We start from the raw sequence: 60789 nt of genomic DNA on the forward strand, positions 1-60789 counted from the left end.
TATTTGGCCCCATGGAACTGTACGAGCTGAGTTCTCACAGTAATTCCTGTCATCATCTTCATCTGCTTCCTGTACTTCTCCTTGCACAGAGGCCTGGGAGGCCTTGTTGGTGAAGAATGAGGGAAAAAACGCACAGAGTACCTCAAACTTAGCTGTGTCTGTTGCAGCTACGTCACCTGCCCTATTCAGCAACAGACCCATATTTCCATTCTTCAGTCCCATGGATCTTGCGTGCCCAGTTCTGTATTCAGAATTTTAGTCTGTGCACAGTAGATTCTTTACTGAATCTGTTCCCAAGACCCAAAAAGTAAAGACAAATTTTATTTATTTTTTATTGCTTTGTTTTATTTATATTTATTTATTTCTCTTTTAGTTGATACTTCTACAACTCAAGGGAAAGAAAGGACCAGAATATACTTTATTTAAGAAAAAAAATAGCACTTTTGCACCTGCAAAGAAAGCTTGAAGTTATCTTTATGTAAGCTACTCTCAATTTTTTAGATTTTCTTGTCATTTAACCCAAATCTCAAGATGGAGGTGAGTTTTTTTTTTTTTTAATTATTATTTATTTTTATATTTTCTCCTCAGTAATATGCAGGCTGAGAGTTGAGAAAGCGTGTAGATTCTGCAGAGGGGAAAAGGTCATTTAAGTACAATTAGAACAATTACTACATTTAATAAATATCTTTGAGGTAGGGGTTAAGGAAATGCCTACTCGTGTCTGAGGCATATCTCATAGAAAGAGTTCTTTTTGCAGTGTGGGTTTTCAAAAGATGATGTTCTATTATTGTGCTTCCTCTGCCTTGTAAGGAATAATTAAAAAAAAACAACAACAACTTGTAAAGAGTATCACATCCACATGCAGAACATACATTTTGCAGAAAAAATAGCAAAATATTTTCAATTGCAGCTAATATCATTTCTCTGATGCACACACTGAAGGAAAATAAAATTCAAGTATACAGACAGAACACCTACAACAATATGTTCAAGCAATTAAAGAAAATGAACAGAACTTCTAAAACCAAATACTCAAAACACATGTCATTGCAGCTTCTAGCTAAGAGCTGATTGTTGTTTGGGACTATGTTTCTTTGCCCAAGCCTCTACTGAGAAACAAAATCTGTAACTGTACTGACCTAACCAGAAGTTAACGTACACTTTTAACCTGCAACACCTTAATCGATACCATTGCTGTGTCCAGTCTGTACCTGTTGGTTTTGAACTGGGCTACCAGTCACAGGTGGGAAAGCTTTTGACAGATTTCAGGCAGTAATGCACTTAGGTAATCGTGTTCAGGGGATGTTTTTATTTTTTTAGGAAACCTGAGTATTGTAATTCTAAAACCGTGGACCTGACAGGAAAGAGGAGCAAAAGTGGCACCAGAAAATAATGTTATTTTCCCTATCTGGCCAAGTGCAGCCTCTGTTCTCTGATAATGGTAAGAGCTTGTTGCTTTAGAAGGCTGTACCTCTGCTCCCCAATAATAACCTTGCTAATTGTATAGTGTTGTATATAGTGGAAAAATTTTCCTGACCCCGCAGGGAACTAGTGCTGTGGAGCGTGAGATTTGATTAGCCTTATTATCTTAGCTTGCCCAGTTACTAACGTTGTAAGCTGCCATGAAATTATCCACCCCTTTTAAAAATAAAGCCATACTATTTGTCTTGATTATCTCCTCCTGTGCAGCTGAATTCCACATGCAAACAGACCTCAATGATGAAAATAGCATAGGAATTAGGTGTACAGACATTTAACTCTGAAGGTATAGTCTCCTTTTATTCTTTCAAACTGCCTTTCCAAGTACATCAACATTCTCCTAATTGTTGTGGTTTTGATCAACTCCCTAAAAGAAAACTGTTTCTATTTTACCTTCAATATTTGTAATCATCCACGTGATCTTTTAATGAGTTCCCCTGGGATAGCTTGGAAAATCATGCAATTACTCATGAAATGTAGTTTACAGATTTTGTGATGTTTGCTGAATCTTTTCAAAGATTAAATCTTGAACAATGTTTAGTCTTGAACAATGTTTTCTGCACAGATATGAAATTATACCATATACTCCCCCCCAACCCCAAAAAAACAAATACCCACAAAACAAAACAAAAAACCACACATACAGCCAAACAACAACAACAAAACACCTCCAAAACCCTAGCTCATTTCTTTGGCACAAAGAACTTCAAAAAGTCTCACTGCTTTGATAATGATGACCTTGGATAGTACTCCAGTGGATGCATAAACAAATTATCATCATGAGATTGGTGATAATGGCGATAAAAACAGATGTCTGAAGACAGACCATAACTGATTATCCCTGTTAGACATAGGTAAACTGAAGCACACAGAACGTTGGACTTGCAGAGTATGCCAGCAATCAGCTTAAACCAACATTTATAAAAAGTAATGTCTCCAGGTCTTTTGCTCAAAGTACTCAACAACAATTCTCCACAACAATTAAATGTGACATGGGAAACTAAATCAAAGAAGCTCTTCTGTGGGTACATCTGTTCCTTTTGTCATTAAAATAGTCATCAGAACAGTAACAGAGATGCTCAGAAATCAGACAAAGAATTGCGCAGACCGTAAGACAAAGCAAAAGTTGCTGTACTTGACATCGAATCATTCCTTCAGAAATCAGCAAATGTGGTGGTGGTGGTGAATAGGTATTTTTGTTTGTTTGTTGTTTTCCATTTGTACACCCAGAACTGTGACGGGACTGAAAACCATGTCATTCCCATTCCCCCATTTTGTACACTGGAGTGACTGCTCCTCTACCCCTTCAACATCCAGGCAAGAGCCCTAACAAAACCAAAAGGCTCTGGAGATGCACCTCTACCATGCAACTGGTAGCACCAGCAGGGAACTATCACAATATTAGCAAACCTGATCTCTGCAGTTTTACTGAGAGGAGCATCAGGCTTCAGAGAAACCACTTAACTGAGTGAGATCCATGCCATCAGAGATTCAAAGGCAGAGTACAAAGCTCTGTAGAGTCATAAATTCCAGTTCAATTAAATACTAACTGATCAACCCCGAAGTACGAGGGCTGGGACTGACCGACCTCCTTTATGGTCCCTGAATCCTGTGGCTAGACAGAGACTGAAATAATCCCTGGCATAAAGCAACTCGGCTTTGGCACTATTCTAATTTATGCCTGGCTGCCCATGACCACTAGCCAGAAATTGCTGGGGTGTAAGTCAGCCCTGGCCAGGTCCCCTTCTTCTCTGCCCTAAAATGGGAACAGGGTGAGGCTTGGCTGAAGTGCAGTAATTGCCTGTTAAACGGGTAAGAGAGACTTAGTCATTCTGCACTTCGGGAATGATGCAGAACTATCAGATTGAACCACGCCATCAGGATCCTATCAGCCATCCTTGAATGGGGGATTTCTGTTATGAGTGGCATGTGAATGTAAGCTATAAAAAGCCAAAAAGATATGATCATTCGTACCAGAGAGTAAAAGTCAATTTCTAAATTACCTTCTAAAACAATACATCTCTGTTTCTTTCTTGACCCTAATGGGTCAAATGTATTAAATATTGGGCAAGAAGCGGTGTGCAAGCATTTGGGGCGCATTCCCGAAGGGGCTTTAATAGCCAAATAGCAGCTGTGGAGGCCAGAATGGAAGACATTCAAAAAGCTCCAGAGCAGTCAAAGTGCTTTGCGTTTAGATATTTCTGCTACAGCAAAAAATGGGCTATCACATTTCACAGGTTTGGATTCAGGCTTTGTGTTGAACTGTAATAAGGAACCTCTGAGTTTTGCAGAAAAGTGATTTTCTTTCATTGGCCATGAAGGATAAAGTCAGGATAAAGACACCAGCATGAAATGCTACAACCCTTTCTCCTAACTAGAAAAAATGTTCAGCCTCTTCAAATGCAGGGACTGTAAGAGAAGATGTTGAGCTGTAAAATGCAGAATGAGGTGACAGCTATGCATTTTGTGGCTCTGGTTCAAAACGTTTTCCAATGGAACATCACCAAAACAAACAAACAAACAAACAAATAAATAAATAAATAAGGGGCAAAGAAGAGAGAAAGATGTAGAGGTATTTTTTGGGGCATGAGGATTTTCTACTCCTGTCAGTTTTTCCACTGTAGCTGCAGGGTTTTGAGCACCAGCAGAATGGCAGGTCTTTACTTAGCTGAGAATCCCTCACGACATGTTAAATTCCCTTTCAGTTTAATAGGGGAAAGATAACTGCTTGTGAAGAAAATTATCAAAAATATGTTCAATTTAGACATTTTACTGAGAGACTGAAAGAGGGCTGTAAGCTCTTTGGACCCTGAGATACATAATTGCAGATTTTTGTTAAGCTCTCAGCACAGTAACTTGTCAGGGTAGAGCCTTTGGTAGCTCCTGTACTTTGAAGAGTAAATAAAAATAATTCATAAGGGAATTCTAAATGCTGGATTTTTACATAAGGACAAGATCTTATTCAATCTGTTATTGGTCACTTGCTGGCCGCTGTTCCACCATTTCTTTAATTATGCCCATCATATATATGCTGCTTTTTTGGACATCTTTGGTTGCCTTAAAGTCAGCTTATTTGTTATCTGGTAGGAAGGCACAACCTGAACCCGCTAAAATGTGAATCGATACCTAGTGGAGTTTCTGTTCAAATGCACTCAACCCCCACGTAGTTCTAGCTTTTCCTTCTCCCCAACGGCTTGCAAAGCAAAAGCCAGTGTGAATTGCAGACAGCTATTATTAAGGGTTACCATATGTTACAGCAGGCTATCACGTCTTCTTAAAACAGCACAATTAAGCAGATTACAGCTGAACTGTACACTTGGATTGAAAAATTTTTGGAACGTTGGTGAGAGAAGGAAAAAGAGAATGAAATCAGGCTGAGGAATTAAGTGTTGCTTTGTACATGAACGCCTTCTTTTCTGGGGCAAACTCTATCCTGAGACGCACGCTCCAGCTTCCACGAGAATTGTGCATGCAGGAGTGCCTTAGCATTTGCAACTCAAATTTCATTAAATCCAAGAATATCCAAAGGTGAAAGTCTTCACAAAATCGACCAGAAGCAAAAAGTGACAGCTAGTCTATAACCACTGCTCAACGCAAACCAAACGCTAAAAGCCAATAGTGATCAGAAGCGCAGGAAAATCAGTTTTTCCGTGTTGTTCCCATCTTGGTGCTTGTGGAGACGGTTGGTGTCAGAGGAATTTCTTCCCCGCTTTGGGGAGTGAGTGTGCCCTGCACACGTGTGCCATCTTGCACACATGTATACTTGCTCTCCTGTGATCCTGCCACGTGCCCCCCCCCACTCACACTGAGTCCCTCCCTGACACACACACATACACACACGCCTTCACATGTGCCCTCGCACACCCACACGGCACACACCCCGTCACACACTCACCCTGTCACACCCACCCTGTCACACCTACACGCCTGTTCTCCCACATACGCTCCCCCCCCCAACTCTTACACACTCTCTCTCACCCTCAAAGCGTCAGACACGGTGTCACACACACACTCACACACTCAGCATCACACAGAAGCACGCTTTTCCAGTCACACACACACACACACACACACACACAAAATCACGCCCTCCCCACACAGCGGGGCGGTTGGCGGCGGTTGGGCGGGCGGGAGGGGCGGCAGCGCGCGCCCCCCTCACGCGCCCGGCAGTTCGCTCGGGCTGGGCGGGAAGCGAGGGGGGGGGCGATGAGGGTGTGGGAGGTGCTCGCGCGCCGCCGTCGTTGCCGCCGCCGCGGAGGCCGGGTCGCGCGCGCCGCGGAGGCGAAGGGGGCGGGGGAGGAGGAGCGCGAGCGCGTGCTGCTGGCAGGCCGGTGGCGCGCGCCGAGGCGGGCGCAGAGCGGCGGGGACGGGGACGGGGACGGAGCCGGCGGGGGAAGCGGCGGCGGCGGCGGCAGCACCTCGGGCTCGCGCTGTGCCCCCGCCAACCGGCACCTCGCGCGGCCGAGCCCGCCCATGGGGCTGTAGCGGCGCCCGCTGAGGAGGGGACGGGGAGCGGGAGCCGGTGAGTTGCGGTACCGGGGGGCGTGCGGTGTGTGTGGTGTGTGAGAGAGGGGGGCGGGGAGGGCTCGGTGCCGGCGGGGAAATGGTGGTCCGAGGCGGGGTCCCGCGGCCGGGCGGCCCGAGCGGAGCCCCGTGTGTGTGTGTGTGTGTGTGTGTGTGTGTGTGTGTGTGAGGCATGAGGCGGGCAGAGCCGCCCGCCCTCCCCTCCCTCCCGCAGGTACCGGCGGCGGGCGGGCCTGCAGGGCAGCGAACATGGCAGCGCCGGGGCCGGGGGAGAGGGATCGCTGCCCCCGGGGCGAGGATTGACCCCCCTCTTCTTCTTCCTCCTCCTCCTCCTCCTCCTCCTCGGGAGACCCGCTCCTTACCCGCCGCCCCGGTTTATCCCCCCGCCCGCCCCCTTCCCCACACCCTGCCCGTATTTTCTCTCCCCCTGGGGATTATCGGATCTCCCTCCCCTTCCCCCTTCCAGGATTATCTCCCCGCCCTCCCCGGATTATTTCCCCTCCGGGATTACCCCCCCCCCCCCCCCCCTCCCGTTGTGGGATTATCCCCCCCCCCCCCGCCGTGCCCCTCGGGGATTATCCCCGCTCCTTGGGGATGATTCCTCCCCTCTTGATCTCTGCCCCGGCCTTTCCCCGGTTATTTTCCTCCCGAGGAAGTCATCCCTCCCCTTCCGTCTGCCTCCGAGCGGGGAAAGGGGAGAAAACGTGGTTGTAAGCGGGTGGGCAAGGAGTTTTTCCCTCGGCGCTGTCATCCCCCCGGCTGGGTGCGAGTACTACGGGCGGCTGGATGGAGGAGGTAGGGCAGGCACCGAGTCCAGCCCGTGGCGTTGTGCTCTGGCGGCAGGAAAACGCTTTCAAGCTGTCGGGGGAGATACTGGTGAAAGGGATCCTATCTGGAGCAATGCTTTACGAAGAAGACGCGCACATGCACGGCTGTGTGGTGGATATCGTATGGTAACCACAAACTGCACGGGGAAAAGCCAAAAAAAAGGAACCAACGGCCTCCTCATCTCTTTGAGGGGGGTACAGCTGTAACACTAAAATGTAAGCGGGGAGGCACGTGGATGACATTGCTGCTGCCCAGGGGTCAGAGCTGACTTGGATAGCCTCTCCGTTGGCTTTCAAGGCAGTTGGCTTAGGCTCTTCTCTGTGGCGAGGAGGAAGGTACCTTTCGCATCGGCTCTGAGGCTTATGCGGTTCATTACTGTCACTGTGCTGGCAGAGGAAAAATGAGTTCGTTCCGAAGGAGTAGAGATAAGGTTTATCTCGCGTATTTGGCACCCGCATAGGTTAGACCATTATCTTATTATTATTCCTGGTCTTACTGCACAGGGGATCGCTGGAGGAGAGTTGCAGAGCTCCTGACCATCTTGCGGCACAAGGCCCGGGATTACATCCATTAAACTTCCCCGACTTGGCTTTAGGAGGAGGAGGGACTGTGAGAAATTGTAGAGAGGCTAGGCAGCTATAAATAGCTGTCGGACTAAAGGAGGCTTTGAACAAATCTTAGCATACTGCTTCTGAACAGCTAGTGTCTGTTAAGCTGGTTGAGTTGACAGCAGCATCATAATGTTTCCTTTTATTTCTGCTGAGGTGGTTGGCTTTTAACACTTTGTGACATGACTGGTCCATGCAACGCTTGTCACAAAATTCTTCTTGAAAATGCAGTAAATTCACATTTAAACAAAATGCTGACAATTGGAGTCTGGTTCGAGCTAATTGCAATGTGATTTTTAAATGACTCTTCAGAAAAAATCTTTAATTTCCTCTTTCCTCCCTTGAAATGTTTGGAATTGATGATCTTGCTCTCCTTATTTTGTTCTTGAAGGATTGCACTATATAGATTACCTGGGATCCATATTGCTTTGGAAAATCTGCAGTACTGAGGCATGGTGTCATCCTAAAGCTGCTGCCATTGTTAGGTTTTTATTTCCTTGTCTTGTTTATATGAGACACTTTCCTACTGTCCTCATTATTATTTTTTATGGAACCTTCAGCATCCGCCCCAAAAGTGCGTATGTTCAGCTTCTCTAAATTCTGTGTGCTTGCATGCGCTTGAGATCCTATGGATCACTGCTGCTTCAGCCTGTCTTGTCAAGAGCTACTTAATATGGAAATTATTGACAGATATACCATCGCAGCTATGTGGAATGGTGTCTGTTCTGCTGCTATATTAGTGGGCTAACTGTGCATGCCAGAAGTCTCCAAAATGATTGAAAAGCTGTTGCAACATATGTGCAATTGGACCTTTCTTGAACTACCTCTCATTGCTTTTTTCTCTTTAAACAAATAATGAAAGCTGTGCGCTTAAATTGTGGTGTAATCACGCATGGATTTTTTAGGTAAAATAGAAATAATGAAGAAAGTAGTGAAAGTGTGCCTAGCCGTTATGAAAGAGGTCTGACAGAGAGGATGAATCTCCAAAACAAAACAAAAAAAAACACACAATTTTGGGATGGTTCTTATTTAAAGCATACACCTCGGGGAGATAAAAAGGAGCAGAAATCTAGACAATCTAACTTAATACTTCTGGCAATTTTAGTTGATGTTTAACCACAGTAAAAGCAGGAAAAGCAAATAACCTACCAAATAATTTGGCAGGCTTTATTTTGAGTTTTTAAGGGTGTGATTGAGCATTGTCCTCAAAAACTCAACTTTTTCGATCGGAATCAAGCTCCAGCTTGAGATTGGGTCCTTGTGCTGGGTATTTCTATGTGTAGAAAGAAGGGTCGGTGATATGGGGAAAACTTTGTAGTACCATAATGACAGGCAAAAGAGCCTTCAGTATGAGTCTACTCATACAGTGACTCAGTCCCTGAATCACACTGTTTTTCTAAATGTGTTTATTTGTAGAAATTGCTTACAGTTTTAGTGCAGTTTTAGAAAAAGTTTTGTGTCCTTTAAAACCTTGCTTTGTGCTGCAGCTCTGAGTGAGTCCAAGTTCTGACTTGATGTGACCGTTGCAGGCTCTTGTGAGTGTCCTCTGGTACGCTGTGCAGGACACTGATCTGTAGACCAGTGAAGCTTTCTTTATGTTGTAGTAAAGGGGGGGATTTCTTTCTACTTAAGAGGCAGGTATGCGGCTGGGGTCGTGGTAATGCCTGTAGTAGTGCTTTAGGTGTTGCAGTCTCCATTTAGATGTGGAGTAAGTTAAGCAGTCCTAAGATTTGAAAGGATAACAAATCCACGCAGGTTTAAATGGTATTGTCTCTTGTGTTCTGTGTTTAAGGTAAAGATGGATAAAAATTGACTCATCCTGGTTTGAGGGAATTGACTGATCGTGCTACTAGATGAGGAGAGAGCATTTGCTGCAGAAGGCGTACGATAGGATGGACGGATGGGTTCTTGACACTACATACACCTGAACTTGCTTTTTGCCACTCATTTTTTTTTTTTTTTTTGAGTAGGCCTTGAATGAGATGGTTGTGTTTATCCTTTGTGGAAAGGGGAGCCAATAGAGGAGGTGAGGTGTGGGGTGAAGCCTTTCTTAACAGGCAAAACAGGTTACTGTAGCGGGAGGCAGCACACAGTGTATAGTCTATAAACTCAGTGCTATGGCAAACTGGAATGGGTTTGGCCTTGTCCATGTGGTTAAAAAAAACGGACTTCTTAGAAATATCCTACAACTGGAGCAGCACAGACGATATTGGGGTCATTTGTGTGGGAGCACGTAGAGTACGATCACAGGATTAAGAGTGAGTGTGTCAGGGGAAAGTGGTTTTATCGTCCTCTGCAACAGAAGAATCTCGCAAAGGGTACAGGGCAAAAAGTGAGTTTCGTTCAGGCTTGCAGGTGAGAGGCAGAAGTACAGATGTGCAGGCCACAAACACTAAGAGGAATGTCATGGTTTGTTTTCATGGGCATGAAGGTGTCAGCGTGACTTTTATGTCACAGGACGAGTAGTAGACAACGATTGTTTCAGAGCTCACAACTGATCTAAGATTTCAGTTGTGTGCACGCTAGCTAGGAGAAGGCAGTGTCAAATAGCTGGATCAGTAGGTGTTTTTGGCTAGCTTACTACAGTTGTGAATAAAGTCTTTACAGTCTGAGTTCAACAGAATGTCAGAATGATGGTTCAGGTTCAGTTGTAGGGGGAGAAGTTTAGATCACGTTCAAGATTGTCTTTGATTTCCTGGTCATTATTACTAACCATCTGCAGTTGCTCTCAGGTTATACTAGAGCAAACTGTTGCCCTTTGCAGAGGGATTAACGAGGCATAGTGATGTGAATATGCTATTCTGTGGTTTAAAAATTGCCTTTTTTCAGAGTAAAGCAAGCCTGAATTATTTAATTATGTCTGATGTCATTCTTACAAGAATAATGGAGGCAAAAAAAGAGAGGTTGGGAGAGGTACTTGTCCTTATCAAAGCATTTACATTCCTCTTTTGGGTTGATTAGTGTCTTTAAAATGATAGTGAGTAAATTTACAACTTGTATTAAATAATAACAATTTGTAAGTGGAATTTTCTCTATGTTTACTTCATGTTTAATTATTTCTAAGATCTCTTTGTTGGATTTTGTTTATAAACCAAAACAAACAGGGGTTACATATTGAGAATACTTGGTATTAGCAACTGTTCGGTGGGTTTACCCATGTTGGTTATCTAAAGAACTCATTCCAGTGTTAGTGTCCAGGTCTCATGAAAGCACAGTGGAAATTAGTAAGATAATGAAATTGGATGGCCTTTCAGATTTGTTGGCAACAAATGTTAAGAAATTACTTGGATCTGTTATTTTAAATGTATTGACTAGTTTTGCATGCTGACAAGCAACCATTTGAGAATAGGAACCTCAAAAATCCATGCTGACTGCGGGAAAAGTCGGTAATTTTCACAAACTGTTGGGAGAAAAAAGAGGAACCAGTTCTTTGCATATTGCACTAATATGTTACTCTCATGGCTTTTGCATATCCAAATTAAAGGATCGGTATTTCAGCTAAATTCACTTTTCCAGTAGGTGGAGACACAACTGTTGATTTCAAACAACTTCAGCCTTCACTTTTTGATTCCAAACGTTTTGTCAAAATACTGTTAAAACAATGAAAATTAGGAGGTAAGAAAAATTGCTTTACTTTTCCTTTTCAGATCAGTTCATTTAAGCCTCTTTGCTGAGATAGCGTTGGCATTCAAGTATTGCTTCTATAGTAAGACTAGCTACTGAAATAGTTTGTTTTTAGCTTTCTAATTAAAGCTTTATCTCCACCCACTGGTCAAATGTGCATTAATGAAAAGTTAAAGTGATACCGCTTTAAATACCTAAACAGGATAGAGGAAAGTAGATTGAGGGTAAATAGACTGAGGTACACAGATAGGGTAAAAGTTTTTCTTAGGGCTAATAACACAGTATGGGGGAGCACTCAAATAAATCTCTAGGGGAATGAAAGAAAAATGTGTCAGCCATTCTAACTGTGTTATTACTTTCTTCCTTCCATTTTATTTTTTAACGATTCCATGTTTGTTACCAATGTTATGTTCGGAGATATGCACACAACTATGATGTGAGAGGTTTTGTATATGCTGTATTTAAAACATCTCAACAACTTTTTATGTGACATTGCTTTATTTTTTTTTTCACAAGTCAGTGGGCCAATTGGTAAGTCAGCCTTTACATATCTGCTTATTAAAATTCCTCCCCATGCCTTTCCTGATCCACTGTTGAAGTTTACAGAAGTCTTTTTGGCAAGATGCAAGTGCTTATACAGCAGAAGTTCTAAAACTGGGAGGACAAGCTGCAGTCGAGTGAATGAAATGGGTGAAAAGTTTCTTTCACCTTTCTGAGCAATTCTGGCTTACAGCATTGCAAACTGCTGTGCTGTAGCAAAGTATAGCGTTGCTGGACAGAAATTACTTGGCTGCTGTTAACTGTAGTCACTGCTTCTTACATCTACACTTGCATTTCTTGGTGTCAGTAGAAGTGCAGGAGTGAGATGTGTAATTAACAATTGAAAGTTCAATTTATGCATTCATTGGTAAAGAACAGGCTGGCCGGGAGAAACTGTTAATTGAAACTTAATGTTTATAGAGTGAATGACTGGAAGGCAGTCATCTGACTGCAAATCATGCAGATACTTAGTGCTCTTTGCCGATCTACTGGTACAGTTTTGCTGCTGACGCTAGATTTGGTAAGCCAGAGCAGCCTGGGGTGAGCAGTGCTTGATTTGGTCAGTGCTGATGCCGGCGATATTGGGGCCAACTCTGTAATTTTTCTTTCATTCTTTCCTAGCTTTCCCCAGGGTGGCCCATTTGCTGCAGAGGTTCAACCTTGGCATGAAGCTGTTGTGTGAGAAGTTGTCCATCTAATTTTTTCTGACGTTAGCTCTGTGGTCATCTCATAGGTGTCTTGGCTCAACGGTGGTAAGATGGACTAAATTGGAGGCGCTATCTTTTGGGAAGCAAGATAAACTGGTAGCCAGCGTTAGTGTGTTTCACTCAGCACTTCTGTAATATCTGTTCTGCTCAGACAGAGATAATGATTGTACTTGAGCTGCTCTGACTGACGGATGAGCACCCTCACCCTGCTGCTGCTGCCTGCAGCGATCGCATCCACTCCTTGTTGCCCATGCAAAGAGGGAGGAATGGCTGGGCAGTTTTGAGGACAGGCAATGAATGCACTAGAAGAAACATTAGGAAAGGGGTTGGAGAGCACTGAACTGGCTGCTGTATTGCCTCTTAATGTTTGCACCTAATTACATAGGAAAAAGGTCCTCCCAAGTTACAGGTCTTAGGGATCAAGGCATCTTTAGCAGCCTTAGCTACTGGAATAGATGAGCAACTGGACCTGCATACACTGGTGAGAAGACGAGAGATTTGGGGTGCTGAGAGGTCCGGAAAGGTGGTGGTTGGCTTATTTAAAGTTCTCAGCATGAAGTACAAGAGCAGGGAGCAGAGCCGCTCCGGTTTGCGGGTGGAAACGCGGCGAGCCCGCTCCCTCTAGCGGCTGTGCGGAGCTCCCGGCTCTGCGACTGAACTGCAAGCATCGAAAAAACCTGCCGTAGCCAAAATTTGTACTGCGCGAAGTCCCGGCCTCATAAACGGATCAAAAAAAGAGTCTCCCATCTGCACAGTCAGTTGCTCGGGAAGTCACTGCGGTCCGTTTGCTGGAACCTTTTTTGTTTTGCTGTTTCCTGGAAGCATGCGAGCTTACTGTTCAAGGGAATTTATCAGCTCTGAATTGAAGGGTGCACATTTAACTGCCAAATCTTGGCAAATAGCTCTGGAAGCAGCACAGCCTAACTAAACAGCAGCAGAGCAAGTGTGTAGCTCTTACCAAGTTCACTCCGCAGTCCTCAGTCAGGCCCCATGCTATTGCAGTTCAGGAAAGCTGTAAGCAGCACTGTAAAACTGTTGAACTGAGGTCTTCAGAAGGCACTAATGAATGGGGAATGGAAAAGCAAAGGGCTGATCATTCACCAGCTGGACTCACAAAGTGGAAGGTCTTAAGATGTTTTGTCTTAAGTCACATGAAACTTCCAAGGGAAGTAAATGCTTTGTACCCGATTCAAAGCTTCTGGTATTGTTTCACATGGCTTCTTTCTAACTATTCAAAAATTGAGCTTCTGGTATCTAGCAAAGTTCTTTTTTTGTAGACAAGACATAAAGTTAGGCCTCGGTTGACCATACATCTTGTTCCTCCATAAAAGCACCAAAATTTCGAGACAGTTTTGTGTCACCGTGGGACTGTTGGAATGGTGTTGTTGTTTGGTCTTGCAATAACTGGATATGTCGTTGGATTAAAACGCTTTATGCGGACTATTAAGCAAGCTAGAGCTCATAAGAATATACTGCTTTTATTTGTTTTAAAGTAATCTCACTTGCAAGGTACTGACAAAACCATGTAGAGAAACTTTCAGTGAAACCAGTAGGAGTTTTTCTTTGGAATTGTAAGGATTAGTCTAATTACAAATTTGGCAAGAAGTGCTTTTGCGAGAAGTTCCCCAAACACTGCTCCTTAGCTTAGAATGAAATGCATGGTGACTCTATGGGTAAGTGGGACTGTATGTCCATTCCTACTTGACATCTGGTGTTCTGCAGTCTTGCCAGTTACACATATCTGATTACCACCACCAAAAGAGGCCATTACTCAGAATGTGTACTCTCGTATACAAAATTATTCTCTCAGTCTTCAAATCGTTATGAAACTTCCAGACATTTCAAATTTAAAAAAAAAAATCCCTTGGGCCTCCCCACCCCAGGCATAAGTGATTTTACTTTACAAATGTAATTACTGTACTTCCAGAAGGTAATCTCTCTGGGCAGCCATAGACTAGTTTGAATTAGATTACTTTTTTTTTTTTCCCTTCAGGGTGAGTTAATACACTGAGTTTTATTTTTGTGTAATTACTTCAAAATTCAGATCACTTTTGATGCTTTCCACTCTTTCTTATTACTAGACTGGTATAGCTAAGGATACTTGCATTTTAAAGGTTACATTTGCGTGTTTTCTTTTTTTAACCTGTAACTTTTTCTCCCATTAGATATTTTGACTGCTCCTGGAGCTTATGTTGTATTCACTTAGACTCAGTAGTAGTGTTTCTTAATTTGCAAATACTGGAAACATTTACTTAATAAGCAGAGTAGGTCTTAGGAGATACTACAATCAAGAACATGTTTTTCCCATTTTTCTTCATGAACTTCAGCAAGAAGGGCAATTCTCTGGATAGATGATTGTGAACCGTGATGGGACACTGATTCCAAACTCCAATGCTTTTATATAAACGGCCTGTTTCTACTGGATTTTAATTGGTTTCAGAAGTAGCTATGCACTTAACCGCTAGATCAGAGAAACCTACGAAGATGAATATGTAAGCGAACCTCCTTGTTTGAGAATACAGCGCTGTTTTGAAATAGGGAGAAGGAAATCTTTGGTGTTCTCAGGTCTAAGGACGTGACTTCCTGTCTGCGTTGAATAGATGGAGAGGCAGTTCATCTTAATTCTGTAGTTGGCATCTGGTCTCACAGCGCAGGAGCATTAAATGCTAACGTAAAAAATTTTGTTAAATGCAACATTAATGGATGAAACTGGTTATGCGTGCACTGTCAATGAAGTCCTGCAGCCGAGCTATGTAACACTTGATTCCATTACAATCCTGTAAGTATTTGGGTACTCCTTAATAAGGTAAGGTTTTCAAATGATAAGAACTTTCGCTGGATCAGATCAAAAGGTCCATCTAACTCCATATCCTATTTCCAATATGCAGTGCAACCTCTGAAAGCATTCAGAATCTACCAGGAGCTAATATTAACATTATTTCTGAGTAGATTTTCAAGAAGATAGAAGAGAAGCCATAGCACGTTTATTCTGGATGTCTATGTCTCTTGATAAGGAGGAGCTGGGACCAGAACATGTGGTGTCTGGATAGCCTGAAATTCAGCTTCCAGATAAAGAAACATATGGTTCACAACTCAAATAAATAACATCTTATGTAATTGCTCTGGACCTGCACATGAACAGCTTTCAGATCTGATTGTTTCATGGAGGGGATTGAAAACTAAGAAAGCAGAAAGACTGATAATGCTAAAGGCACGAGACTGAAAGTTTCCAGAGAGAAAGTCCACCTAGTGGACAAAAAAGACATCACGTTTCGCCATTCATTCTTTCTGTACGATTCTATAAGTTACTGAGTAGCAAGTATAAATGCAAGAGGATGATTTAAAATACCACCCACGGGTAAGCAGCTGTAGGGATGGCTGCCTGTGGAAAAAGACTCCTTATCATTGCACTCAAGACAGGCCCTGCATTGAGACCTTTCTCCTGCTGAATGTGATGCTGCTCAATGTTGAGATGTTACCTCTCTGAACTGAGGGGGGCTGTTCTGATTAACAGGTTGGAGCAGGCAGGCAGTCTGTTAAATTCTCTTTAAAAGCATGTCTTTTTATTTTTGTTTGTGTTTGTCTATGTACATACAAAACTCTATATGCATATATGGAAGGATTTTCTTATACGGTATAGCGTTTGTAGATATATATTAAGAATGTCTGTATGCATGTATGTATATGTAAAACCAGAATGTTTGTGTATAAACATATAAAAAGCCTGGCACCCATTAGCTGTCTAGAAAAGTGAAAAAACAAAGTAAACATATATGATATTTTCCCCAAGTAATCTCCTAGAGTCCAGATAATGTTTAAATTGAAGCCTTTCTGAACTAGATGAGGTTTGTGGGATTCATATCCTGTACTTTTACACGACGCTTCCATTTCAAAAGTAGTCTCAACTTCATGGACTGGTATGCATATGTAAACTGCCTTTGTGCACTGGAGATCTGTTTGACTAAACATGAGAAACTCTTATCCTTGGACTGGATTACTCTTTAGTTTGTTTAAATAATTGATATGGATTTTCTCTGGAGTGCTTGATAAGTGAGATGTGATATGTGTATCTTTGTAGCCTGCTATGAGGATTGAGCCAGTGCTGGCTCCTGTTTTGATAATAGAGCTGGAGGTGAGTTTGCAGCAGATTAATGAATACCCATATACGTAGCTTAGGAAGCATGTCAGACTAACCAGGATGCTTCACTGATTTATTTGCGTATTTTTTTTTTTGCCCGTTGCTGCATTCTGCCTAACGGTGTGTCCGGATGGAACAGCAGAAAGAAGTTTAGCCTCCAAGTGCTGGAGACTATGTGCCTGTTTCCATACTTACCTGCTCTCCAGAAATTTGTCTGTTGCTGTGGGACATCTTTCTTCTGATCCCATCTTCCACACAAGCATCCTGTGTAAGGTGACCTAGCCCTGGCTAATATCTTGGTGTGGCTTTAAAGGCTCTCCTGTGCCATCAGCGTGGTGTTCTAGTAGACACAAATGATGCAATGCGTTGGGGTTAAATGAACACTTTAATAGTTTGGATATGGGGTTGGTGGGTCATAGGAACCTGTGAGCCACATGTTGATAGTGGGTGGACATCTGAAGCTGAAGGGGAGACTGCTAGATTAGCAATAGAAATACTCCTTCAAGTCAGACTGACAGTACTGTGCTTGGAAACAGATTTTCAACTAATCTGTTGAAACATGTAGATTATAAGGAAACAGTGCTATGTTTTAAATTAAAAACATTCTTCCCTCTTTACATTGTCCTATATCTAGACTCAGAACTGGCAGCAAACTGTAGCAACTGGCTCATCTTTCACTCACTTCAGTCATTCTTCAAGTTTGCTGTAATCAGTATTATTTGGAAAACACTTCCATGTTTATGGTAATACACAATGACTCTTAAGATACCAGGAAATACATTATTGGTAGGTTTGTGGTTTAGTCCTCTGATGCAGGTGAGAAGGATGGAGTCAGGACTTTAGACTATCTTGTGTTGAAGGTGGGTAGGAAATGTGTTTTGGTCAGTGAGGTCAGCTTGATACAAGATCACAGAACCCAAGCGGTTGCTGCACAGAACAGAGGCGTAGTGCTATAGAAATAGTTTGTGCTACCTGTGGGAAATGTGATGACAGTGACCCAGGGAGATGTAAAGGGCTTTTTCCTCTTTGCTCTTCAGTGTTTCATCTTTTCACACTTGTTGGCGAAAGTCAAGCTTCTTGTGTTTGATACCTTTAACAGTCAGTTCAAGGGTCAATAAAGAAGCAGTGTCCCAATAAATGATTAAAAATATTTTTCCAAGGTGGCTTTCTTATTAACTTTGAACAAGAAATATAGTCACTGGCAAACCCCTGGTATGGGATAAGTGGAATATACAAGTTCTCAGCCTTGACATAAGTTGGTGAGTGTATAGTATAAAAGTAAGAGCAGTTACATTACCAAGAACTTGATTAGGCTTCTTGAGGTTCTCTTTGTTCTTGGGATTTTGATTGTGTTGGGAAAAACAAGTCTTTTTTTTTTTTCTTTTTTTTTTTTTTTGCAGAAATAATGCAACAGCTGAGCTCCGAAAAAAATAGGCCAACTTTTTTTTATCCCAAGTTGCACCAGGAGGGCAGGTCTTCCCCAAACTATTGGTACTTCTTGCTGAGAGAAGTGACAATGTTATATCAACTTCCATTCTCAAAAATAGCTATAGTTTGATCTTCTGTTACCTTGAAAGTAAGGGCTGACTAGAGGTGTCTTTTTTTCTTGGTGAAGTAGCAAATCTCTGGGAAGAAAATTAAGATAAAGGGTAGCGTGTATGTACTTCTTGTATGGAGATGGGGAGGAGGAAGTAGTAAAAATTCTTGCTAGCTGTAGATTGAATACTGTCTCTTCAAATGGTGCCCAAAACCACTCTCATGCATTTGAAGATGTTGAATGCATAATAAAATTCAGGTTGTATTATGTAGAGTTACTATACTTGATTATCTCTGATCAAAATTAGAGTCCTGCTAAAGCTTTTATTGCACGTTTTTTAGAGTTCATTGGCAGCTTCCAAGTGAGTTAACTGGATGAAGAGAGGCAACAGAAGTGAAGAGTCATCAGAACTCTAGATGCTGGCCATCTTTTAAAGCAGAATTTAAACATGTTGGGCAGATCTCTAAATATCTATAGCACAGATTGTTTTTAATCAAACTACTCATCCTCTTAATGCAGCTAAGAAGCCATTTTGATTTTAGTTTCCGCTCTTTTTTTTAAGCATTTGGGTATACTGAGAAAACAGGAGGAGTGTTTTCTTGGGTGAACAGAAATAGGCAGTGAATGGAAGGATAGTTGAAAACATTTAATTGGACATGTTATGAGTAAGAATGACCTTTGTTCACAAAGAGGGTTAATCAAGAGTTATACTATGTGACATTTCACACTTTGTATTTAAATATATGCAAATTCCTCTTGTCAGCTACTTTTCAGGGGATCTGATTATAAACCTCAGAATGAATCTTTCATTCAAGTACGTCACTTCTTTCCTTTTTGCTCTTTTTCTCTGCAGTCATTCCCCAAAACAACTTTAGTGGATACCTTAACTTTGAAGTCATTGGAACTACTGACCTGCTTGCAGCTGAACATACAATCTTTTCAGTAATACTTCAGCAAGAACACATGCCTCCTATGTGAATCCCACTTCCCTGTAATATTGTCTACTTTTTGTCTACAAAAAGAAAGAACTTTTTTTGAGGCAGTAGTGTGAAATGACAGTACAATGAGTGGCAGGTTGAACCTGCTCAGCTCTTGGGAACCTGAGCAGCCAGCATAATGTCATCTTTCAGACAGAAGTGCCAGGCTGTATACATGAAGACAGGTGGAGCAGGCGGCAGTCCCATTTGAGCACTGCCCCTTCCAGCACAGTGAAAGCACTTCTTCAGTGCTAGGCTGTGTGCAGAAATGACACTAAGATGATCCTGAATTGATATGTTTCCCACCCCTCCCAAAAGTATTATCCAACAAAACCTTCAAAAGATGAAAATCAGTCAGCCCTTTTGTTAGAGGTATCTTTGTACTAGGTGTCAGAAGTAATATATCTCTAAAATTTGGTTTGGGTGCTTTTACTGTAGTATGGGTCTTCCCTGGAGTCAGTTTCCCTTCCTCAAAGATCATAGGACACTGTGCTGCATTAGCTGTGCTGTTAGTATTCTAGATTCAACCGTGGGTAATTCAAGATGTTGTTTGTCCTGAGGAAGTTGGCGGATTCAGTAATGCTTAATTTTATTTGAACTCACTATCTGTAGGTTCAGAAAAGACTGACACCTCATGTGTTTAATGAGGTGTAAAATCCATAGGTATCAAACTCCATTTATTGCTGATAGTGAAAATCTGAAAATTTGAAGTGCCCAATCTTATCTTTGGATGTCTGCATGTCCATTTGCTTCCTACACTTCTTCCTCTTCTTTAGTCCAGTATATGTGTGTAACGTAGGTCAAGAGCAGTTATATGGGGCCCCAGTATGGGTTTACAGGTACTGTCACAGCAAAGAAATGTGTAACAGGCACACGATGCAGGGAATTACAACGCACCTTGGTGTACTCTGCTTGAACTTGTTCAGTATGCAATGAATGGGTGGACCAGATGATCTTGGAGGTCTTTTCCAACCTTTATGTATGATTCTATGATTCTATTTAGCGCACACACAAAAAATCACAATTTTGAACATATGTGAAATTTAAGTAATTGCATTTGTGAGTTACAGGTAATTACAATCTGTTAAAAATATTCTCTAGACTTTTTAATTCTCAGCCCTTTCAGCCATGATTTAATCCTATGTCGAGCTGATGTGATGCATGCTTGATTGTGTCTTTTTCTTTCATAGCCCTTGATGTACGTTGTGCTGGACAGGAAGCTACTAATGAATTTGAGAAATTAAGTTTTAAATACAGAGACTTGGCTTATTTTTGGACAACTGCTGATGGGAGCTCTTTTCAGACCAGTCTCTCTGCTGTTAAAAGGAAAATGTTGATTTCTTCTGTGTGAAAGTTGGCTTCCTTGGGCCTGAAAACTTATGCTGAGAAGTGATGCAGTGTTTAAATCCTGACAGCACGTTTAGAAATACAGACACTCTGCCAGCATTTCTGCAGTTGAGAAAGCTTCTTTCATGTTTCAGCTGCTTTAGTCATTGAACGCAGATTCCTCCTTGTGGAATCAAGTGTCACTACTTTGCTACAATGGCTAGTTTCTGTGGAGAAATCCTTGATGCCATCAGTAAGCTTGCTTTATGAAAATTATATTATATTAATGGAAAAAAAATCCCAAGCAGCGTGCTGTGCTAAACGCTAAATAAAAATTACTGCTAGATATTCCTCTAAACTGAATCTTCCAAAAGGAGTTTCAACGTGATGATCCGGCCCTTCTAATGGATCCCTCTGTGCAGACTGCTGCCATGTGGACCAGTAAGTCCAGTGAGTGGTTGCTTGGCATTAATGGATGGCTGGGCTTGTGCCTTTGTTACTTTGCCATTGGATCTGTCCAGGGACAGGTGTTCTGGCAGTCCGTCTGCATGTAGTTTATTTTACATCTGTTTCCTCAAGCTATTTTTCCACTCCCAGCTGGGCCAAAAAGCAAGCTAAGGTCCAGCATGCTTCCTCACAGCTTTGCATGTGCACGTAGCTGCTATGTAATATGCTTGTAGCTGAGCTATCCCAATCTGGTAGTTAAGAGAAGTGCAAGCTCAGGCTGCTGTTTGGGGAGGGGCAGCCAACCAGTTTCTGTCCTGAAAGTGAGCCATGTTCTTGCACTGCATGGGCAGCAATATGTGTGCAGGTATGCTGGGGGCCATGCTAACAAGACAAGGCATCCTAAAAATCAAAGCAGAACCATTTGGATTCTGGGTATGTGTCCAGGACCTATGTAGTGGAAAATCAAAGAAATATAACTGATTACTTGGGGCTAGGGGGGAGATGTCCAAAAAAACCAACAACCAACAAAAACAACCAAACAGGAAATTGTATTTTCTGAAAATGGATTATCTCTTAGGCTAGGTTTTATTTCAGACCTTTCAAAATGATGGGAAAGAACGTGGGTGTTTAGCTTCAATGCTGAGTTTGCACGAGCCAATGACTACCTCATCCATTTAATTCTTACTACCTTGTATGTGCCGTGTGACCTGTTGGCCGAGGTAGTATTTGTTTTCTTTGTTGCCAGTAGCTATGAAAGCTATGAATGTTTTTTTGACCTTGTAACACCCAGAAAATGTTGGGTATCTTAGCATTATGGAAAAAGATATCATTGCCCTTTTAAGTTCACTCGGGAACTTGAGGATAACTTCATGTTAAATTATTCCACAGTCTTAAAGCCAGTTCTGTCGAAAGAACCAATTTATCCATAGGAGGGTACATCGCTCTCTTTTTATATATCTCTCAGGCCCAATACACTTCTGGTAAAGAGGAATTTAATGGGGAGTATAATAAGCAGCAACTACTGTGGATGGGACTGACTGCTCCGAGAAGTCATTTAGTGTGATGAGACAGTCCTCTTAACTGCCGTGCTGAAGACATTGGCAAAGCAATTACTCTTTTCCAGGTCAAGACCCTGACTTCATAAAACCTTCTTGTGGAAAAGCCAAAACATGAAATTATTTATCTGTTGCAGTGGGATTCCAAGGTTGGGGATGCAGAAGAATCGCAGTTCCTAACCTGCTGTTTCTGATTTTACTTGGGAGGACTTTAATAGGCTATTTTGAGAGTCCTCTCCACTTCTATTCTTTTGGTGGAGTTATATTTGAAGTAATTTTGACTGCTGATACCCAAGTCACTGGGCCTAGAAACTTGGGCAAATCTGAGATTCCAGTGTCAAAAAAACGAATGGGGTTCATCCCTCAGCGAGGTACTGCTCGTACTAACATCTTCCTCTCGTCTCGCTTTCTACCCCCCTTCTCTGAGACCCGTTAGAAATGGGAAGAAGTGAACAAAGGACTTGGGTCAAAGCCAAGAGAGTCTGTGGCTTTTACTCTTTCGCTGTGAACGGGATGGAAGACAGTTGGCATGCAAGGAGGATATGTATGAACTGCTTATAAGAAATGACAACTGCAGCTTGGAGTCTAGAAATAAATGATCCTAAAGTTCCTTTTTTATTATTTTTCCCCTCTGTAGGCTTTCTCATGTTTCAGATAAACTCAGAAAAACAACTTTGATCTTGGCCTCATTTTTACAAAATACATGTTATAAAAGAGATCGTGATATGTAAGTAAAAGTTGTAGTTTTAAACATTTCTACTTTCAGGTATTAGTTATTTACCAGGCTAGGAAAATAATTTAAATAGACTGTATTCTTTGATTAAGTTTTGCAGTGGTGCGAACTGTCCAAGAAGGAAAGTTCAGCTATCTTTTCATTTGCCAGAACTTCTTTTGAAAAAGGAAAGTAAATGAACTGAAGATGTGCAGAACTTGGCTTGTGCTACAGTAATTGAGGGAGTGATTTCTGTAATGTGGGTGACTGGAATAAAGTACTTGAATGGTTACTGCTATCAAAGAAGAGGAATAAACTGAAGTGAGGTGACTGCCTTCCACTGCAGGACTTACTAGGCTCTGCATACTTTCACATCGACTGGTGTGGGCTTGATATGATAGCAGCAGATTACATCTGAGCATATAACATGTTTTTAACTTCTCAATCTCCTGGTAGTAAGCTGTACTTCATACTTAAATTAAGTACCTTCTTTGGGCATTGGGAGTGAAGCCATCAATAGTTGTTGGAAGCAAGATTTTTGTTTATGTAGAAAGCTGATTATTATGTTTCTGAGCATGAAATATACTTTATTTCCCTGTCATTTACTGCAACCCTTCTACTACTCTGATGTGTCAGTTATGTCCTCAAGCTTCTGTCATCTAGTATCCCACTTTCCAAAGGAAGAGTTGCATGGAAAGGCATTGTGTAATTAGAAAACTGCTAACTATTCAATCACAAGTTATTCACTGTAAGCCTCCACTTAAAAGTTTTCTCTTTTTTGCATCGGTTAGGATGACCAAGTACATGACTGAAAATTCAGAAGTTCATGTGCAAAACTTGATGAAACCAAACTTGGTATTCTGAGGAAATAGAGTGGAAAATGTCAGACTTGTCAGTATGCATCACAGGTACAAGTGCATAACACTGTTTTGAAGGTACCTTTTGCATCTCCTGTGTCTGTGTCCACCCCATAACATGCAGAAAATTGTCTTTCAGTGTTCGCAGCAGTAAGTTACAAAATGACTTAAAAGTGAAGGTGGTGAACGTTCAAAGTAGTAACTTTCTTTAAAATGTGGTTCTTAACATAAGCTGTCCCAAGACCACTCAAAATAACCGTTTCCCCCATTGTGACACACAGATATTCTGAAATTGAAATTGAATTTCTCACTTTAATTAAGCATTTGTGATCCTAAATAAATTCTGGCAGTGTACTGTGGGGAAGTAGTCTGGGAGATGAAACGCAAGACTAAATGCAGTATGACTTAATCCATGGAATTATTCAGTTCCCTGAGTGTCAAGGTGATCTTTTTATTCCTTCTGCAGGGTTCTTGAACATACGCTTCATAGGACTGAAGGAAGATAACTGTTGAGAATAATGAATAGGTAATTATGTAAGTCATGACTGCATTTAATTAAAAGAAAAGTTCAGGACAGGCTTACTGAGGAAATGTGTTTTTCAAGTGACAGGTGTGTTTCGGGCAGTAATGCAGGTCAAGTAAGCATTTAACATGCCATCATGTTTTGCCATTTCTGTATTAAGGTACAAAAGGTTTTATGTGGTGTTTTTGCTGACATTTTTTAAATGGTGAATGTTGTTCTGCAAACAAATTTGGAAAAGCCATTTTCTATTTGAAACATCACTAACATTTTTAGAACCTTCCAGAAGTGTGTTCTGGCAACTTTTGTTTGTTTGTGTTTGTAGGTAAGGCTTTACCTAGAGTAAACAAGAACTGTTGCCATATAACAAGGGTAGTAAATAAAACACTTTTCTGTTGCAAGTCATCCTGAACTATAAAACTGTTAATTTAGCCACTTGCTTTTACAGCTTCTTAACAAGTTTGTTTGAGCAGAGATGGCAAATGCTTGCATAGAGGGGTTATTTTAGTGGAAGTGTTAGAAGCTAGGAATGAACTGCAGATGAAACTTCTGGAAAGTGTACAAGGTGATGCTCTAAAACTGAAAACTGAGATCCTGGTCCAGAAACTATTTAAATAGTATGGTTTTTACAGTTTCACTCCTGTCTTAAACTTTTTACTCACAGGTTGCTTGACAGGCAGAAACTTGAAGTGAAATTAAGTAGACACATAGAATCACAGAACAGTTTGGGTTGGAAGGGACCTTAAAGACCACCTAATTCCAACCCCCTGCCATGGGCAGGGACACCTCCCACCAGCCCAGGTTGCCCAAAGCCCCATCCGGCCTGGCCTTGAACACCTCCAGGGATGGGGCATCCACAGCTTCTCTGGGCAGCCTGTGCCACTGCTTCACCACCCTCTGAGTGAAGAATTTCTTCCTCATATCTAATCTAAACCTACCCTCTTTTAGTTTAAAGCTATTGCTCCTTGTCCTATCCCTACACCCCCTGACAAAGAGTCCCTCCCCAGCTTTCCTGTGGGCTCCCTTCAGGTACTGGACGGCTGCTATAAGGTCTCCCCAGAGCCTTCTCTTCTCCAGGCTGAACACTCCTAACTCCCTCAATCTGTTTTTATAGCAGAGGTGCTCCAGCCTTCTGATCATCATCACGGCCCTCTGAATTAACTGTGAACTCCTCCATACACTGTCTTGCATGATGGGTCTTTATTCCTTCTAGAAAAAGGGAGTAGGAATCATATAATAACCAAATATATTTTCTGTTTTAAATTTGAGTCACTTCATTTTTTGATCAAATAATGTACTGAGATGGTCCGACTCTTTTCTAAGGGGCTTTATTTTGTGCTTGTTCTTGACTGTATATTATTTATGAATTTGAGCAATTTCCAAATGCTTTTCCAGCATCTGCAATAGAACATACAATGTGTTTTAGAAGTGATAATTCAACTAATACTTCACAATAACATAAAGCTGCAGCAGGGTATGCATGAAGTGTCAATATATGGGTGTGATGTATTAAAAGGGCATAGGGGTAGATTTTGGAGTGGCTGCATTGTGGTGGGACAAACAGTTTTTGGAAGTGCTGTGTTTTTACATTTAAAACATTCTGCCGTTGCTATGAAATAAGTCTGAGAATGTGTTAATACAGTTTTACATCACTGAATATCAAAACCTTTTGTCATAAAATTCTTGATTGTTAGCATGCCTTAGTGTCTCCTGCTTCAGCTTCAACCTGTAGTAGCTGGCAGCGTTAAAAGCAGCAGAAGTATCTGGATGAAAGACGGTTTCTGGTGGAGTTCCTTGTCTAAGAGCTGGCACTGAAGCAAGAGAAGATCCAAAAAAAAAAGTGTGAAGAAACCGATTCGAAGCCTTGAGTGATAGCAGTGCGACAAATACACACTTAGTGTTTTGCACTTAAGGAAAAGGGCAGTTCAGCTACAAATTAAGGTTTGGAGGAGACAGAGCTTCAAAGGGATCTTTTGTATTATTGTGTGTCAGACCAGTGGATTGAGCTGACAGTATAAGGTAACTGCGAGTAAAACCATAGATCACATCATCGATCTGTATCATCAGGGAAGGAAATATTAATGGTGTTGTGCAAGGCAATCCTGAGACTCCCGTCTGGTGTACTTTGCACAGTTTGGACTGTCCATGCTGGAAGAAGGTGCAGACTGGAATGGGTACAGAGGAATTATGCAAGGCTTGCTTCTTTCCTTATTACACATAAGAGGAGAAAATTCCTTATTTACGTTAGAGGTATGACAGCTGAAGCATTATTTCCTAGCTATAAATAAACTTGGGTTAAGAATAGGAAACAGAACAGTTTAAGCTATATTTCATATGACTGAGATTAAGGAAATGCCCAAGCTTATGTCCCTGTTGAGTGATGGGAGTGCTCAGGTGCCTTCAGGCAGAAGCACCCAAGGACCCCTGAGATGCAGCCTCCAGGGAAGCCAGTGGGATCTCCAGTGATCGGGTTCCTCGTGGGATCCTCTGGAGGTGCTGGGACTGGAAGAGTGCTGCTGCTTGTACAGGTGCACACAAGGCTGTTACTTTGCTGTGCATAGAATACCTAACTTTATATTCTAGAAGATACCTCGTCTTGTTTGCAGACAGACCCAAAGTGCGTTACAAACTAGCACATGACACAAATACTGTTCTGAGCCTCGACATTCACATCGTCAAGAGAGCACCTTACAGTGCGTGTGAGTTCTAGCTTTGGAAATATGCCTATGTAGTGTGCCTAGATGAAAGTGCAAGTGCTTGCTATGCATGTTGACAACAAAACTTGAGCTGCCTGTTCTGTTGCTGCCAGACTGTCTGCTCTTAGAAGTCGGGCAGAACTTGCAGCTCACAGTTTCACAGCTCACCTTTACCCACTATTACTGTGTTGACTGGAGACCAGTGACAAGGTAAAAGCATGTAACACACCCAGAGTGGAATTTTCCTTTCCCTTTGGAAGAATGTTCACTATTTTTCTTCAGGCCTAAATTTAATATTTGTGTGAAGAAGGAATCTGATTTAGGAAGATATCTTCACTGATTCCCAATTCCCAGTTGGAATTGGGATAAAGCTAGGATATAAAATGCAATAGATGGTTCTGGATGTCTTCACCTTAACTATTCCATGGAGAAAAATGGTACAATAAACTGAATCGTTTATTTTTTATTATGTGTAACCTGCTCCTGGGCATATGACTAGTTTTTACTTGTGGTGTTAGTATTTTGTCAGTCAGTTCTGTGACATAAATACAGAGACAGAAAGCTTTGATTCAGAAAGGGTGTGTGTTAGAGCTGGGAAGTTAAAATACAAAAGAAAAACATACTGCAAAAGATGTGCTATTTTGCTGCATCTGGTATGCTGGCATTTTAAACTATAAATACTGGCATTAGCTGCCAGTGGATGTGACTGCAGAGAATGCACATTTCTTCATCCAGCTGCTTCTTGCAAAATACCAGGGAAGATGATTGGTGTGGTGGAATAAGTTCAGCCTGTTGTATCAGCTAAGAGTGGAGTGCAGGATGCCTGTCTGAAATTTGTCGAATTTGTGCTGGAACTTTGGGTACAAAGTTGTATCTTAGATTGCATATCCACTGAACGCTTTTTGCCTTCATTTAAAAAAAAAAAAAGAAAAGTTAAAAACATCCCTTAGTGTCTGAGGTACTAAAGTAGTTAAAGCATGAAGGGAATATGTTCTTTTATCACCAAAACCGAACTTTGTTCTTGGACATATGCTAGTTTTCATTTAAATCACGTTAGTCTTGTGTGACATCAATACATACTTTCCTAAAATCTGCAGCTGCCAAGTAAGAACACTTTAAAAAATGAAATAATTTATTTCAGCCTATTGTTAAAGCTTTCAGTTGACTTGCTTTTACCCACTGTAGTTTGTGCTGTATGGTGACTGAAGCTTTTGCATTAAAATCTTTCTACATTTTATTTCAAATGCAACTATAATTTGAGGCACTAGACAGAGTTTTTAGCTTCTGGCATACTGGAACGCTTAATTTTTTTCCTGCAATGGAAGCTTTTATATATGTTGTCCTACTTGTCTGGACTATAGGTAGAGGCTTTCAGAGGTATGGACTAGCCCTTTTCCTTCCACTGTCCTCCGCTAACTCAAACACATTTAGATTTCTGGATTACTTTTTTTTAGTGGTTTCCTTTAATCTATGCCTTCTTGTAGCTGTATAATATAATATAAAATTTAGAGGGGAAATGGAAGCAATTTCAAAACTTGCCTCTTTTCTTAGTACTACCCTATAGGAAGATTAACACAAATAGTCATGTATATTCAGTTACAGCAAAAGCTTTATATATTCATAGCAACGTATAATCTTCTCAGAAATTGCAGAAGTAAATTTATTTACAATATTTAGAAGCTGTAAAATAGCATATTAGCAATTTAGTATTTCATAAATTAGTCTGTGGTGGCATAGGTCTGCTTTTTTGTTTACTTTAATGTTGTGAAAATTCTTATATTTAGCTTAAACCCACCGGTGACAGCGTAGCTTTTTCAGTGTCACCTGAGATGCCCTCGAGAAATGCAGGCGTCTATAAATGAGGTGAGGGTGTTCGTGGGTTTAAACTGGGGCCTTGTGTATCACAGAAAGAGCAGAGATTTCCGTTTTTCAGTATAGTTAACAATAAGCGTTGCCAGTATTTATTTAAAGGTAATATTTACGTGGAGAGAGCATAGCTTTCCATCTGGGTGAAGGATACCAGCAAGTAATTACAAAATTAGGGAACTGTTGAAGCTGGAAGGGCCTGGTCTAACCCCCTGCTCCAGCAGCTGTCCAGGACTGAGTTGTCAATATCTTCAAGAACGGCAACTCCAAAGCTTTCGTGGGCCACCTCTTCCAGTATTTGACCACCCTCACAGTAAAAACTTGTTTTCTTCTGTTCAGATGGAATTTTCTGGTGGTGGTGGGTGGTGGTGGTTGTTTTTGTACCCATTGCCTCCCGCCTTGTCAGCGGGCACTACGTGCTCAGTTTTACTCATTCCCATGAATTGTGCATGTGTGTGTATGTGTATATATACTGACATGTACTTTGATAAGATTCCCTGACTCCTCTGTCCTCTAGGCTGAAGAGTCCCAGCTCTGTCTTTCGTCATAGGAGAGATGCTTCAGTTCCTTCATCATCTTCACGTCCCTTCACTGGCCTCTCTCCAGTGTGCCTATGCCCATCTTGTACTGGGCAGCCCAGAACTGGACACAACGCTCCAGGTGTGGCATCACCCATGCTGAGCCAAGGGGAAGGATCACCTCCCTCAGCCTGCTGGCAACACCCTTACTAATGCAGCCCAGAATACTGCTAACCTTCTTTGCTGCAATGGCATTTTGCCGGCGCATCTTCAATGTGCTGTCCCACCTGGATCTACAGGTCCTTCTTGGCAGAGCTGACTTCCAGATGGGCAGCTCTGGTGTGTACCAGTGCCTGGGTTTGCTCCTTCTTCAGGTGCAGGGTCTTCCGTTTCTCCTTGTTGAACTTCATGAGGTTCCCATCAGCCCATTTCTCCAGCCTGCTGAGGTCGGTCTGAATGTCAGCACAAACCTTTGGTATGTCAACCACTCATCCCAGTTTTGTGTCATCTGTGAACTTGCTGACGGTGCGCTCTGCCCCAACATCCCAGTCCTTAATGAAGATGGTAAATTGACCTCTGGGGTACAACCCATGTGATTTGCCTCCAATAAGAATTTGTGCTACTGTGTGTAATATGTGCAACAGATGATGTATGGTTTTTGAATTGATAAGAATGTGTTGTATTTTGCTTGATGGTAGTAGCACACAGCTATGCTTGTTACTTTTATCACAGTTTCTGCTGCCAGATAGTAAATTTGCACTGGAAAATAAAGGCTGGACATTATGATCTAGTTAATTGCTCTATAGCAACCTACAACTTAAAATGACTGGATTTGTGGACAAGGGGCAAACATTTATCTTGATTTTAGCAAGGCTTTCAACACAGTCATCACAAAATCCTCTTGTATACATACAGATGTTGCAGTCTGGATCGACAGCCAGATGGGAAAAGAACTGGTTAGGCATTTGGTCTTAGAGGGTAGTGGTTAAATGGTGAATTTACTTTTTAGTTATCATTTGTTTTAACTGATTATTCTCAAGCAGTTGTGTATGCTGTGATTCACTAGAAAATACTACTTCTTGTAGTGGAGCTTGAAAGCTACTTAAGCAGAAAAATGGAAAAGTGAATTCTCTTTTTAAATAATTGGATCTCCTGAACCTTTCAGAATGCATCCGAAGCCCTCCTGCCTCTTCTAGTGTTGCACACATGCCATAATGAAGAAGCAAATTCATTAGGTGGCTCACCTATAATAAAGGAATCACCATGTGGGTTTCTGATTTCCTGGTGTCTGTTTGCTGCAGAGGACTTTCAGCTGTGGGGTTAGACTTGTACAATACAAACCATTGTATGAGATGCTTTTATCTGTCAGAAAAGAGTTATTCAGCGTATATGAGTGTGTGTGTATGCGTATGTGCCTCCCCAGTCCCCCATCATCTGTGCCTGAAGCTTGCATCAGTTTTTCTCTAACAAATATTACCAAGGTTTGTTTATTTTAAACACCTGTATGGGCTTGTCATCTAAACGTCAACCTTAGTGAGCTTCAGGTTAAGCCATTTGCCTTTGTACTTTACGACTGAGATTGTTTCTTTACAGTTTCTAATACAGTTTCCTCAGTAATACTGGATTTTCCACAGAAATACGGGATTTCTGTGTATCTGTTGGCAAGATCTTATTGTTGGTCATGTTATTTCTCTGCAAATAAAAAATAATATTTTAATTCAGCTCTTTTTGGAAGTGTGATACGTTGTTCCCTTTTTATCTTTACTGAAATATTTTTTTTAAATAGTTCTTTTCTATCCAAAAGACGCAGCTGTGAGGTCCATCTGTTCTTAAAAAAATGTGCACTTCTTGATTTTGTAGATAAACTGAACAACCTGAAAGAAGTAGAGCTGTAGGATTTAGGATGGGGAGATGCTTGCTTTTCCCTGGTAATGTTTGTGACCTTCAGAGTCATGACAAAAAATGAGCAAATAAGATGTGCTTGGGCTGGGTTTGATAAGGGTATGGACTGCTTGAGCGTCTATTTATAGTTATGCTAAAATAGCTTGATCTCAGCTTGTCAGAAGATGTGGAGAAAATGAAGTAAAAAAAAATCATTTTAATAATTTGTCATTTCTTTTCAACATGCAAAAATTCAGTGAGCAGAATTTGAATTTCCTGAGGAGCATTGAGTCTTACCAGTTTAGACTGTTCTTTCTTTTCCTAATTCACAGCCATGTATGCTCTTCATTTCTCTGTTTCGGCAGTCAATGAGGTACGCACGCTGCAGCCAGCAGCTTCCTTCATGAAGTGACCTGACTGTGCTTCTGGGGTAGGCCCACTCTAGTTACTGAATGAGGATGGGATCCTGTTTAGAAAAGGTGGAGTGCAGCCCAGAAATACTAAAGCTGGTTATCGATAGGATTGTAGCTGCACCAGCCCAGTGCTCCCTGCTTGGCAGTTATCTGTCAGAAAGCCTGGACGAGGCCTCCTGGTGATGTAGATGCATGGTTCATGGGTACTCGAGAGCTCAAGGATCACTGTACCTTACTCCAGTAAACAACGCAGGCCTACTTTGCGTGGGATTACGCAACTAATCTGTGCATGGCAGAGGGACTAATCTGCAGCCATACAGCATTTTTATAGCTCGTCTGGAAGCACTTGTACATGTGGTCCCTGCTCAGTGAACTCAGCTGGCTGTGGCAATGCAACCACAACGCTGTATGTGCTCACTACACAGTGCTTTCCCAGAGCTTTTTACTTTGTCCTGGCTTCTGAAACTTTAACTGGAAATGGAGAGCTTTGTCAATGTTTCATGTATTCTTAGCATTCTGGTAGTGAATGAACTTGTTTGTACTAGATCCAAATGTTAATTTGTTCATAGGTATTCCTTTTCTCAAGCGTAGGCTGCAAAAAATGTTTGGATTTGTAACTGGGGTGAGAAGTGGCCAATTTGAAATAACTTTTTTTTTTAATGCCTGCAGTGTGTTAAAGCATAAATCCATTTTTTAAAACCATGAGTACCAATGGAAGAAATGGAATCAGCTGTCACTGGTTAAAGGCTGTGTGAGCCTTTAACCAAAGGCTAGCCAAATCAATTTTTCTTCTGTCTGTGCATATTGGGTGTCTCGTGAAACTTTTCTTTTGGATATTTCTATCTTGAAAAGGCTTTCAGTCACAGAAGAACTTGGTCCCAAAGTTTGTGTATGAGACAAGACTTTAATCGAACTTTCTAGATTTTGTGTGAAGCACCAGCCTCACCAATGGTCCTTGAGGTATTCACCATACCTCCCTATAAGAATCAGTAGGTTGTGAAAATAAATATGCATAAGTTTATTTCAGTATATTATATGTAATTTGCTTTTAGTTCCCTGTTCGTTTGTAAGCTTGGAGAATAATAAAATGAAATTAAGCTAAAAAAATCTGTGCAAAATATTCACTCTAGAAAGCTTTCATTTTCCCCAGTGAGTGAGACATTTGTCTTCTGTCTGCAAATCTGGAAAATTTATTTAAATGTATGCTTCCTCTTCCCTCCACATAGAATTAATCTAGACAAGAATTAGGTGCTGAAAAATAATCAAATGTGATGGAAGAATCATAGTTGAGAGCTTGTTGAAAACCTGCCTTTGCTACAAGCACCGGAAGGGAAGAGTCTGTCATAGCATATTTTACCTCTATTTGATCTGAATTTACTATTGCAAGGTACAGTATGTAGATTAAACCTTTGAAGCATCATTCTTTGGCTATCTGAAGAGCTATATGCAAATTTAGGAGGAGTTAATTCTCGTTAGTAAATTTCACATTCGTAAGTGGGATTTTTGTATTGTTATGCCTCAGGATGCCCAGTGATTGCTACAAAGATCAATTAGCATGCCTTCCCCCCGCATCTGCCTTTCCCTTTCTGATACGGGGTTCAAACGACGACCTGGCTGCTCTGAGTGTGGAGTCGTATGTGTAGCAGGATTAAATCGTTCAGTGTGTGTACACAGCAGAGTAGTACTTTCCTGCTGAGTCTTGCTCGAGGCTTTCATCCTTGTATGGTTATGAAGATGTTCTGTGAAAATTGACTTTGGAAATCAGTTGTATGTGTGGGTGTGTTCCCTGTTACCAAGCCAGGGGCTTGGAGTGGAGAGTGTAATCTCATTTCCTCTTAGGAGTCCTATCTCAAACTCGGTTCTGTTGTCACTTTTCCCTAAGAGTCCCTTTATTTCAACACCTTGTCTCAGCTGAAAGCCTGTTTCTGCTGCTCAGTTCCTACTGTTCTGTCTGGAGGCTGTTGTCAAGGTGTGTTTCTTGTAATGTCTGTATTCCTAGTTGGTTTAGTTAACCATACTTATTACCTGTTGTTCTCACAAAAGCAAATCCTTTGTTGTGATGAGAATTTGAAGTTTTACCCAGATGGGTCTTGGAATCTATCTATCTGTCTATATGTAGATACAGATACATATAAAAGCTCATCTTTGGAGGGAGAATGTGGCAAATTGTAGAGCTCTCAAAGTTAGGATGTTCTCACCAGTTTTCTTCTAAAAGATGGGATGAGGGAGGCGAGACACCCAGTGGATATTTCCCCTGAAGGAAGAGCAGACGATTCCTTTCTATTGGGCACCAAAACACTCCTAAGAACCGGGCTTATGCAATTTGGTGGTTTACCAGGCTATGTGTTTGTTCACTGTAGTTCTTATTTCTCACATGCCTGACTTACATTTAAGTTCTGCTCATCTTTTTCCCTCTGCCTCCTCCAGCAAGAAACCTGTATCAACATTTCAAGGGCAGATTTACCAGATGAGAAGAGATGGGAGGCTCAGAAGGCAGTGTTTGAGAGGACACTTAGGTATGATGATCTCTAAACTCCTGAGTTCCATTTCTTTCTGAGTGGGACCTGATCTTTTAAGTGAAACTTCCCTTTGTGAGTATTTACATCTTCAGCTTTCATCCCTGCTGCTCCAAAGAGAAGATACTTTTCTGAAAGAACTCTTGTCAGTTAATACTGCTACTTGAAATTCTGTGTATATTTACATTGCTCTGAAAGAGCTTTACAATTAAACCTGGAGACAATGTATCTCCTGCTGGTGGTAGTTTAGGAGGACTTTTTCCTAGAAATGAATAAACAAGGGGCTGTTGAGTAGATATGTAAAAGGAGAATCTATAACACATTTATCAAAGTGTATTTCCCTTTCCTCTCCTTCCCCCAGTTAAACTTGGGGAAATCAAATTGCTTGAAAATACATGTATGAAGATCAAAGGCATATGTAGGTAAATATATTGCTTAAACTTTCAAAGCTGTTTTTACACGTGAGCAAATATTAGCATTTCACATTGACTGGGAACTACATTTGAAGCTGGTCCGTGACTTGCATAGTAAATTCCAAAGTGAGATTAAAGTGCTTAGTCTAATCCATCACAAAAAGCTTGTCTGCATCTCCATGTGTTATTGCCTTTTTTTTAAAATAAAAAATAACATAATTCCTGTTAGAAGATGCTCTTGATGACTTTTGGCAAAACAACATTTGATCGTCGTCAGTTTTTTTTGTTTTGTTTTGTTTTTTTTTCTGCAGGTGAATATGAAGCAGTGAAGAGTTAACCATATAAACATTGTTCTGTTACTGTACCAGGTAACAGCTGCATAATCTCTTTTGAAGCTTCTTAAAATTTTTCTCTCACACAAAATTTTTGCTTTACCTTACAGCTGGTTTAAAACAAAAAACAAAAAGGATACTTAGTGGTATTATATTTTATTCAGCTATTTGGTTTGGTGACTTTATGCAACGTGTGATTGCTAACAGCACTTTGTCTATTAAAAAAGTAGAAACAATATTGCTTCAAAGTCTGAAAGCATAATGTAAGTGTCATTTTCCTTCCTACTCATGGTTTCACAGAGGACTCGCTTTTTGGAAGTGAGAAGTATGGTTAAAATTATTAAAAAATGAAGTCTTTTGACATTCAGTGCTGTAGTTAAAATGTGGTATATAAGATTACTTGATTGCTGAAAAGTCAGTTCCACTTGGGAGAAAGAACAGCCAGAAAATATTTCCTTGAAATGGAATTTTCTAGGAAGCATTCAAATTAGGAAGTAGGTGTTGAGAAATGCTGTTTGTTCTCTTACTTTGCTATGTTTCATAATAGCTTTCATTATAAAGCCACGAGGCGAGTTAAGGGTAAATTCTTGTGTGGGAGAAGGGGCATATAGGCTTTCTGATTGTCTTGATGTATACTGCTGTGCAGCATGCAGAGCACTGCAGTACACAGTGGTTTTTCTAATACTTTTAGCTTCTTGGGGATCTTGGCAGAAATTGTTTAGTGGGCCTGTGTGTGTCTGTCTGAGCACGCAACATAACTCTGCGGGAGTTTGAAGGAATACTGTTAAAAACAAGAACAGTATAGGTTATTCACTACTAAGATAATACTAACAAGATGAGAATGTTTAATCGCACGTTGGAAAAGATGGAAGAAATGACTGTTTACCTTGTGAAGGACATCATAACTTTCTCCAGTGGTGCCTCCTTTTGTGCTTAGCCGAAGCTTACACATTCTCATCTCCGCAAGCTTGGAGGTAGCCTGGGAAGCTCCTGCTAAGGGCTACTGCATACGCGCCCAAATGCACAAGAATTCTGCAGTACGTGAACATATTGGACCTGCTGCCTAACATAAAAAATCTATTTTATTCGACTTTATCTTAAATAAATGGTTGAAGGACACAGTTATACAATAAATTCTCATCATTCACCTCATAAATGACACTGTGGGACAAGACAGCTGGGATGGTAGGGTTTGCTGGCTTTTTCATGGGCACCGTTGCTCACTCTCAACCCAAGCTGCTCTAGTTCTTTCTGTGATTTTGTAGATAGGAAGGAAATCCTCCACTGAGCAGCAACAATGTATTTCAGGTTCTAAGATATATTTCCTGATGCAGCACGTGGTGGCACCAGGTTGGTGTTAGCATCTGCACCGCTTACACTTAGTGCTGGAGTGCAGGAAGTCAGAACTGGAGGTTGTAAGTGACTGTTGGGGATAGAATTTAGAATCATTTAGGTTGGAAAAGACAAAGGATGGACACAAGTGTCCCCAGGAGCTGCCTTGGCAGTACATTTTGGTTAAAAAAAAAAAAAAAAAAGAAATTATGTGTTCATTTCAGAAACAGTGGCATCTGCCTATCCAAGCATTCTAAAACTTGTAGGTGTTTGGTGTGTATAAGGACCGAAAACTTTATCTGAAAGTGAGATTAGACAAAAACAGTCATGAATGAGTTGCTTTTATTGTATTCGCAATATTATGCGTATCATATATGTAGTTTATACTTGTTGATTTTTTTTTCTCGGTGTTTCAATAGTAGTGAATGTTAAAAGGAATGTGCTGGTCCTGGATTTAAGTTGACTGTGATAAGGATTTGGATAGATACCTTACTTCCCTCTTTCTAATTATAATAAGACAATAGTTTTCCATTCTTTCCACTGCTCTCAGTATGTAGTTGGCTGCGTAAAATTTCTAATTTTAATATTATGGAGTTTTCCAGAGTTTTTGCTATTTATCCAAGGCTATTTTGGTCAGTACTTACTTTTTTTTTCTTTTTCCCTCTTACCAGCAGCCATGCAGCAGGTACTGGATAACCTTACTGATCTGCCGACATCAACAGGCGCTGAAGAAATAGACCTGATTTTTCTCAAAGGAATTATGGAAAACCCTATTGTAAGATCACTTGCTAAGGTATTTCAACTCGTTGCTCTGAGTAGAATCTGGAAATATTACAATTGTTACTATCGTGTGAACATTGAGTATGGATTTGAGGTATCAGCAGTGGCTTTTATGTATGGTATGTCTTGTTAAAGGACTTGAAAGAGTTCTTGAAAACAGATGTAGCGTATTTGATATAATCTAATTTCTGCGCACAGTGATTTATTGGAAAAGTAAAATCTTTACATGGAAGATCTAGAGGAGAAAGAAAAATTCAGAGACTCCAGAAATAATGTGTTAAAATTATTTATGAAGAAAACATCAAAATGCTTGGAATTAGAAGTAGTTGGTTTTAATATAGTCTTGTGACCACCGTTGTGTGCAAAACCCATATGCCTTCCCACTTCTAGCATTTTTGCTAAAGATGAAAAGTGAGAGCAATAACCTTCTTTCCCCCATGGCATAAACAGGTCTTGTTTTCTTTGGCTCAAAATGGCTTTCTGTTCAACCCAGTGAATATTCTCTCCAGGCCCTTTCCTAGATCTCAGAGTAATACTGGGACCTTTGGTTAGCAGCGCTCACATGTGGACTATTCTTAGTTGTGGTCTTGAATTATGCAAATATTTTATTCTTAGATGGTAGTACTACTAATTATGTAAGATAATGTTTACAAAAATTCTTTGGATTCTGAAATTAAAATGTAGCTTATCATAAGGAGATGCAGTCTGTATTACACAGCCCTTACATTCTTTGTTATTTTTCATAAAAATAACTTTTTTTCTCATGTAAGGAACTTAACTTAAATATAGCTATCACTTTAATGTGAACAGACATCTGAAGGGATGTCCTCCAGGCAGCCATGAAATACTCTGTAAAGCTAAAGAATTGTTGTGCGTGGATTTTGCTCAGTAAAATATCTGGAAAAGAAAACATCTCATAAGAATTCATATAAGAATTCATTTCTCTTTAACTGTTCAAAACCATGGGTTACAAATGGAAGAAGTTGCACAGCAATAAACTTACAAATACTGGAAGTGTCTTACCTGCTGGTGAGGTGACTGCAGAGGGGAAAATTTGTGTACTAAATTTACTGGAGTAAGTTAAAACACTTTCTTGCTTACGGTTGTTTCCAGCTTCAGTATCTGTTACATACTTCATCTTCAAATTTTATCATGAAAATTTTCATTGCAAAGCATTTATTCTTACAAAGAATTTGTACATTAATCGCCAATTGCAATTATGGGGAATTTAACGACTAGCAGATGTTTTAAAATAAAAGTGCTTGTAAAGGAAACAGACAAGATCCTAGCTATAAACTTGCTTTATCTAGAATGCTGAAAGGTTTAACTGTGTCCATATGGCATGACCACACTCATTTTTTTCTTTTGTAATTATTTCGGAATTGAACCCTAAACCCCAGTCCTAACCAGCAGAGCTAAATAAGGACAAGAATGAAAACGATAACGTATTTCACGAAGTGTATGTAGTTCATACATACACATTTCACTCTGAAAATGTATCAACCTTGTTTTTCTATTAGAAGAGCTAGTTTTATCAGAATAGTGAATTCTCACCGGACCCTGAGATGGTCAGATTAGTTGTGCACATTCATTTCAGACAGGGACAGAAATGTCAAAGACTTTTCAGTTTCCTTGATTAGAATGATAGCATCACAGACTAGAAGGGACCTTAAAGACCTAATTCCAACCCCCCTGCCATGGGCAGGGACACCTCCCACTAAGACCAGGCTGCCCAAAGCCCCATTCAGCCTGGCCTTGAACACTTCCAGGGATGGGGCATCTACAGCCTCTCTGGGCAGCTTGTTCCAGTGCCCCACCACCATATTTCTTCCGAATATCTAATCTAAACCTACCCTTTTTTAGTTTAAAACTTTCACTTAATTAGTCTGCTATTAAGACTAATCATTATATTGTAGTGAAAAAGGACAAAAATAAACAAACAAAAAACCTTTTTCTTTTCAGCCCTTAAAGTATTAAGGCAATTAATAAGGATAGTATAAGCTTATAATATTTTGCAATGCCAAGTTTGGCTAATCCTTTAAAGTTGCATTAAAGTAATTTCACTCTTTTCCTGTCAAGAATAAAGGTATTAAGGTGGATATTACAGTTCTTTTTTTTGGGAGAGGGTTCATTTACTGTATCTTTCCATTCTTCAGTGGGTGGTAGGTTTTTTGTGTTGAAGTTTGTGTTTACCTATGAACTTTTTTCCAATTTACATATAGAATAAATTCATAGAATCATTAAGGTTGGAAAAGACCTCCGGGATCTTCTGGTCCAGCCATGTCCCTGCCACCAATATTAGCCACTAAACCATGTCCCTAAGTAAATATGTTTCAATGGGCTTTTGAGGGGAAAGGGGAAGTAACTGAAATCATTGTAAAATGCATTTTCCTGTCATTTATTGATGTTTTATGGTCAGTCCTAACTAGCTTTTAGAATTGTTATGCTTTTTTTGAAGACAGTTGTTGAATTTGAAACATAAGCTAATTTTACTCAGTTTTGATACTTAACCATCTTACTAAAATTCTCCTGGATTGTCTCTTGAACCTCAAAACTTTATCTATTCTGCAGTCACACTAAATGCAGTGCTTTTTGTAGCAGAGCCTACGTCATATCAGGTGTATGCCAAACCTAGACCAAGGAAATATCTTGTGACTAATCTATAAACAGATGGTGTCCAGTATTTAGGATTTCAGATTGTTAAAGGCAAAATCCTTATTACCTGAACATTAATGAATTTAAAGACTTGATTTAGCATCTCTGAAATTATGAACTGAAATAAAATATAGTATCTACGTTTGCTATTCCTTTTTATTTTAAATATTCATACTATTCCATATTCTGCTACTCCTCAGCATAGTACAGGATGAGAGGTTGTTGACTAATGAACTTTCTGTTCTGCTATATATTCATAGCCTTGATTTTGGGGTGAAGGGTGAGGATATTTTTATTTATATTAAGCATCTTGTTAGTGGTAACATTTTAAATAAAAGAAGTAGGAAAAGAGGTAACCCAAATTCTCTAATCTTGCAAAAGTTGGAGTGTGTTTAAAAGTCAATAGATTTGGGTTTCTACTTGCTGCAAAACAAGGGAACTTCTAAAAGACCATACTGTTTACTGTACATGTTATGTACAAAATAGCATTCCTTTACTAAGGAGGATGTGTGTAGGTGCCAAGCTCCCTATGAATGTTGTAATCATGGTCATTTGGTTTGAGGGTGTTGGGGAATGTCTGAAATGCCTTTCTGCATGTAAAGTTAGCCTTTCCAGTGATCATTGTTTCTCCAGAAATGGCATTTTATAGATGCGAAGTAAGATTCAATACCCAGTTGATTTCAGGGAACAAAGTTTATTGGATTTAGCAAAATTTTATGTTAACATCTGTTTTGAAGCACTGATAAGCAAGTAGATATGTGCACACACAAATTATAAATATATGGGAAGTATATATGGAGGAGTCTTACATTAATCTGTTATTTTTTGTGTTTTACCTGCCACAGCAATTGTTAACTTCTTGTTGCTACAGTGTTGTAAATAACTCTTAATTCAGAATGTGTTGAGAGTCTTAGCTATTTTTGGCCTCCTCTTAGTCCCTAATTTTTGGTAAAGTGCTGCCTAAAATAAGCAAAGCATCTCAGTTTATGAGGTATTTCTCTTGCAGCTCAAATCTCCTACCTTTCAATGAATTTAAGTGCCTGCAATGTTTAGGAAAGGGTTGTATCTGCAGCAATAGCTCTAGAAAGATGAAAAAGTAGTCCCAGAATCACAGAACACTTGAGGTTGGAAGGGACCTCTTGAGGTCACCTTGTCCAATGCCCCTGCTCAAGCAGGACGACCTACAGCTGCTTGTCCAGGATCATGTCCTGACATCTTTCAAATATCTCCAAGGCAGGAGACTCCACCACCATTCTGAGCAGCCCATGTCAGCGCTCAGTCAACCTCACGTTAAAAAAATATTCCCTGATGTTCAAATCCTCCTGTGTGTCAGTTTGTCCCCATTGCCTCTCGTCCTACCAGTGAGCACCAGTGGAAAGAACCTGTCTCTGTCTTCTTTGCACTCTCCCTTCAGGTATTTCTGCACGTGGGTGAGACCCCTTCCCTTCTCCAGGCTAAACATTCCCAGCTCTCTCAGCCTTTCTTCACAGGAGAGATGGTCCAGTCTGTTTGTGATTTTAGTGGCCGTTCACTGGACTCTCTCCAGCATGCCCATGTCTCTCTTGACCTGGGTGGCCTAGAACTGGACACAGGACTCCAGGTGCAGCCTCACCAGTGCTGAGCAGAGGGGAAGGATCACCTTCCTCAGACTGCTGCCAACACTCACCCGTGCAGCCCAATGGCCTGTTAGTCCTCTTTGCTGCAGACTTTGTTCAGAATTCCCTTAGTTATGCAGTCTTTCCAGTCGAATTTGTCATTCAGAGGTGTCTGAGTAGGAGGAGCTTCAGGTAAATGTTTCTCAAATGCAGACTATATTTTTTTGAGCAGATCCTGTATTTCTTTTTTGTCCTTCTAGAAAGTACACAAGTACTAGGTTCTGAAGCAGAAAAGATGTGAGGCATGCTACTGTTCAGAGAGGACTGTTTGATGTATGTAGATAGCATGGAGGTTATAGGAAGTATGGACAGGCAAGCATATCTGACAGGTGCTGCTTGTAATCTTTTTTGTGTCTTGTAGTTAAGGATGCAAAATCCTTCAGCATTTATAAAAACAAAATGTATGTATTAGACTATATGTAACTGTTGCTGCTTTCCTGTTGAAGGGTGCATCAAAAATAATTAAAAGGTTTATAAATTGCAAGTGCTATTTACTTGAAACTTACTTACATCATAGTCTTACGTATTTATTTTATCGTACAGGCTCATGAGCGACTAGAAGATTCTAAACTTGAGGCTGTCAGTGACAACAACCTGGAGCTGGTGAATGAAATTCTTGAAGACATCAGTCCCTTAATAAATAAAGATGAGAATATTGCAGAATTGGTTGGAATACTGAAGGAGCCTCATTTTCAGGTGCCACCTCTTTATATTACCCACTCTATCACTGTACACATACAGATCTAAGTTTAATAATTAAACTGACCTGTAGCCAATTTTAATAGAGGATTTTACTCTGAATGCATGGTAAAGAACTAGCCATGGGGTTAAGCATGAGCATTATTTTAGTCTTTGGTATCACCTCAAGTACATCTTAATTTGTGGTATTGTCTCCATTACAGTAGTCTTGGACAAACATGTAGTTTCTACATGCACACTAGAGATTACTTGAAGGCTTCATCCTTAGCTTTTCCAGGTGGTCTCAGTTCCTGATACAGTCCATTCTGCAGCTGAGTTCAGCTTTTTGCATTCATACTTGTGTAAGATGTACAGTTTGCAGAGTGAATGAACTCGATTCTCTTATGCCACGTGATCTGCACTGAGCTTAAATTACAACTCTGTATCCCTTTCACTCTTGCTGTACTTAACATACATGAAATTTTGACATATACTTGTCAGAAGAAGGTGTTTTTTCATAGCTGCCATTCTGTTATCAGTTTCCATACTGTCTCTTGAAGATTAGGGTTTGTAAATCCTTGGTGGATTCTAGACTTTCCTTTATAAGAACATAAGCAAACCTTTTGTCAAAGTATAAATGTGCTGCTTTTGGCAGACAGGTATAGATTCATAGAAACATTTTCGGGTGTAAAAAATATGGCTTTTTAAAAAAAAAAAAGTTTTCAATTTTATGTTATAGGTGCATTTCCATTTAACACAGATAGACATGGGAAATGCTGTCAAGCTGTATTGTGGCCTGCTGGAAATAGGGAACACTTTAACACCTCAACCTTTAATGTAGTAGCTGTTGTGAATGCTGGTAGTTCCTCTGCCTGCTCTGGAGAATATTATGTTGGCCTTGCTTGCATTCTTATTTGTCCAAAATGGCATCGTGACTAAGGGATCAAAGACTATGATTTGGAGACTTACTGTTGAATGAACCTTCAAATCAGTCTTTGATCTGAAGCAGACCCCCCTTAGTAGAAATTGGGACTGGACAGGGAGAGGATGAGTTTGGAGGAACTGGTAGTTACAATGCAAAAATATTTCAGTCATTCTCTGTGTGTTTGTTTACATGATCTTCTAATTAGTTTAGTATCAATATCAGACTTACTGTTATGCTCTTTGATTCTCTTTTGGAACCTATTTTAAAAATTCATGTCGTGTTTATTACATGCTCTGAGCAAAGTTGCCTGCTCTTTTCTCTGTACCAGTGGGTGAGTCATGGGTATGTAAGAGAAGTAAGCTATTTCTAGGGCTCCCTACTTCATTTGTTGCAAAACCTGGATGGTACGCAAAGAGTCAGGTAGGAAGCTAAAGGAAAAAAAATGTCTACTTAATGGCTAAGACAGTTAAATGCTGCCTTTGAGAACTAAACTATCCTTCACTCTGTCAGAATTACTGAGTTCACTTAAAAAGAAGTCTGAATCAGCTTAATCTTGTATTTTTTATTTTCCAAGTGCTTGTTGTGAGACGTTTAGTCTCATTTGCAGAAACAATGGGCAGTTTGGGCTGCTGCATACAGCCAAAAAGCAGCTAGCTACTGATTTTGTAAAAATAGATCTGATGTTACTCAGTTTGGAAGCCTAAAATTAGAGTGTACTTTTTGGCCCCTAATTTTGTGCTGCTGTTCCCCATCTGGAGGCAGGCATTAAAACCAATTAAGGGCAAAGTTGCATAATTTCAAGTAAGTGTTTTTATTTAACTGATACCATAGTAATGACCACTCTAGAAGAACTTCTAAGAAAATTTGCAGTCCAGAATGTGGATACAATTCTCTTTTTGAGTCTTGGGGAGACTCTATGTCTCCTTCTTTAAAGAGGAAATAGAAAAATAACTAATTACTACAGAATTGCTATCTTTTCTGCCTCATTTGTTCCAGGGAGACATATTCCAAATTCCGCAAGAAGGGATCTGTAAGGAAGAAAGAAAAAATTCCCTGTGATTTGTAATTACACAAAATGTAATTTGCCTCCTGTCTCCACTTCAGTAAAGGCATACAACAAGCCACCATGAAGAACTTAGCTCTCTTAAAATTTCATGTTTACTACTGTGTAGCTGTTTTAAGGGCTGATTCTATGTTTTCCAAATTAATGGTATTGCTTGTCTCAAAGAAATAATTTTATAATTGGGCAGCAGTTTACAGTCCCTGATAGTCCCCCTGTGGCTCAGCCACCATGGAAATAGCAGGAAAAAGATTTTGTGATCAAGAGATGGTTAAGTAGCAGTTGAATGAATTCATGCTCATCCATGAAACTGAGCGAATAAATAGAATCAGAATGCGAATGATGGGATGAGGCTTTTAAGAACTGAAAAGTGTTATGGAGCATGTTATTTTGAAAAGGATGGCACAGACTGTTTGCTTAGTACTTTTTTTGGCTGTGAATCAGATTATAATCCATAAATTATATAACTGTTAAGGGCAGCAAGCTGTGTAAGTATGCTCATGTGTGAGGCTACGCAAGAAAATAAGTAGTTTGTGGCCAGGAGTTTCGGGAACAATTTTTTACTAGCGTGTGACCAAAAGAGAAAACTGGAAGTGTCATATAGGTACATCTACTTGTTTTGTCTGTGTTAATGTGTCAAAAAACATAGTTGATACTAGTTGGCTTCATTTTAGAAACGTAGAAAGATCCAAAAATTATGCTTGAAAACATTGGCAAATGAAGATCTGTATTTTCTGGATTGCATGTGTCTTGTATGATGAAGAATTAGAAATTGCTACCATCTGACAGCTGCTTGATTTAAATAAATTATTGTTTTTCCTATTTCATTTGATTTGGTTTATGTCCACAGTATCAGAGCAGCCACAATAAGCAGCTGTCTTTACAGTCTTAATGGCAGGGGCAGAATCCGTGAATTAGTAGCTCCTTCTAATCTCAAGTTGAAATATCAGTAGGGTCATTACGTGGTAGGCAGTTTAAAATGACTGTTCAGAAATGACACTTGGAAGTTTGCATGTTGAGCTTAGCACTACGCTAACACAGTTGCACAACTGTTACATTAGAGGTGACTTACGGAAGGATGGAGCAGACTGTGCAGCAGAATTGTTAAACTCATAGGCCTGTCCACCTGCTCCATTTTTTAGTACTGTTTCCTGCTTTCTTTTGGCATGAGCATGTCACCATAGGCCCTGTGACGTCCTGTTCTCTGTGACTTCTCTTTACCTATTTATTTGACACCAGTCAGTAATCGAACATGACCATACCTCTTCAGGTCAGTGTTTGAAACAAAGCTGTCTATGTTATTTGAGGTAAGATAGGCCTAATAGACATCTCTCCTACTTGCTTGTTTTCCTCTTCCTCTCTCTGTCAGAGAGACTGTGTGTCACAGACCCTTTATCTTGAGCTATGATATGTGGTGGCTGAAGGGTGTCCCTTTTCCTCCTTAAGACAGAAAGCCTCTGCTCTCTAATTCACAAGTTTTATCTTGTTCTACCTGTGCATATTGCCTTACAGATCTTTTCTTTAAATCTTAAAGTTCCTTTTTTACCAGAAAATCAAGTCTAAATTTCATTGTCTGCCAAAGATGATTATATTTATTTGGATCTCCTCCTTTTGGTCTGTACTTACATATGTGCACTGATAAAAACACCATTAACTGTAAGTATAAAGTCTGAACTCTTGCTTTCCAAATGTAAATTCTGTCAACTTGGATTCATTTGGTGCTAGAATTCTGCCTTGGTTTTATGCAAGCAGAAAGCACTCATTCTGCAGATTGCTAGAAATCCTTACATATCTGTAATTATCTTTAATTTAGAGTTACTTCCAAATTACCATGGAGGAAAACTTTATTACATTAAATACATGTATCTAATGATGAGTTATCTTCATCGTTTTGCAGTGGGCTGTTTGTTTACTTTAAAGCGTTTGCTTGGATACTGTTTCATTAGGTGAAACACTGTTGTAGGTACTCCTCTTTCCATCTTCTTCCCTGAAGTTCACATATTACTCCCAGATTCACTACATTTCTCTTATGCTTTCTTAAGAAGAAGCACTTATATTTACAAAAAGAGAGCAGATTTGCCAAGCTAGTAGGGTTAGCAGGCCATGTGAGTTACTTACATTTCATACAAACATGAAAATTGATTTTTGCTGTATTCCTTATGAAATAATAGCTTCAAGATCTGATCTCAAAGGGTAGTTTCAGTGGTTTTCCAACACAAAACCCTTTTACAAATGGTTATTCCGTGTTTTTTAAAAAAAGTTTTTTTCTTTTCCCTTGCAGTCACTCTTGGAAGCACATGATATTGTGGCTTCAAAATGTTACGATTCCCCTCCTTCTAGCCCAGAAGTCAATAATTCTTCAGTGAACAACCAAATTGTTCCAGTAGATGCTATTCGTATTCTTGGAATTCACAAAAGAGCAGGAGAACCACTGGTAAGTGACTGAAGATGTCTTTAATTTAAAATGTGAGTGAAAGCATTTGTGTGTGCCTTATTTCTTGCATTAAGTTTTAATTCTTACCCTTATTATGTTGTGTAATTTAATGGGTGATTGGCTGGGTATTAAGAGGTTGAAACAGGAAGGTATTTGTGTGTTCTCCATCCTGTTCTCTCAAAGAATTTATGGCCTAGTGAACAGGCAGTCATTAGGTAGAATTACTTGCTAGCATAACTGACTAACACAACATCTGTTTGGTCTTGATACAAAATGTCAGGACTGCGTGCAATCAAGAACAATACAGTCATTGTTCAGTCATATGAAAACCTTGTCTGAAAGCACTTTTGTGTCACTTGATACTTACCTGTGTATTAGAAACTCTTACATCATAGTAACTATTATTGTCTGTTTTCACTGGGGGAGATAAGAGTATCTCAGAGCTATGTAATTTTGCTTGAGATGAAGGTAAAATGAAATTGAAATTCAAACAATGGTAAACTAGGTGTCACGTACCTCTTTCAGGGTGTTACGTTTAGAGTTGAGAACAATGATCTGGTAATAGCACGAATTCTCCATGGCGGAATGATAGATCGACAAGGTCTTCTGCATGTAGGTGACATTATTAAAGAGGTGAATGGCCATGAAGTTGGAAACAATCCAAAAGAACTGCAGGAACTGCTGAAAAATATTAGTGGCAGTGTCACTCTGAAGATTCTCCCCAGCTACAAAGACACTGTTATTCCTCAACAGGTCAGTAGCATGTTTCTAACAATTCTGTCAAAAGAACTTCTATTTGGTATTTTCTGAATAAGTTTATTTTAAGATTTTGTATTAGATACACTTTGTTTATTTTGTGCATTTAATGCTAGCAGAAGGGCTAAATACCTGTATTTGCCTTTAAGTACACGTTGGAAATGGGATTATTCAGCATATTGAGGTGACACCCCACATCAGTCTGCTTAAAAAATTGTTAGTATCTAAGATTGTTAAGTGTCTGTATGCTTCCAAGCATGTTTCTGTGACATCCAGTGACCTCCAATAACCTAGCCATAATCACACTAAACTGCACTGAAGTGTGTGTGTTTATAACATGACCAATGTCCAGGTAATGTTTCGTGGAATTCAGAAACACACTGAATTCAACAGATGAGCTTGAATTCAGTGACTTTAGGAACGAACTTGGATGGTGGCTATTACTTATTCTCTTGTTGTTGCTGTAGACTGTCAGTTTCTCCATGGCAGAAGTAATTTGTTGCTCTAAATTAGTGCATTTGAAACATCTTGTGGGACTCCTTCAGACAGTGGGTCTTAATGCCCATGATTATAATAGACTATGCTTACACTAAGCAAATGCTATCTGCTGTGCTGTATTTGAGGCAGGTATGTTGCTTCCTTTGCTCTCCTGGCTGACAGAAAAAAGTCAAAGATGCTTCCAATCCACTGATGCAACTCACTGTTCCTTCCCCTGCATCAAATTTGAGTCTTAAGCAGTCACATATCTTGTTTCTTTTCAAACATTGAGTTCATGGCAAAATTAATTCTTAGGATTCTACAAACCTTGAGGACAGTGCTCACACCTTGAGTAATGTATATATTTTTAAGTAACTTAAGGTCAGAAAGCTAAAGTTGGACACGCTGAAGTGCAAACATGAATACATTGCCCAAATTGAGCAGTTGGCTTTTTATTTTTGTCATGAAGCTCTTTCAACCAAGGTTTGTATTGCAGATTATTTCTCCTTTCTCAGCTGGTGTACTTTGCCAGGCTTTTTTTTTTTTTCTTTTTCCTATAGCTTGCATTTTACTTGTAAAATGAAAATCTGATCATGTCAAAAATTTTATGCTGTAGATAAAGACACTATTTAGCTTTGACAGGTAAATTAGTAAGAATGTCTTTTGTAACATGTAAGTATTGTAAATTTTTCCACATTTCAGGTTTTTGTGAAGTGTCATTTTGATTATAATCCATATAATGACAACCTCATCCCATGCAAAGAAGCAGGTTTGAAATTTTCTAAAGGAGAAATTCTTCAGATCGTAAACCGTGAAGATCCAAATTGGTGGCAGGTTAGTAAATAAATAAGTTAAAAAGAAAAAAAAGCTTCACTAATTGCCTTAATAACAAACTCTTTAAATATAAACTCTTTAAATATAAACTCTTTAAATAATGAATTACTTCTTTTTAATAGTAGATACTAAATATTTGTTCTTGTGTAATCCAATTTCAAGCTATTAGTATCTTAAGTCAAAATATTAACAATCATATATAAATTGTATGTAACACTGTGTTTTTGCTGTTACTACTATTTATATGTCTTTGTTCATGTATCATAAGTCATAAGATACTCCAAAATCAGTTATAAGTGGATAATTTCTAGCATAAAGTCTTAGGTTGACTATGTAAATTGTGGTAAGCCCTCCCTGGCAGTGACTGGGGAAGAAGTGGACCTGTTCCTGTGAGCTCAGAGTTGAGGGGGGAGAGGGAAATTAACCCTGTGGATCTGAAGAGGGGTAAGAATATTTATTTTGGAGAAAATGTACCTTTTATTTTCACAGTGGTGGTCACTGTTGGTAAGCTATAATATGTTATAATCTAAGTGTTTGTCACTGTTTCAAATATTAACAGTTCAGATTGTATTTCTGCATTCAGTCCTTCAATAGAAGCATAATTGGATGCTTATGTTGTCTTTATTTTTTCAACACACTGTACACACAGCTGAACATGATCGGTGCCCTTGAAAATACAAGTGAACCTTTAAGACACTTTTCTCAGCCAAGACACTAAACTTTGCAAGTGGCAGTGGCAAGCTAGGCTTAAGATTTTAGCATTACTAATTTCCCTTTCCACCCCTAAATTTCAAACCCTTTGCTAGATAACAAGCAATAGAGAGCCAAATGTCACTTGAGAGCAATATATATACATCTCATTAAGAGCGACAAAAATTTTTGAATATACATCAACAACTGTTGCTGAATTCTGTTGCTTGTCAGTGATGGTAATAACAGGAAAAAAAAGAATAAAAAATGTGAGGATGAGCAGAAAAATTATTACTGCCAAGTTAATTTGTTTCAGGAGTTCAACACTAAAACTCTAGAGTAGTTTGACATTTAGCTTACATGCTGTCTTCTATACTATTTTTCAAATTTCTTCAGCTTGCCACTTAAGGGAATCCAGGAGAAATAAATTAAAAGTGCTCATAAGCGCCCTCGATGAATGGCAAAAATTAAATGCATCAAGCCAATATAATGTGTTGCAGGTAATACTGTGCAGATAATGCTGCTGGGGAATAAGTTAGTTTTTCCTTGGGCATTCTAGAAATGCTACAGTGCCCAAGAAGTTACTGGGAATTCACTAACTGTGAAAAATCAATTAGTCACTAATAAGTAGAAGGGTACAACTTGAAAAGCAAACAGCTCCTGTAAGCAAGTGACAAGGCTGACTGGTTATGGAGAAGAAAAGTGTAACATTCCATAATGGTGTGTTTGTGTGCATTAAGCTTGCTGAGAATTGGGCCTGCCCTGAAATGGGTTTACAGAGAATCTTAGCCAAACTTCTGTTACCAAGAATACTGAAGAATACTGATTTAAATATGTAGCTAAGTAGTGCAAAAGGCATGATTAGATGTGTGTTCATGGCATTCCCAGTATATAAAATGACAGTTAATAAGCTGCACTGGAACGTGTTTGGAGCAGGTCAAGAATACAAAATAAGTGTACTGTGTCCTACAAAGTCTTGAGTTTTATCACTTCAGAGCTGGAGCTATTGAATTCTACGTAGGATTTTTATTCCAAAAGTTTATGGCTGGCTAATGCAGGCTAGCAGGCTAAAAGCAGACTAATTGAATGGGAAAACTTGTATCTTATTTGTTTCCTGAGTTTTAATACTTCAGGGACAAGCCACTGTTACTATAAGACAGATTTTTAACATCCAGGTCTGACTTTGATTTTGTGTGTCGCAGTAATAAATGTATCAGTACTCACCATTGAGAAACTGGCAGTGTGAAAATCAGTCATCAACATGACGTGAGAAAAATGCTTCTCACAAGTTACCTTTGATTTTATTCTTTTCCAGGCTAGTCATGTCAAAGAAGGAGGAAGTGCGGGGCTTATTCCTAGCCAGTTCCTGGAAGAGAAGAGAAAAGCTTTTGTTAGGAGGGACTGGGACAACTCAGGTGAGATTTAAGGAATTTCAGGAATATATTTTGCTCTGACTCCATTTGTTATGGTTTTCCTACATTCACAGATAGCAGAAAACTGCTGTATGAGAATACTTAAAATAATGCTAAATGCTGATTATTATGTATGTGTGGTTTGGGCTTTGACTAAAGGACAAAGTCTAGAGTATATGCGTTAGTCTTTGAAGATACATAAATCAGTTTTACCACCTGCTGATGAAAAGCTAAATGAGGTGGGAAAGCCATAAGAATTAGCACTTTTTTCCAGATATGTTTTTATAGTACACACTGAAAGTTAATAAATTCAGTGTTTTTGAAGTATTTTTCTAGTGTTTTTTAGAAAATTTCCCTGGAAAACTACTTTTTTCCTCTGTTCCATTCTTACCACACTGTGTAATGTGCATGAAAATAGCTGTAACCTCCTTCCCTAGAATGTATGGAGGTTTAAAAAAGAGAGGTAATTTCTTGAAGATAGTCCTTGTAAGCATAATTAATCTAAACGTGCACAAGTTCATGTAAATCAGAAATGTAAATGTTCAGAAAAAAACATTTAACAAAAATGAGTTTGTCTCAATTCGTATTTCTAGGGCCTTTCTGTGGAACAATAAGCAGCAAAAAAAAGAAAAAGATGATGTACCTCACTACAAGAAATGCAGGTATCTCTTAATATTGCATATGAATTGAAGTTCTCTGTGCTTCTAAACTTGCAGATAGCCTGGTGTATCCAAAGCTGAAAGATTTGCAGTAAAATATTCTATTATACATTCAATAAGTCAGGTAGGTTTTTGGTTTAAAAGCAGTTGTAACCAGTGAAGGTATAATGGTGCTAAATACAGGTTTCAGTAGGTAGAAATCAGAGAAGAACTTTTAGAAAAGAGAAAAAAAAATAAAGCTTTGTTGGCAGCAGGCTGGGGGAAGCGATCCTTCCCCCCTGCTCAGCACAGGGGAGGCTGCACCTGGCGTCCCGTGTCCAGTTCTGGGCTGCCTAGGTCAAGAGAGAATGCTCGGAATGGTGGTTAAATCTCCCTCCTTGGAAAGGCAGACCCCACTCAAAAGCCATCTGGACGTGGTAACCTGACCTTATGTTTTCCATGAATAAGTTCTATCTCCATACCAATTTAAAGCAAGAAAGCTTATATCAGACTTAAAGCCCTTTGACTACTATTTATATTCACAAATGATCTGTTCAGATATAGCAGAATTCCTTATTGTTTTTTTCTTAAAGTTCTGACTACTAACTTTTTTGTATGCTTCTCAATGTAGAATTTGATCGTCATGAAATCCAGATCTATGAGGAAGTAGCCAAAATGCCTCCTTTTCAGAGGAAAACACTGGTCTTAATTGGCGCCCAAGGAGTGGGGCGAAGAAGCTTGAAGAACAGGTTTATAGTACTGAATCCTACTAGGTTTGGAACTACGGTGCCATGTAAGTTGTCAGCACTCCTACTGTAATGTCATGTGTTAAGTTTCTTATTATATGGAAAATACCTAAAGCTTATGCCATTGATTCATGGTAGAAGTAATTTTCTCAGTGTATAAAAATTACAGGGAGTGGGGAAACAAAAGGACAAAACATTCTTCATCTTATCATACAACTGGACTTTCATATGACTACAGTGAAAATATTTGCAACTCCCAATTAACCATTACTGAGGCTGCAGGAAACCAGTTTTTGTGTGTGCATCTGCCAGTCATTAAGTATCTGCCCATCTGCTAGGTTCACGCAGTGTCAGTCACTACCCCACACACTTGAGGGGATTTTGGAAGTTGCTAGTAGTCTCTGTAATCAACAGCCAGTGGAGTTTCTCAGGTCTGCTGTTTAGTTTTCCATCTGTAGAAGCACCCTAGGCATTATAAACTGTTACTTCAGTATTGGAAATTTAGGGAAAGGAAACATGTAAGCTTCCAATAAAATAGAAGCATTTGTGATCTTTAATGTCTGTATGATAATCTGAAGTTTTTTCTATCTAGACCCAAGCCCATCGTCTTTTTTTCTATCAACTTCAGAAAAAGAACCTTCTCACTTAACTGAAATATTCGGTTGTTTTCTTGCCTTCATTCCAGTCACATAGTTGCTTTTGCTCACTTAAAAGATCTTGGTTTTTTTCTAAACTGTCCCTGTTTTGTTTGACCTCTGACCAGACAACCCTAGCTACATTACTGTTCTCCTTCTGCCATGTGCCCTTCAGAATTTCAAAAACAATCTGTTCCCTTCTGTTTGTTTCCCTTCCTAATTTGCTGAATTTCTAAACATTAAAACTGGCCAGTGCGCTAAGAGCTGATATGTGTGACTAATAACAAGGTTGATTTTGCAGCGTTATTTCTTTAAAGGAAACCTTCCCTTGGGAATCCCATTATTTTTATTGCCAAACTAGCAAGAAACTTTTTGTTATTTTTTAAACTTTTTGTTCCCATTTAAAAAGCGCTTAGAATCACTGATTTCTCTAAAATGCTATAGCTACAAATCAGTAATGTAACACAATGTTAAAATGCTTATACTTAGAGCTTTTGAATGCCCTTTAAAGTCATAAAGTCATATGAATTAACTTTCCCAACTCACCCATCTGACAATCTCATCATGCACGTCATGAAGTGCATAGTTCGTTGTATATGGCATCTCTTTACATTATACTGAGATTTTAAGTAGGTTAATCGGTAATTTTAATTGGCCTCAGTTTCTTTGATTAGGAAAACTTCTGGTTATTCACAAAAGATGTTTTCTTACATGTGTTTGTTGGAAAATGCCTGAGATAGCTGCGTGTGTGGCCTTGGTGTTGAGTTCTGATCCAGCACATGTTGCTGTGTTTTTTTCTGCAGTGTGCATAGCTGAACTGTCAGGTCATCTGGCTGTCAGCTGTTATAGCTTATTCTCTAAAGTTTATTTCAAACTGATCTTTTTTTTTTTTATGTGTTATATTAATCATTATACTTCCAGTCAATCTGTAGCATCTTGTCTAAGATTAGGTGTTCTAGTAATACTTTCATTACTAACAGTTTCAGAAGATCGTTGCTTTTGGGACTTGAGTTTTCTATAATAATGAAGTTGATAGGAATCCCTGGAGAGGGGGGAATGTTTCCTACTTGTATCACAGTATTGCCAAAGGGATCCGCATTCTAAAGTGAAATCTAATTAAATGCAGATAGTGGGCAGGTAATACAATGATAGGGCAGCAAAGTAGGTAATAATCTGATACATTATTTTATAATTTAATTTTCACTTTCTTACTTAAATAATATCTGTGCTGCACACTGCATGCCAACATCCAAGCTAGCTGCTAATGTTATATTTAAGTGTGGGCTTCAATTTCTCTGCAATGAATTTTCTTCACTTTAAAGGATAGGTTGTCCTGGAAAGTAGCATCAGCTGGCCACCGCTATGTTTTTTGCTACTGTGGCTGGGCTTCTTCTGGTATTTGAGCTAACTTTTCTTTATAGCTAGTTCAGGTAATTCTGCTCTGAAGAGTGAATGAAGGATGTGATAGTGTTTTTGGGGGGAGGAGGATATTGAAGGGTACTCAGTTGATTTTTCAGAAGTAAATTTGGCTTTTGAGAGTTAAAGTTCCATTTGATTTCGAAGTCACTTAAAGAATTATTTTCAGTGAATAATTAAAAAAAATGGCATGAATGAGTATTGTATATGGTCTGAAGGAGTAATGCAAAGGAAATAAAGAATTGGGGATAAACGACATACAGGAAAGAATAGAAATAAAGAGAATGAGAAAGGCTGTGCTCAGTTCTGGAATGTAAACTAGAATAATTGATGAATCTGTATATGGAACAATTATAATTACATATTATTCCATATTATAATTTCCCTGATTTAATAGCAGTCCAGTCTTTTGCATGTATTCCAGGTACAAAAAGATAATTCAACTTATATTTTATATTTTTTGTTTAGTTACTTCACGAAAGCCAAGGGATGATGAAAAGGATGGGCAAGCATACAGATTTGTGTCACGAGCTGAAATGGAGATGGATATTAAAGCTGGCAGATACCTAGAGCATGGAGAATATGAAGGAAATCTTTATGGCACTAAAATTGATTCTATCCTTGAAGTTGTTCAGACAGGAAGGACCTGCATCTTGGATGTGAATCCACAGGTATATCATTTATGTGACACTCAAAAAGTAGGAGTACAATGTAGAAGAGGTACGCCTTTAAATCTGAAGGCTTCTTAGCTGGTTGAAAGATTGCATTGCCAACTGGATTTCTGCATTTATGGCACTTAGTTGGAATAAGTTAGAAAGGTTGGGGAAAAAAACTTAGATTCTGCATGGAAATGGGAGCCTTGCAGAGCAGCAGATCTTTTTAGCCAAGGAAAAAAATGTTGAGCATTTCAAAAGGCAATGCAGGAGTTTCTGAAATAGAAGTAAGAATCTTCACCTATCATGTATTTCTCCTCATTGTAGCAGACTAGTTTTGCAGTGCCGCTTAGGTAATGGGGACTTGTGATTTGTTCTCATACTTTTTTTTTTTTTTCATTGCTTCTAGGCCCTGAAAATACTGAGGACTTCAGAATTCATGCCCTATGTAGTGTTTATTGCTGCTCCGGAGCTGGAGACTTTGCGTGCTATGCATAAGGCTGTGGTAGATGCTGGAATTACAACCAAACTTCTCACTGTAAGCAGATTGTTTTATATTTAGTTTGCTTTGAGCAGGATGTTTAGACTTTTTTTTTTAACTTTCATTTTAGATGGATTTTTTTTTTCCTGAAATTAAAGTCTTCAAGAAAAGTTAGGCAAGATTTTTGCTGATTACTTAAGAAGTTAATCAAATACTATGTAAAAGGCAGATTGCTTCTTTCTTAAAAATAGACCTCTTACAGATAAGTGTTGATTACAAGAATTACTTGTAATGTATTCTTTGGGAAGTGCTACCTTTGATTATTTGCAGCAAATTTTAGATACTTGACGGTAGGAGTTAGTCTTTTATATAAGTGTCTTTCCTTCACTTCCCCATCTCTCCCCCAAAAAAAATTTTGTTCAGGTTCTTCTTATAGTATAGGTGTGCTTTAAAAATGGACTCTGTAAGCTTCAGGAAAGATACTGCAGACTGTCTTAAAAGGCAAAAACAAAACAACAAAAACAACACAACTTGAATTCAACTAGGCTTCATTTCCACTGCTGCAGCAGCACATGCTGCAGTGAAAATGGCTGGGAGCTGCCAGAAAAAGGAGTGTTGAATAGCTTTTCCTCCCCTGAAGTTCCTTGGATTCGTCACGTAAAGTGACCTGGCACATTTTATTCATTAGATCCTGTCTCCTTTTCTGAGACACAGCAGAAGCAAATGAGACATGTGTCCTTCAACACAGCAAATTATAAGTGTTCTGTATGGACATGGACTTTCCCAGCTGCAGGACCAAATTGAAAAAAAAAAAAAAAGCCAGATTGAACAGTTAACAAAATCATTCTCTGTGCTCAGCAGTACATCTTTCCCATCCGAGAAAAGCCACGGCATGCTGACAACTCACAACTGTAGTGCTATAGCTTAGATAGTAGCGGTATCTCGTATGATGCTGTTGGGGCATTCAGAGCAATAAAATGGGCAGTGAATCAATTTACACTGATTTTTTTTAAACCTGTGAGATTCCTTTCTGCTAACCACAGGAGAGACTGTCCAGTCCCAGTTTTGGTCTCTGGTTGTTAGAGATTCCAGTACCTCTGGGAGTGCTTTGTGTTTCCTCCCTCCCCCAAACAAACACTAACTTCTGCCTTGCATATACAGGAAGGCAAGATTAAAACTGTCCAGACAAGTATAAGAATAATTTCCTGCACTTCCTAATATATGATTCCCTAAGGGACATCCTTTTATCTATCTGTACGGATTCTACATCAAATCTGTGGACATGTATATAGAGCATGACTTCTCATTTCTTCTTCTTGTATTTCCTGAACAAATGAAAAAGCAATGTACATTTAAATTATTGCATATGTCCTGCAGTCTAGTGGGTCTGTCTACATTATTTGTAGCTTCCTAGGCCACAGCAAAAAATTCTGAGGCTTGTGATGGTATGTTTGTTTGCTTTCCTCCTTCATTTACTGTGAAGGAAAGGCTATTTGCAAAGTTTTAATTTTGACTTTTGTATTTACAACTGTATTGGGACTTCAAAACATTCAGATGAATATTAGCAGGGTAACATATCTCATAACTGCTTACAGAAAATTGTTTTTGTGTGAAAGTGGAGAGGAGTCTTCTAAGAACGCAGGACTAATGAAACATGAAAAAATGCTGATTGGCAGCACTTCATGGCGGCTTCATAGTGTAGGAATAGAAATTTCCTGCACAGTTTGCAGCTCATGTCAGAAATAAAGTAATGCAGCACTTCAGGAATGAGGAAATGATGTGTGAGCAAGAAGGCTGAAATGTAGTCTCTAAAACTAATAGGGTATTCCAGAGGATCTTTCTAGAAATGCATCTTCCATTGTCTTTCGTTTAATGGTAATATTATTTCTTGGGCTTTTTGGTGCTTTTTTTGAGGGGGGGAGGAGGCATAAATATATTTACATAACTGATTGACATAATTATTCCTAAAGCATTAATTTTATTCTGATTGAATTGTCAGTTGCACACACAAGATGATTAGCTGCCTGTTGTGTATACAGGCCCCAGTTCATGTGCTTTTATTGGCTTTCTTAAAAATCACAAAATTTGCAACACTTGGTTGCCATAATTAACGTTGTTAACACTGTGTACAACATTTTCAGCCCAGTCACTGCATTTTAACTTGAGTTTTGTGTGGATTTGCTATAAATGAGACCTTTTCTTATTTTTTCAATATATATACAACATAGAGCTTTAAACAGTCAGTTGTACTATGTCATGAAGTGGTACTTAATTTATAAGGATTTGCCAAGTCTTGTGCTCTAAGTAATTTCTAAAATGCCTTCAACAGGACACTGATTTGAAAAAAACAGTGGATGAAAGTGCCCGGATCCAGCGAGCGTACAACCACTATTTTGATCTGACCATTGTAAATGACAACCTAGACAAAGCCTTTGAGAAGCTACAGACTGCTATAGAGAAACTGAGGCTGGAACCACAGTGGGTCCCAATTAGCTGGGTATATTGAGCTTGCTGAAGATGAGCATAAGTAACAAATAAAATCAACTGCAGCAAATAAACTAATGTGACAAGATGTTGTGTAGATACCAACGATAACCTGCGGCACCTGTGCGTTTTTACTCTGTGTATATTCAAAAGTACACTATTCTGACTTTTTATAAAAAAAAAAAATGTTGAAGGGAAAGTGTACTTAAATATGTAATTTATTTTAATTTTTCTAACTTTTTACAGATAACCTTTCTATTCATATCACATGAAGGAAATGCGTTTAAGCATTTTATATGTTTTGATTTAGTACCTTTGCCTTTTTCATCTAAGAAACTTTCAGTCATTCACTTTAACATTTACATCTTGGTCTTACATTTTCACTGTGATTAAAGAGAGGATACTTGAAACAATTTTTGTAAAACTTGTTAATGTCAGTGTTTAACTGGTCAAAAGTCTGTAGCTTTTATTAGGAAAGAACACTAATTTCTTTTCTTTTTTTTTTTTTCCTTACAAAATAATAATTTAATGGGAGCAGAATTCTAACTACTAAAAGCAACAACCAACACCCAGCTCCATTGCTCCAGCTTCTTTCTGCTTAATGTTGATGCATTCTTGATGTTTCACAAATTCCTGATGTCTCTTGATTTAGACAACTGTATTGTTCTGTAGGTTCCCTTATATATGTCTCTTAAAATAACATAAAGCAATACCTTGCAAGCTTGGTTAGTTCTTGGGAGCTAACCTGTTAGCCTGTTATGGTTGAAGTACCTACGTTAGAAAGCTTGTATGCAAGGTATTTCAGACCGATGGTGAAGTAGCCTAGAGAGAACCTGATAACGTGGAGCCTTGTAGAGTGAAGCTTAATGTTTAGCACTGTTTTTTCACACTTGTGAAAACACATTGCTTAAAAAAAAAAAAAAGGAAAAAAAAACACAGTATTTTCTTTTCTTAGGACATTGTTTGATATTTATATAGTGATCTGTGGCTTAATTTCCTGTGATATTTAGCTGAGTTCTCTATTATCTTTTGGAATATTTGTGTGATAAACTGTTGTATTTTTGAGCGTGATATAATGGAATTTCTGTGCTCTTTGTTGCATTGTGTTTTTAATTGATTTTTTCATCCAATAGCTTGTGAATTGGAAGCTTACTGCTAAAAAGCAATGTTGTTTATACTGTTTTTGTTTTACAATATTTTCGTTTAGGTTTAGTGACAATTCTCCCCTTAGTAGGCTCATTGGTGCAATTCATATTAGCTGCAAGTTCATTCATCAAAACCTACGCTAATGTAAATGTCTGCTTGACAAGAACAAAATGAAAATATAGCTTGCCACTAAGACTAGCTCTTTTTGTGCTCACATTTTATATTACCATCTTAGCTGTTGTATATAGTAACATACACCATCAATTATCAGGTTAGGTGTCTAAACACAAGTCATTGCTCTTCTACCTGGTGACAGGCACCTGGCTTCTGAATTCTTTTTCAACACCAAAGCGTGACACAGAATGCTGTTAAAAAGGCAACGTCCTCAGAACTGTTTCTGAAGGAAAAGAAGCTTCTACACTGTAAATCAGTGTTGTTTCTGGGGCTCTGAAATACTTCTTTGTGCACAAGGGAAACTGTTGATATGTGGTATAGGAAAAGTGTAAATCTAAAACAAAACAGAAAATCAAAAACACCCCACCTGTATACTATGGATGATATTTAAAAAGCCTATCAAGTGGGTTGTTTGGTGAGCGGGGAGGGTGGGGAGCAATGTGAGATCCCAGTGTATTTGGAAAATATGAGTCAAAAAATGTGTGTGAGCACAGGTCATCGGTGTGGCTGTTAACAATGAGATTTCAGTCTTTAGAGGGAATCTGAAATTTTCTAAGGAAAATTTGTACCGCTACTTTGCTTTATTGTTACAGTTTTCAGGATGCGTTTGCTCTGGTTTTGTTTAAGTTTGGCAGAGCTTTTAAGCGTGGCAGCAGCACAAGACCTTTATTTGCCTTTCCCAGGAGACATGTTCTGTGATCCTGTCACTCAGAGGCTGCTTTGAGAAATGGATCAAATGTTTTATGTAGCAGCAAAGATAGCAGAGCCATTGCTTGACTATTTTGATGACTTACTCTTGGCACTACAAGCTGAAATTGACTGAACTGTGTTTGTATACTGTGTAATAGAAGACCTACATATGCTGTAAATAAGATGTGCTAACTGGACAGATACGATGCCTTTTCATTGTAAGTTAGAAAATGCTCTATTTGTGATGCCAAAAGTGGGCTGAGCTCACTCTTCCTCAAATAATGGAATGAGAAGATTCTTCAGTTCCGACACTGTTGTTGTTTCTACTGCAAATATCACTCTTTTTCATCTGTTTTTTTTTTCATACTCTTAGCCAAATGAATCACATGAAACATGGGCACCAAGGTTTAGTAAGGAAAACCGTGCTCCTTCTATTTCCATCTCAGAGATCACGCTGTCAGAAGAGCCTACCTAGCAAGCAATCTCCAAATAGCCATGCATTTGCTAAAGGCTGATGAAACTTCAGCTTGTGCTTAAGCTCCACATAGCGTTTTAAAATCTAGCACATTTAAGTTAGCACAGCAGAGCCTAGCGGCTGACCCTGTGCTGTTAATGTTGATGCTAATGAGAAGTACGATTCTGAAGCAGTAAGAGATGGGTTGCTTAGGTTGCATTCAAAGATCATTATCAAAGTGATTGCAGGTTTTAATTGGATGGTTATGTGCAAGTGTTAAAAAAAAAAAAAAAAAACACAAAAAACATTCCTTGCATCTGTTTGTTAAATTATGCAAATTGAGAGTCCAGATTGGCAGGTTTATAACATTTTGGATTTTTTTTTTTAAAGCGAAATCAGATTTTCATCAGCTATTCTGTTAGTTTGTCGCTACCTGGTAGGATTACTAGAATAACAGTTACTTTTAGTAAAACAAAACAATACATTCTTGGAGGGTCTTAGAACAAAGGTGCCATTGCAGTTATATACACAGTGGTGATAGACTCTACCTGTTCTTTACAGCACATCAGAAGTTAGATAGGCACCTGCACATTGTGCAGTTAGGGGAAAGATGCTTTGAAAGGCTAGGTTTGAGCAAGTGAAAACTTTTCATATAACAACTGTGTGAAGTATTCCTGGGGGATTTCAAATAACGAGGATTTCATGTATCTCATTCTGTACGAAACATTCATTTTCCAGACAGGAAAAGTTTTTACATTGACTGTTAATAACAATAGGTGTGTCTGAGCAAGGTGAAGATGCTGCTAAATGTTTAAGATATGTGGTATGTATCACAAGATAATTATTTAAGTAGTTTAGAAAAGTGAATTATCAAATAGTTGTCTGTGTATATGTATGTATGTGGATGGTAAAACAAAAAATGCTCATGTCTGCTACCACATTACTATCTACCATGACTTAACCCAGAAATGTACCTGCATGTGAGACTTTAGAACTGGTACACTTCTCTACCAGGTTTATTGTGTTTACTAATGTATATTTTTCTAAATATACAGATATTTCAATCTAAA

The 60789-nt window shown here is 39.3% G+C and overlaps 1 protein-coding gene across 14 annotated transcripts; it reads left to right on the plus strand.

Moving 5' to 3' along the window:
• The first annotated feature begins 5818 nt into the window (after positions 1 to 5818).
• Positions 5819 to 57768, plus strand: PALS2 (protein associated with LIN7 2, MAGUK family member). 14 transcript variants are annotated; one of them, XM_040545984.1, is made up of 15 exons: positions 5819 to 6001; positions 22428 to 22517; positions 23294 to 23410; positions 23826 to 23885; positions 36518 to 36639; positions 41480 to 41632; positions 45881 to 46033; positions 46559 to 46786; positions 47969 to 48100; positions 50106 to 50205; positions 50796 to 50864; positions 51472 to 51633; positions 54106 to 54308; positions 54700 to 54828; positions 57101 to 57768. In XM_040545984.1, exons 5-15 carry the CDS (start codon positions 36523 to 36525, stop codon positions 57275 to 57277), a joined length of 1623 nt encoding a protein of 540 aa, XP_040401918.1. In that variant the 5' UTR covers positions 5819 to 6001; positions 22428 to 22517; positions 23294 to 23410; positions 23826 to 23885; positions 36518 to 36522; the 3' UTR covers positions 57278 to 57768. The 14 variants fall into 14 exon arrangements, with proteins under 14 accessions (XP_040401918.1, XP_040401919.1, XP_040401916.1 ...); XM_040545985.1 differs by lacking the exon at positions 23294 to 23410 and adding an exon at positions 25574 to 25898; XM_040545982.1 differs by lacking the exon at positions 23294 to 23410.
• Positions 57769 to 60789: the final 3021 nt, after the last annotated feature.

This window comes from Cygnus olor, chromosome 2 (genome assembly GCF_009769625.2).
Source record: "Cygnus olor isolate bCygOlo1 chromosome 2, bCygOlo1.pri.v2, whole genome shotgun sequence".
Lineage (NCBI taxonomy): Eukaryota > Metazoa > Chordata > Aves > Anseriformes > Anatidae > Cygnus > Cygnus olor.

Bases quoted from the DNA above. Each gene is read 5' to 3' on its own strand.
- PALS2 (XM_040545979.1), top strand. From the start codon at position 36,523: ATGCAGCAGGTACTGGATAACCTTACTGATCTGCCGACATCAACAGGC. The intron at 36,640-41,479 runs GTATTTCAACTC...TTTATCGTACAG, and splicing joins TTGTAAGATCACTTGCTAAG to GCTCATGAGCGACTAGAAGA. The intron at 46,034-46,558 runs GTAAGTGACTGA...TACCTCTTTCAG, and splicing joins AAAGAGCAGGAGAACCACTG to GGTGTTACGTTTAGAGTTGA.